We start from the raw sequence: 72,089 nt of genomic DNA on the forward strand, positions 1-72,089 counted from the left end.
TGCAGTGATTAGCTGCTGGAATAGTACAATGTGGTATTAAAAGACCCGGAAGGTTTGAAAATGCCAATTATTCTGAGCAGTTTTGAGCTATTTTTAAAAATCACTTGCCCCTAATACGTGACTTGACAGTTTAAATCCTGCTGGAAGTCTGTTAGCTGCTGGTATTCTTGTAGGAGGTGGGTATTATAATAGTGGCTAAATTTATTTTTGGTAGCCACCCTCCATGTCTTCAGTGTTTGGTCCATTCCGTTTGAAATCAGTACGCTCAGATGGTGGGTGGGCGTCTCATCTCCCACTTCATTGGCTTAGAGCCCTGTCAATGAAGCACACCAGACCAATAAAAAAAGTTGACACATTGGGCGGTTGGGTATTACGTGACCTTATATTGAAGACGGACAAACATTTTGAATTTAGTAAGAGCCAATCTTGTGTGATGTTGCTTATAAGAGCGACAGCAGTGTTATACAATATAACACAAAAAGTATGTATTATAAGAATTGAGGACAAAAGCTGATTAAGTGCATTTTACTAAAAATCCTTGAAGTTGCACTCCAACCTGAAAAAAATTCCACATGTTTACGGAGATTTTATCAAATATAGAATCTTTCTAAAGAAATATAATGCACCTGCAAAAATAATGAATTCTAAATGTTTTAAAATAACATTTTGAGGCTTCCTCCACATTAAAAAAAAGCATACATCAGATGCAGAGCCCAAGCCCCTCATACACTGTTACCCAACTATGCTGTCTTAAAAATGATAAAATTCAGGCAAGGGTGATTTTTTTTTTAAACTCAAAAATTATGATTTTTTATTTCTATTTTGAAGTATGATGCCCACTGAGTACGTAGTTTTCTCCCCCGCACACGGCTACCATTGACTTTCAAGCCCCGAAACAGGCTGAAGCTGGGCCCCTACACATTGGTAGGTTTTACCCAGCCATGACCTTCAGCTGTGGAATTGAGTCAGTGTTGGATCATTGGAGTCCAATAGAAATCACTGACCCAGCCACAGGTGTGGCTACGGTGACACCATTTTAGCCACTTGCACAAGTTTTAGTAGAAAACGTCTTACACTCAATGCAGGTCAATGTACTTCACATGTCTATTTACTTAATAAACATCTACCACCATTCAGTGCGAAACTTTGCAGTCTTTCTCTTTCAAGAAAGTTTGGAATTCTGCTATGAATTTATCAGACTTAGTGCAGCTTCTAGGTTCTTGTTCAGCAATTGCAAGCAGTACTTTGACTTCATCAGAGTGATTGCTCAGAATATTGACTTGCACGAGACACACCAGACCCACCCCCGCTCTCCATCCAGATGCAGTTGGATGCTGCTTGTTCTTTGCCGTGACGTGCCCTGTCGGGGCTGCTCAATATTGGCTGGACTTGCTTTCTTCTGCTTGTCTGAAGTGGTTATTCCGATCGGTCGAGCTGACCGCGCTAACAGCTCCCCTCTCCACACAATGTTGCTGGTGTTTCCATGGTGCTGAAGTCCAGCATTTTCACCCATGTTACACACCATCATAGCAGATAACCAATAAACAGTAACCAAGGAAGTAAAACACACACAGCAATCAAAAAACACTCACACACTCTGCTTTTCTCCTTACCATTTTACCAACAAACACACAAAAAGGTTGAAGTACACATGCATACACCATGCGAATACATGTATTGAGATCACATGCCCAATGACTGTGTCTATTACTCATTTATTATTTACTAATCAAAAATGCAATTAATCACAACTAGATTCGTAATTAGCCACATGTGGCTAGTAGCTAATGTAGTGGATAACAATGGACTGGAAGAACCTGACCTTGGGATCTCCATCTTTGTGTGTTGCTATTTCCACCATTGTTCCACTTGTTTGTTCAACACAAACAATGAAATAAAACTTTTATTCCACTGCCTCACCAATAGAAGTTTAGATTTTTTTGTGAATTATTTAAATTTTTATGTATTTGCTATGTTATCTTTTAGGTATATGTAAGTAACTGGCTGAGGAAACAACATAGTGCTAAAAGAAATGTTTAAAAATTGCTTGAGCAATGCAATTATGTGATTGTTTTGTGGTATTGCTGGTTACAGATTGGTAGCTTTGTAAACAATTTGAAGGATTTGCTTGGTCTTGTGAGTCACTGTTCGTCATTGCTAGTGGTCGCTTTTCCTGTCTGGATATTTGAGCAAATCAGCATAGTTAACTGAGCAAATAGTGGTTATTTAAATAATCAGAACGGCGCTATATATGCATTTAAAAATGTAACGGATAATTGATGATGCAAAACTGTGGGTGTGTCATACTGTAGATGCAAGACTGAAGTATCTAGGTCGTAGCGTACCTCCTGTCGTGTTGCTCGTGGATTAAAAATGTAAAAAAGTGACCATAAATAATGGCCGCTAATAATAGATTTGTACCTCCTACACTGCAGATACATAAATAAATCTGCATGTAACATGTTATAGGTACATAAATAAATGTTGGCCATGCATTTGCCTTACAAATAAATCTGCATGTCTCATCCACTTCCAGCACTTCTGGGTAATAATTAAAAATAGTATAGCTCAGCATGAGCAAGTAGCTCGGCCAAGAAGGACTTGGAATGGATGGGCAGAGTTCTTCTAGTCTATCTGCCAACTATAGTTGTGATGTTGTTTTGCCATACCAAGTATAGTCAGCATGTACAGTAAGAAAGCCACAGACTACAACAGCACCTGACCAGATAAAACCAGTGGGTGGGGAGAGAGGTGAGTTGGGGCGCGGTGGGGCAGGGCTGGGCAGGCCAGGTTAGGAATAACTCTGGATGGGTCGAGCTGGGCTGCGAAGCACCGCAGACGGGTTGAGGTAAACGAAGCACAGGGACTAGATCAATTGGAACACTGAAGGCACTATTAGGCACTGCTGAAAGAAATGTGGGAATTAGGTCATCAGAACTTCAGCAGAGGCAGTGGAGCCAAAATGAAGAGGGGAGGGCGTTAATGTGATTGACTTAGACCACAGCCATTTGGGATGAATCAAGGTTTCTGCAAAATAAAATGGCCAATCCAATAATTCATGCTTTAGCCATGTACTCCAAATCGAACGCCAGCCTCCCAACGCAGAAGGAGGCCTCTACAAGAAAATGTTTTCCTGGGATTTAAAACAATACAGGCAATTCTGAATAAGAATTTTCTCAATGTTTAATTTTTTATGGAGTTATGTTATAAATGTTACTTACAGGTATATTTTTGGCTGAAAAAAATTAAGATGGCGACTCAAACCAGGTTCACAAATTTGCATAGTATTTATAGCACAGAAACAGGCCATTTGGCCCAACTAGTCTGCTACTTGCCAGTTCAGGATTGGTAGCTTTGAAGAAAAGTTGAGTGATTTGATTGCTCAGTTTATGCTACTTACTCTTTCCTTTTTGATACTTCATGATTGAATTGAACCACTTTTAATTTGTTCATGTTCAGTTAGTCAGATATTTAATTGGTAACTTAACAGACACGTACTTACTTCAGCCAATGGTTAATTTTTGCTCCACGGATATGCAATGCCCTGACACTTTCAGGTGTGATGTCTTTGAAAGGTGTGATGCAGCGTACCTGTGCTAGATGCAACTATAAATCTAATTCTAGAATTGTATCAACTTACATAAAATTATATAAATATGACATTAGACATAGATTTGATTATTAAAATATCAAATGATAAATTTAGATCCAATTGTAAATACAAATATGCAATTGTAAATATATGGAATTGTAGAATTATATTGTAAATATATTTCTATGTGAATATATACATGACATTTTATATATAATGGGGTAAATATTAATACTTGGGATTGGTTTGGAGGCAATGGGTTAAGTCAGATGCTGTAGGCCATAGTTGGGGTTTGGATTGAGGTATTGGCTGGGCCAGGTGTGGGGCTACCAGTCTGGAGAAAGGGACAGCAGGAGCTCAGTGAAAAATAGCTTAGTTGGCGTGGAACTGACGGATGGGGAAGGAGGCTGCACGCCAAAACTGTGCACACAGTAAACAATATGGGGGCTGGTAGCAGGAGGTCTGTTTATAAATAGGTTGGGCTAGCATTGGAGCATGAACAGACTGCGAATGGACTGTGAGTAGGTTGGTTAGCTGAAAAGTCAGAGAGAGCAGGAGGAAGGTTGGTTATATAGTATTTGGCAGGACTGAGAGTACTGCAATAATACCGTGGGTCAGTGTCAGGGCAGCAAGTTGGGGCAGAGAATATAGATGGAAGCCGAAGTGAAATTGGTAGCCTTAGCACAGACCACAAGCAAGTAGGGAGAAAGCTGATTGGAGAGTTGGATGGGCCTATTTTATTTGGAACTGTAGGGATAGCACTGGGAACCCCAGTGTCACCAAACAGAAATCAGTACTGTACCACAAGTGCCCCCTCTAGGAGGGCACTACTAATAAAATAATCTAACCCGAGGTCCACTCAAACTGAAAGAAGCGTATTGTAAATTAAATCTGTATTTCGTTATTGCAGTTAATTATACAATTAACATCCTGAGGTGCCCACCGGTCATGGAAGGCCTCAAGCGTGCTGGGGGACGCTGCAATGGTCCCTCTCCAGGGCCACCCGGTTGCGGACAAGATTGTGGAAGAAATGCACACAGCCAGAGCGACCCTCCCCACTGGCCTTGTGGATGGCTGTGTTGGCCAGGAGCAGACCCACAAGAAGGTCCTCTCACTTCCCCCCCCGACCCCCACGTACTAGGTGGCCAAAGATCAGGAGCTTGGAACTGAAATGCAGCCAAAATTTGAGGAGCAGGCCCCTGAAATAGCAAAATATGGGCTGCAACCTCTCACACTCCATGTATATGTCAAATACAGTTTCTTTCAGGCCACAGCAATTACACACGGCCTAAGAATCAGTGAAGTGGCTCAGTAGTAGGTTGGGTGCCACTGCTCCATGCAAAACTCTCCACCCCAGGATCCCAATGGTGCAGGGAAGGATCTCCGAGTACAAAGCCTTCCATTGGGAATGGCAAAATAGTACACGAAGGTGTGTCCAAATGGAAGACAAGAACAAGGAAATGGAGAGTGTGCAGGAGTATAGGAAATTTCTCCGAGCAGAATGGAATGGCATGGAGGGAATTTCTGAGAGATGGCTCAAGTTGAGGCGGAAACTCTCGAGGGAGGTTTCAGAGTCTCACACCGATGAGAAATCCTGTCCGAAAGGGGATAAGATCGGACAGAATCATGCCGGAATATCCGTGCTGCCAACGCCTCTGGCAAAATCCAGCCTGTCCCTGATTCTAGTTACCTTCGCAGCCAGGGCTCTCCGCTCCACCAGCCACACATCGCTGAAGCTGACAACATGGAAGCGTGGGTTGCGGAGTAGTGGCTCTGACAGGATGGCCGATACCTCTGACAGGTGGGAGCTGCTGCTGGAGACAACCTTGTTCCGAATCAGGTTCCCAATAGAAGACATGCTGCTCCTGCAAGAATGAATGTATTCCATGTATCGTATGAAAAGGAGCTGCTTGTCATAGTTCAGGCCGTGCAGTTGGTGGAAGAAAAACGTGGCCAGCGCACACCATTTGGGAGGATCCTCTACCTACAGGTATCTCTGCAGGGTCTGAAGACGGAAAGTCGTAACCTGGATGCGGATGTACACCAGCACCTGACCGAAACAGGAGACTTAGAACCATCGCAGAGACCCAGTGCTTCCTTTTGTCCCAGAAGTCAACGAGCTTCCTTTGGATCTGCGCAACAAATTCAGGGGGAGGGATCAAAGTAACCAAATCATAGCGGACAACAGTTGGTTTATGACCACGCTCGACGGAGTGCGGCAGGACAGAGTGAAGCAACGGTGAGTGTGGGAGTTTAAGGGTTAATCTCTTTAAAATCTAGTGTAAATTGCTATCAACTGTTTAAGTTTAATTGCTATCAACTGTTTAAGTTCAATTTTAAAGTTTAAATTTTTTAATTTAAAATTTTTAATTTCTGTCAGGCTTCAGCAGAGAGAGCTGTTGTAGTAAGTTAATTGGTTAACTAGATTAAACTGGTTCCTGAAGGTGGAGCAGGCCTGACTCATCTGAGTCACAAACTGTAGAAATACAGGGGCCTGTTAGTGCAACCAGCACGGAGTGTGGCGGGACAGAGTGAAGCAACTGTGAGTTTGGTGAGTGTGGGAGTTTGGTGAAGTGGGGGAAGGAGGTGCTGCTTTGCCTTGCATTTCCTAACTTTTTCCGCAGAGCGGCGGCGGACCTGAGCGGCAGAAGACTGAGAGTGGGGAATAAAAGCAGCAGCAGACCTGCAACAAGAGAAAACTACTGTGCGACATCACAGGTGAGGCAGGAGAGTCCAAGAGGTGAGCACAGTAAAAAAGGAGAGACCGAGAGCGGGAGGAGAGTCTGAGAGGTGAACACAGGGTAAATCTATGGCAAGTCATGGTAGCACAGCTCGCACCTGTGATATGCTCCTCCTGCACTATATGGGAAGTCATGGACACTACCAGTGTCCCTGGCGACCATGTGTCTAGGAAGTGTGTCCAGCTGCAGCTACTGGCTAACCGCATTTCGGAGCTGGAGCTGCGGGTGGATTCGCTGTGGAGCATCCGTGATGCTGAGACTATCGTGGCTGGCACGTTCAGTGAGGTGGTCACACCGCAAGTAAAGATTACACAGACAGAAAGGAAATGGGTGACTACCAGACAGAGTAAAAGGACTAGGCAGGTAGAGCAGGAGTCCCCTGGGGCCATCTCCCTCTCAAACAGATATACCGCTTTGGATACTGTTGGGGGAGATGGCTTATCAGGGGAAAGCAGCAAGAGCCAAGTTCGTGGCACCACGGGTGGCTCTGCTGCACAGGAGGGGAGGAAGAAGTGTGGCAGGGGTATAGTGATAGGGGATTCAATTGTAAAGGGAACAGATAGGCGTTTCTGTGGCCGCAAACGTGACTCCAGGATGGTATGTTGCCTCCCTGGTGCTAGGGTCAAGGATGTTGCGGAGCGGCTGCAGGACATTCTGGAGGGGGAGGGTGAACAGCCAGTAGTCGTGGTCCATATCAGAACCAACGACATAGGTTAAAAAAAAAGGGATGAGGTCCTGCAAGGTGAATTTAAGGAGTTAGGAAATAAATTAAAAAGCAGGACTTCAAAGGTAGTGATCTCAGGATTACTACCAGTGCCGCGTGCTAGTGAGTATAGGAACAGGAGAATAGACCGGATGAATGCGTGGCTGCAGGGATGGTGTAGGAGGGAGGGATTTAGATTCCTGGGACATTGGGACCAGTTCTGGGGAAGGTGGGACCTGTACAAGCGGGACGGGTTACATCCGAGCAGGACTGGGACCAATGTCCTCGCGGGGGTGTTTGTTAGTGCTGTTGGGGAAGGTTTAAACGAGAGTGGCAGGGGGATGGGAACCTGAGCGGGGAGACAGAAGGGAGTAAAGTTGAGAGCAGCAAGAGAGGGGAAGACCCAGGGGAAGTTTACAATACAAATAGTACAAACAGTTGTTCAAGAATAAATGAAAAGGAAAAGTGTAGAGCAGCAGAAAGAAAGTGTACTTTAGACACTACAGATAAAGTGAAAACTAGAAGGTGTAAGGCGATTAACCCAGCATCAAAGCTGAAGATCAGGCTAGGGTGTGTGGCCCAACTAAGAGTTCTATATACAAATGCACGGAGTATAAGGAATAAATTAAATGAACTACAGGTTCAAATTCAAATTGGAGGGTATGACATGATAGCTGTTACAGAGACATGGCTGCAGGATGGTCAGGATTGGGAACTGAATATACCAGGTTATAAGGTCAACAGGAGAGATAGGGAAAATGGAAGAGGGGGAGGAGTAGCCTTAGTGATTAGAGATGAAATCAATTCAATGATAAAGGAGGATATAACAAGAGGTAAGCAGCCAACAGAGACCTTATGGGTTGAATTGAGAAATAGGAAAGGAGCTAAGACTATAGTGGGAGTTGTGTATAGGACCCCTGGCAGCAGCTCTGAAGTGCTAGATTGTATAAATGCAGAGATTAGACAAGCGTGTAAGAAAGACATAGTGGTCTTAATGGGGGACTTCAACCTTCACATAGATTGGGGAAAGCAGACTAGCAACTGTCAGAAAGGTAGTGAATTTCTTGAGTGTGTCCGGGATAGTTTTCTACAGCAGTGTGTCCTAGAGGCAACAAGGGGACAAGCCATACTAGATTTAGTAATGAGTAATGAACCAGATTTAGTAACGGCTTAACTGTACGTGAACATCTATCCAATAGTGATCATAACATGATCGAGTTCAATGTAGTGTTTGAAAGGGAAAAAAGTGAGTCAGCTGCTAAGATTCTAGACTTGGGTAAGGCCGACTTCAATGGGATGAGACAGAGACTGTCCACAGTAAACTGGGCAAATCTGTTAATGGGTAAAACGACTGATTATCAGAAGGAAATGTTTAAAGAAACATTTAACATGATACAGAATCGGTTTACCACCCCTGAGGGGCAAGAACTCTACTTGCCAAAAAAAACAGCCATGGACAACTAAAGAGGTAAGGGACAGTATAAGACATAAGGAAAGGGCATACAAAAAGGCAAAAAATGGCACAGATCCTGGCGAATGGGAAAGATACAAAGATCAACAAAGGGTCACAAAACAGATAGTAAGAGCTACAAAAAGAGAGTATGAAAAGAAACTTGCAAGGGATATCAAAACCAATACGAAGAACTTTTATCGTTATATTAGGAAAAAGAGGGTGGTCAGGAGCAGTGTTGGCCCCTTAAAAACTGAAAGTGGGGATGTTGTCATTGACAATGAGGAAATGGCAGACATGTTGAATAATTACTTTGCGTCAGTATTTACAGTAGAAAAAGAGGATAGCATGCCGGAAATCCCAAGAAAACTAATATTGAATCGGGGACAGGGACTCGATAAAATTAACATAAGTAAAGCAACAGTAATGAAGAAAATAATAGCACTAAAGTGTGACAAATCCCCAGGACCAGATGGTTTCCATCCCAGGGTTTTAAAGGAAGTAGGTGAGCACATTGCAAATGTACTAACTATAATCTTTCAAAGTTCTCTAGAATCAGGAACTGTCCCTCTAGATTGGAAAATTGCACGTCACTCCACTTTTTAAGAAAGGAGAGAGAGGGAAACCGGGGAATTATAGACCAGTTAGCCTAACATCTGTTGTGGGGAAATTGCTGGAGTCTATAATTAAGGATAGGGTGACTGAACACCTCGAGAATTTTCAGTTAATCAGGGAGAGCCAGCATGGATTTGTGAAAGGTGGGTCGTGCCTGACAAATCTGATTGAATTTTTTGAAGAGGTGACTAAAGTAGTGGACAGGGGAATGTTAATGGATGTTATTTATATGGACTTCCAGAAGGCATTTGATAAGGTCCCACATAAGAGACTGTTAGCTAAGATAGAAGCCCATGGAATCGAGGGAAAAGTACGGACTTGGTTAGGAAGTTGGCTGAGCGAAAGGCGACAGAGAGTAGCGATAATGGGTAAGTATTCACATTGGCAGGATGTGACTAGTGGAGTCCCGCAGGGATCTGTTTTGGGGCCTCAATTATTCACAATATTTATTAACGACTTAGATGAAGGCATAGAAAGTCTCATATCTAAGTTTGCCGATGACACCAAGATTGGTGGCAATGTGAGCAGTGTAGATGAAAATATAAAATTACAAAGGGATATTGATAGATTAGGTGAATGGGCAAAACTGTGGCAAATGTGAGGTCATCCACTTTGGATCAAAAAAGGATAGAACAGGGTACTTTCTAAATGGTAAAAAGTTAAAAACAGTGGATGTCCAAAGGGACTTAGGGGTTCAGGTACATAGATCATTGAAGTGTCATGAACAGGTGCAGAAAATAATCAAGAAGGCTAATGGAATGCTGGCCTTTATATCTAGAGGACTGGAGTACAAGGGGGCAGAAGTTATGCTGCAACTATACAAAACTCTGGTTAGACCGCACCTGGAGTACTGTGAGCAGTTCTGGGCACCGCACCTTCGGAAGGACATATTGGCCTTGGAGGGAGTGCAGCGTAGGTTTACTAGAATGATACCCGGACTTCAAGGGTTAAGTTATGAGGAGAGATTACACAAATTGGGGTTGTGTTCTCTGGAGTTTCGAAGGTTAAGGGGTGATCTGATCGAAGTTTATAAGATATTAAGGGGAACGGATAGGGTGGATAGAGAGAAACTATTTCCACTGGTTGGGGATTCTAGGAGTAGGGGGCACAGTCTAAAAATTAGAGTCAGACCTTTCAGGAGCGAGATTAGAAAACATTTCTACACACAAAGGGTGGTAGAAGTTTGGAACCCTCTTCCGCAAACAGAACTCTGTTCCTATGACCCATTTAGGACCGAGATGAGGAAACATTTCTTCACTCCGAGGGTCGTGAATCTTTAGAATTCTCTATCCCAGAGGGCTGTGGATGCTCATTCGTTAAGTATATTCAAGACTGAGATTTTTGGACACTGAAGGAATCAAGGGATATGGGGATAGGGCAGGAAAGTGGAGTTGAGGTCGAAGATCAGCCATGATCTTATTGAATGGCGGAGCAGGCTCGAGGGGCCGTATGGTCTACTCCTGCTCCTATTTCTTATGTTACCCTTGCAGGAGAGCACTCTGACTAACCCAGTCCAGTGCCCTAGACGAGTGGTGACTTTGGTCGCTAACTCTGTCCAATGTGCCAGCCAGGTTTCCTCAGCGGGGCTCAGGTGGACTCCCAGGTACAAGAGGTGGTTATTTTTTTCTTTCAGTACATTGTGGAGTTTCACTCAGAGCTAGTGTACTTGGTCACAGCCTTTGTCCCTTCCAACATGGTGTGCTTGGCCATCTCCCCTGGGCAGCAGCAGGCGCATGGCAGTCTGTATCTCCCGGGAACTGATGGGCGAGCGTTTGTTGTAATGGGCCAGGCGGGAAGCCTCACCCGCCATGTGCTCGAAAATATCATTAACGAGTTTATGATGCTCATGGCCTTCGAGGAGATGCTGGTGTCAGGGTGAACCTGCTTCATCGCTTTGCAGATGTAGATCGACGTTCCTCCTTCCTCGACGTTCTCTGTTTCTTGCTGCCCTTTGCTGTGATTTTACTCACGCCTTTCTTGGCGCCCTTCTTAGATGCTGGTTTCCACTTCAGGTATTTTTACATGTGATTTCAGACACAAAGAGGTGTGTGGTGCTCCAGGTGAAAGCCTGGAGCTCTTCCAGCAGGGACTCTATCTGCTACTGACCTATCAAGAGTCCAGAACATTTGTCCCAGTTGATCTTTGCGGAGGATACGGTACAGTACACTTGCTCGCGCATCCTCCACAAATCAACGGGAACCGTGACCATGAAGAGCACGTCATCAGCTTAAGCCGAAAGAGCTTCCATCTCCAGCTCACAAAGAGCCAGTCCCAACACCCTCTTGCGTAAGAGGCACAGGAAAGGTTCCATACAGATTGCACATAATTAGCCAGACATAGTGCATCCCTTACGCACGCCTCCCATTGTGAAGGGGGCCGTCGGAGATCAGTTGCCCTTAATTAGACACTCTGCGGCAGTGCACAGAAGTCGGATCCAGGCAACAAAATGCATCCCGAACCCAAAAGCGTGTAGTTCCAAATAAATATTTGTGATCCACCCTGTTGAATGCCTTCTTCTGATCCAGAGAAAGGAAGGCGCTCAACAGACCTGGGAAAGGTCGATTTGGTCCTGGAGCAGATGGATATTATCATGGATGGAGAAGAGTTGGATGGGAATAGGAAGAGGAAAGTGGCCACTTTGTTTTTTTATCATACTTTTATTTGACCAGTCCTTGCCAACCACCTGTTTTATCATACTCTGATTTGATCTGTTCCTGTTAAATAACTGACTGGTCTGCTAACTGGCCGGTACTATCAATCAGCAAGGCTTGAAGATCTCCACAATTGTAGTCTTAAAGACACAAAAAAATTGTATAAATTTGTACATGACAAAAGCAACTTTCTGCCATAAAAATAAAAAGATTTACATTTACATAACACCTGATCACACCTCACGTACAAGAAATTAATTTGAAATACAATGACCGTTATTATGGAGGTAGCCACAGCAGCCATTTTGAGCACAGCAAGGTCCCACAAACAGCAAAGAGATGCTAAACAGATTAGTAATTTATGTTGGTGGTGCTGGGTGAGAGAAAACGGCCAGATCTTCAAATAATGTTATAGAATCTTTAATAGCCCCATCCAAAAGACGAAACCTCGGGCAATCCAGCACTCCCTTAGTACTGCACTGAAGTGTCAGCCTTAGGTTATGGCTGAAGTTTTGGAGTGGGGCTAAAATGGACGCCGATGATCAGTTAAGGAGAGCAGGGTGGCTAGAGGACGAAATTTGTAGACGGCATTAAAAATAACTTTGGACAGAGTGGAAAAATTATATCAGAAATTAATGTATTTGCTGCAAACATTTTCCCTGACTCATCTTACCTTCGAACGTAAGAGCAGGATTTACCATATGTATAGGCACGCGCAAGCCTGATTGACGCTTCGTCGGGGAGGCGGGATCTCCCTGTGGGCGTGGAGCCGACCAATCAATTCGACGCTTTGGGATTTCTAGCGCGGACGTATGATTAACGCCGTAACCATAGCGAGCGGTAGAGTGAGCGTTTGCGTTTTGTGGGAACGTGTGCTGCGTCACTTTGTCTGGGCGAGGTAGAGAGGAGAAAAAAACGCCAGAGCGCGGTTGTCCAGACACCACTTGTCTTGCGAGCTCCCTACACTGAGTAGAGCTTAACTACAGCAAACATGTAAGTGATGGCTTAATTCGATTAAAACTGGTTTGCCCGACGGCCAGTGGCGCTTTATCTGCCATTCCCTTGCGAGGGAACGGATAGGCGGGCGGGTGGGAGTTAGGCGCCTTTTCGCCACACTAGGCCGCTGCTTATTACAAGGCAAAAAAAAAATCACTTAACAAATAAGGGGAACCCGCTGTTGGGTTAAAATTGGAATCGAAGGTAAAAGATGAGAGTTACAACATGTTTTAATTTTATTTTGATACAGTTTTGCAGACGAAACGTGCATGCGCTTCAAAGAATGCCTGTGAATTCTAAATCTGTAAATTTAAACCGTATATTTAAACCGAATCCAGGAGGATTTTTGCAGTCTGCAGTTGACAGTTACGTCGGGTTAGAAGGGTAGTGAATGTCTCGATTGACTTTAAATTATGAAACTATAAAATTTCACTGTCCAAACGTTGATTTGATTTGCAGCCGGTTAATCTTTGAAACGTTGTCCCTTTCAATAGATAAAATGTTCTCCGCTTGCTACACGTGAGAGTCGAAACGCACGCAGCCTTGCGGGACTGCATCATGTTCCAGCGCAATTAATTCATTTTGTCGTTAATATGCGGATTTTTCTCCCAAAAGCTGATTTTTCTCTCGCCTGATATTTCTACCGAGTAACTGGCAGCACGAATGGGGCGCTACATGTTCTGAAACGATTTGAAGAGCTGCGGTTTCTAGAAATTTCTCTCTCGCGCGCGCACATGCACACGCACAGGCATTTGGCATCCTGAATTTTAATGAGTTTTGTCGGTCTTTTTCGACCTGTAATCTTTCAGCTGCTACTTTAAGATACAATCGCGTTTACTAGTAGTGTTAAATTTGATGGCAGAATTCAATATCGAAAGCTTTCGGTATTGCGTAACGTTGAAGAAACCGCCATTAACCCAGCCATGTCTGCCCTGCATGTTTGAGCGAACGCTTTCTCATCACTACGCACTGACTAATGAAAATATAAACGTTATATTTACTATTCATTAGATGTTTGATTTTCGAGATATAAGCGGTAAAATTGTTCATAGAACGCCCATTGCTTGAATTACAGAAATGTGTATCCTGAGTGGTTTTTGCCAGGGCCTGCTATGGACATAGTACTATAAATTCAGAAGCGTTGAAGGACCACAAGTGTTTAATATATCTTATGAGAACAGGGAAGATAGATAGATAAGACTGTGGGATACTAAATATTCTAACCAGTTACAGATGGTGCATTGCGTTTGAACCAGTAACGTACTGGGTAACGTTTGTGACGGGTTTATGCCCCAGGGTATCAGAAGTCTGTAGAAATTTATATTTTTGCAGCATAATTTAGGTCTGCCTGTATTTAGAGGGTGAGCGCTTGGATACGTGTAGTGTAAAGTACTACATTGGGGACATCCAGGCTTTGGAGAGGGCATAGAAGAGGTAAACTAGAACGTATTGAACCCTGAGCTACAAGGGAAGATGAAGAAAGCTAGGACTGTTTACACTGGAGAAAAGGCAGTTCGGGAGATCTTGTGAAGAAAAAAAATCCTGATATCAAAATTTACTCAGTTTCAATTTATTTATAAGCGTAAAACCAGGGGGCACAGACTCTAGCTCAAGAATCCGATAATATAGTTTAGATTCAAGCGCCTCACAGAGGATAAGGAGGATGCTGTTAGCAAATTCAACAGGGAGTGGCATACTTTTTTGTGAAGAAGTGGTCGAGAGGTGGTATTAAACTTGGAACTAATTGGATTGACCTGTACGTTCCTGACTTTCTAAAAGTACTAGATAATAGATTGTTCTGGTCTCAAGTAAAGTCAACTGCATGGTAGTGATGTGAAGCTGTGGCAGAACATATAGGGCAAGTACCTTTTTCTAGTTTGAACCTGTGTCCCCAAGGTCTACTGCCTGCCTGCAATTTAATTTAAAGTGTACATTTTAAAAAATCGAAACACTGAACAATCTTCTGACAGCTCTACAGTCACCTCTCGGGCTTTCAGCCTACAAAAAGACACAAGTTTCAACAGTCTTTTCTCATAAATCCGACTCTTAACGAGAGGGATAAGCCTTCTGGATTTTGTTAGCTCTGCACTGGCTCCAGCACTCAAACGGCATTCTTATTTCTTGATCAGAACTGGATGCGGTGTTCGTGGTATCATCTGACCAGAGCACTATAAAGTTCGATCGCTGCCTCATCTGACTTGTATTCAACTGTTTTGGCTATATAGTTCAATATTGCATTGGCTTTGTTTGCTGCTCTGCATTGGTTGAATGTGTTTAGCATTGAGTCTACTAAGACATCGAGGTCTCTTTCAGCTTCGTCTATGCTATTTCAACACCAATCATGTGTATCATCTATTTTTCTTTGTGTAGCACTTTAGACTTGTCTGCATTAAATTTCATCTGCCATTGTTCTATCCACTTACATATCTTCTCTGACTCATTCTGTAGTTTGAGCTGCCTTTTTTGAGTCCACTGTTCCTTCTATTTTGGTATCATCTGCAAATTTGACCACTTTGCATTAAGTTTCTGAAGCCTGGTCATCTAATCAAAGTCCAGGTACATCACATCATTGGGCTTACACAGTTCACTTGGGTTGTCACTTCCTCACAGAAATTAAGGAGGTTGGTCAGGCAGGATCTTTCCCTTCTGAATTCATGCTGACTGCCTTTAACTAAGTTATTGCCATAATCAATCCTCTGGTGGTACTCACTGCTAATCCAAGTTCTTGCTGTGCTATAAATACAGATATACTAGGTACAAAAAGATTCCTTTTATGAGATGGCAGCAGATCGAAGACTTAATGGCTCATTAACATTTTATTTACTTATTTGTTCTCTGGGTGTGGGTGATCCTGGCAAGGCTGCTTTTGCTGCCCTGGTGGTGGGCTGGCTTCTTGAATTTTTTAACAACTGAGTGGCTAGTCTGATTTACATAGGTTTTTTTTAAATGTAGACAATGGGAAATCTGATGCTGATGAGCTTTACCCCCCAACATGAGTGTGTGGGGGGAGATAGGTAGAGAAGAGGACCCAAAAGTTTGCGTTCTATTATGTTGAGTATGAATATCTTACTGCTTCACTTCATTTTATGTAGCTGAACCATGCCTTGTTTTCTTAAGGTAAGGAGATTAGTAATGAACAGTGGACATGCGACACTGATGCAGTGGGCATATGATGAAGGAAGTTCACATTTACAGGAAAGTTGCGCATTTTTAATATGGAATAAGCCAGTGTGTTTTAAAGGACATGGGATGCGATTCACTGTGCATTGTATATGTGATTGTGAACTAACTCGGAACTCCCAGATTGTTGCTTGTACGTTCATTTCCATAGAGATTTCCTGCACCAATCTCGCTAGTGTAAGTTCCTGTTTGAAGCTGCGTGTTAGTTACAAGGAAAGTTGTGCTACAGCAACTGAGATCTTAATATTTTGTACTCTAATGTACAAATTTTTAAAGCATTATACAGATCCAGCAGTGGTGCAAGTATATGCAGCTTTTATATGATAAATTTAAATAATTTGTTGCATCTGGATGAAATGTTCAGACTTCAAGGTTGCCGCAAGTGCACGGGTATTATCTTGGCATAGGCATAGTGACATGAGGTGCCCAAGGTGGGGGAGGCAAGAGCATAAGTGAATGAAGGTTTGTAGAGCAAGATGAATATTGTAGGGGAAACTGGTTAAGGTGAAAAGATTGAACCACCTGCCTAGTCTCTGAATTTAGGACACGTGGGTTGGTATTTGTTTGGTGCCAGGCCATATGGATTGCTGGTTCTGTTCAGTGCCAGTGAGCCAGGACGCATTCATTTGTGGCATACACCATGATTACCCCTCAATCAGGTCATAGCCTGGAGCGTTTGCTATCTCAAGTGCTTGTATAATTTACTCTTCTAACGTGCAAGAGGCTAATTCAACTGCATTTAGTACAGGTGAGTTCAGAGTTTTATTCAATGTAATTGCCACTGTTGCCTGTCTTTTTTTCTGTTCAGCTTTCTTGTCACTTTTCAAAGTGGCATCTTCCCTGGTGAAAGTCAAGTGGCAAAATGCCAATCTGGCAAGTTGCTCCCAGGTTCGAGTTTTCAGGATTCCTTTTCAATGTGTCCTTACAAGATTTAAATTGTCTTCAGTGGAAATGTTTGGCCTCTTAGTTGAGAGAAGACAACAATCTTGGGCAGCTTGCCATTTGACTTCCAAGGTGTGCCATGTTACCTAGGCCTCAATTGGCATAGCCTTGATCAACCGCATGAGTCAGAACCATTAATCTCATTGGAATCTCATTTTACCATCTGATCATGGTAGTGCAAAAACTGTGATCGTGGAAGTTTTCAAGATGTTTCTAGTGGCTGAACTGTCCAGGTCTTGCAACCATAGAGAAGAGATGACAGGATCACTGCACTTTTATACTTGATCTTTAATTTTCAGATCCTGTTTGTCCACATGCACTTCCTAAGATGGCCAATGGTTGAGCAGAGAGCAGACCTTCAGTTGATTAAATGCTTCTTTGTTCAAAGATGTCTGATAGGCTTTCCAGGTAGGTAAATTATTGGACTAAGTGGGCCATAACCTCAGTTTCTTCAGACAGCTAGGTAGGTTGTACTTGGCTGTAAGCGCAAGACAATTGGTGATGGTCTGGGGTCTTCTAACGTAGGGTAACAGCGTGCCCGTAATCAGTAAAGAGGATCTAATGAACATTGGATTCTTTAACTTTGGTCTTTGCTTGTAGTCTCTAAGTTGAATTGCTGGGAGTCTGACATGGCTTGTTTCAGTATGGCAGAGAACAAGAAGCCAAATAGGATGGGTGCCAAAATACACCCTTGTTTAACTTTGTTCCTGGTGGAGAAAGCATCAGATACCACCCTAACTGACCTTGTTATTTCATCATCGGTCAGATAATATTTGATATATTTTCTGGACAACCAAACTTGGCCAAGAGTTTCCAGAATCCCTTTCTGCTTGGTGTCGAAGACCAATGTCGCATTGAAGATCATGAACTGGCCTTTTTATTTGCATTTACCCTGAATCTGTCTTGCAACCAGGATCATGTCTATGCTGCTTTCCTTGAATTGAAATCTGCGCAGGGTCTTGGGAAGAATATTGAGATATGCTGGTTCGGGAGATCATGGCAAGAATCTTTGCCGCAACAGAGATGTGAGATGGCAAGTACTGTTTGCTGCCCTGTTCAAGTGGGCATTCAGATTCTATGACATTTTGAAGAGCAAGGCCAGCTGCCCTGGCCAATATTTTTCCCTCAACCAACACCACCAAAAAATTTGGTGAATCATCTTATTGCTATTTGGAGTCCTGATGTGTGCAAAAAATGCCTATGTTTGTCTACAGTGACATTTCAAAGTAATTTGTTGCATATATGAAGCTTTTGGAACATCTGAGATGTGATAAAGCACTGCTTAAATGCAGATTTTTTTTTTCCCTTTACAAAGTGACCGTATATGCCCCTTTCAACCATAGAGAAATCACCTTTTTGTCCCGTACACCACCAAGTTATGTGGCTCATTCCTGGGTGCAAAGAGGCCTCTGGTGGAAGATCCAGAAAATGGTGTAACATTATTCACAGCAATAACTGATCCATTTAGCTATCAATATCTCATGGAACATAATGCTAGTACCCTCAGAAAATGAGGCTGCATGTGTTTTTCCATGTCTGAATGATATCACAGATTAGTAAAGGACACTGCAAAGAAAACTCGAGACTGTGCTTTCAGACAAAAGGAGGGTGAGAGTGGATGTAAGCCATTTCGCTCTATGACCATCAACTGATGGGGGCAATCAATTTTTTTAATGTAATGTCACTAGTTGAGAAGTGATGCTTAGTATTTGTCGTCAAGTAATGTATAAGACTGGAGAGAAAAAGTACCAGGAATCAATGGTGACAGTGTGTACATATTTTTCAGAAATACAAATTCTCATTAAATCAGGGAATGAATGTTGTGCCAGCCAAGCAGTTATTGTAACCAGCAATGGTTGGTGTCTGCGCCTTGTCTTGCTCAGTTTTTAAATGCTGCATTTATGTACCCATGTTGCAACATTTGTCCAGTACTGGATGAGCAAAAATTTCCTCCAGCTAAATATTGGGAAGACTGGAGCCATTATCTTTGGTCCCTGCCATAAACTCCATCCCTCTTCCTGGCCACTGTCTTGAGGTTGAACCAGACCATTGGCATCCTATATGACCCTGAGATGAGTTTCCGATTACGTATCCGCTCCATCACCAAGACCGCCTATTTCCACCTCCGTAATGTCGCCTGACTCCACCCATGCCTCTGCTCATCTGTTGCTGAAACCCTCATCCATGCCTTTGTTACCTCCAGACTTGACTATTCCAATGCTCTCCTGGCCAGTCTCCCATCTTCCACCCCCCATAATCTTGAGCTCATCCAAAACTCTGCTGCCCATATCCTAACTCGCACCAAGTCCTGTTCTCCCATCACCCCTGTGCTCGCTGACCTACATTGGCTCCTGGTCTGGGAACGCCTTTATTTTAAAATTCTCATCCTTGTTTTCAAATCCCTCCATGGCCTTGCCCCTCCCTATCTCTATAACCTCCTACAACCTTCCCAGATCCCAGCACTCCTCCAATTCTTGCCTCTTGCACGTCCTCGATTTTCATCGCTCCACCATTGGCGGCCATGCCTTCAACTGCCTAGGCCCTAAGCTCTGGAATTCCCTCCTTTTTAAAGTTGCTCCTTAAAACCTACCTCTTTGATCAAGCTTTTGATCACTTGTGCTAATATCTCCTTATGTGGCTTGGTGTCATATTTTGTTTGATAACTCTCTTGTGAAGCACCTTGGGACGTTTTACCACGTTAAAGACGCTATATAAATGCAAGTTGTTAGTGCCAAACTAGCAACTTAAAGGTGTTGCTGCTTGAGGTTTCAGCTGGGGCTTGTGTAAATAGCCATCTTGGGCGATATGGTTGATGTTGGGCAGTCTTTCTAGCCTCTACAACCCTTTGCCAATGGCAAAGGTATTAATGGTGCAAACTATTAATTTAAAATGACTTTGTGTAAGCTTACATATTTACATTTGTTTAAGTGGAACTGATTATTGTAGAAGTAGAAGCCGCCCACAATCTCAGCGTGGTTTCTGCAATACTGGAACCGGGAGCCAGTTTTGTGGAAACTATTCCTCAATATAAATACACCGAGCCAGCGGTTGAATTAGTGATCAGGGTGCAGTCTCTTGGTGTCTGACAGATGGTGTTCATGCTAATTATAATAAGTGCTTTCTATCAATGTAATGTGACACTAGGGTTTTGTTTGCAAATATCCTACTCTTAAGGGGGATTTTCAATATTGGATATGTTGTGATTCACAAACCCAGTTGTCAGGCTTTGCAAAATGAGGCAGGTGACTGTTCTAGTTCTGTTCTGCCAACATGAGGGTAGTAAAGTTTTCCTCCCCCCTGAACAGAGAAGCATCTACCCATTTTTATAACTTTTCTCTTCTCTCCCCCCCCCCCCCCCCCCCAGCCAGTTAAATCTTCATCTGCTGATTAAATGTTTATTTATATAGTTACTAAGAATTGCGGAGTCATTTAAATTTGAAGTGACCAATCCAATGTCTTACCTGAAACTTGTCCTTCAAAATGAAAATAAGAGTATGTTCAACCTATGGCCCACAAGCCTTTAGCAATCTGACCCTCAAAGCCCAGGTAAATCCATCCCATTCGTTCTTGTATTTATTTGTTGGTTTGTCCTGTTGGTCTTTTCTAAACCCACAAAATTCAGTTTTTAGTGCTGTTGCTTAGTGGTGGCAGCCTAAATCAGAACATCAAATTCTGTTCATTTCAGTAACTTGAGATGTGTGGAGGTGCCATGATATCCATCTCTGCAGCCCATGAAGATGAAAAGCTTAGGCACTTTACTTTAGTGTTATGGTGCTGTGAGTACAGCTAATGAAACCTATGGTGAGATGAATAGCAGTGGACAGGTGCTTGCTTTCTCTCTTCCCCCTCCCCTCTCTTTCCCCCCCCCCCCCCCCCCCCAAATATACAAGGAGGAAAAATTAGAAGTGCCAACCCTGGACTACTGTTGACTTCCTGGTGTCTGGATACAGATATGTGTTGGGAGCAGGTCTCCTGTGTAGGAGTGAGATGGTGAAAATGGCCTAAAGCTAGTCTTGTCCTTGAAATCCGCTTCAGTGTTGACCTAAACTGAGAACTATTTAACTGTTGTGATGGCAGCATACGCAAATGAAGCTGGTTGTGCATTGCATTTCAATTTTCTTTTCTCATTCTTCTCTCTTTCTCTCTTTTTTTCCCTCCCTCCCTCCCACCCCCCCCCCCAATTTTTTTCTTTGCCTGGGGTTAGTCATTCTTACAGGTCCTGGCAGAATTCTGGTACTTTACTTTTACCCAAATAGCTATGCTTCATCTGAGCCTAAATTTTGAGAATCGAATAGCATAGCAACAATCAGGATCATTGTACCCAAACCTCATCCTCGCTTGATATCTACATGTATGTTTCAGCAGGGGCCACTGTCAACGATCAGGAGTGGGAACCTTGGTTGAGATAAATTAACTCAACACACCAGTGAACAAACTGGAGACTTTAGCTTATTGCAACCGAGTTACTCGAGCTAAGTGCTGAATTTTCACCAGACTCTTAAATGGGAGGGAAAAACTTTCCCAACAAAAGTTGTTTAACCAAAGCTGTTCATTGTAAACTTGCCTTTTTACTTTGCTATCCTCAGTCAAGGAGGCCTGATAGTGTCTGGACATTTCAAAGTTGCTAATTTGACCATCCTTACAGGTGTTCAATTATGCTTTAATGCAACAAAAAGTGCATATCTGGTAGTTCTGCTTTTCACTAGCCAATAAAATATGTGTGCAAGCACGTACACAGTGCAAGACAACTTTCTCTTTTTCTCCACTCAGCAGTGTCTACAAATGGTTTTAAGAATGAGCTTGCTGTAAAGGGTTCTCAAATTAACTGAAAGCTTACAATTCTGTGACACAGTATGTGCTTAACATGCTGTCTTACTGAGCTGGCTCATTGAGTACACTTCATATTTTGCAAAGAGTCCTGAATTAATACAGATTCTGCTAATCTGGATGTTATTATTAAACTTAAGCTCTTTCCTGTAACAAGTACCAGAGAGATGCTATGCAGAAACTGGTGCACAAAACCCTCTGCAATTTGGTGGTGGTTCTCTGGATATTCCTTCTTTCCTTTCCCCACCAATAAAAACTTTACACTCATCAATCTTGTGATGCTACCTCTGTGGTTCCATGTTTTTTTAACCATCCATTCCTCCCTACCTTTTTTGCTGAACGCATTGACTTCTTACTGGGGTACAGTTCCACCAGTGGCTGACCACCTGATATCTCATCCAGGTGGCCATTATTCACAAGTGAGCTTTAACAGTGTCAGCAGATCATTCGATGGCTACAACACATCCAGCTGATTCTGTTGTTACATACACACTTCAAACAGGGTCACTGGATAGTGATCAAGGGCAGAAACCTCGGGCCTTCAGAGTCTGTGTGGCTCAGCTAGCTACTGGATATAATTCACGGAACCATTGAGAGCTTCCAAATGTGGAACAGATGTTGGAAATTTGCGCAAAAAAATTCTGTAATGTTGATGAGGTTGGGGGACATCTGTGATGAGAAACAACACGTTTCATGTGCTTATCCCATTTATGTGACTAGTCATGGATCCATTGGTGCTTTTCTCTCCCCTCTTTATATATTTTTTTAAAAATCCCAGCTTCAATTGGAAGGCATTAGAATCCCAGTCAGCTTGAACAAAATAAAGAAGCCGTAATCTTTCAAAACTCCCTGTAACCTCTTCAGTTCCATGCAGGTGTCCTTGGCTTCTGTGACTATACAGGCCAGAAACAAAGTAGAACATGAAATTGGCTCCATGACTTAGTTCAAAGTATTATTTATACCTAGATTTAAGACTTGTTTTTATTAAGGGAATTCTATTTATTTCTAGAGAAAGGCAAGAGATTAGTGTTGAGTAGTGAAGCACCTGCAAAAAAAAAAATGAAAATCCTAATTAATATGTATATTGGTGCAATGCCCCCACAAGTTGGTGCTCCTAACACACCAATCTTTTTCTTTCTCATGCCTACACTTGCAATGGGAACTGCCCAAGTAAATGTGCATCCTACTCAAATGGTGCTGCATCGCCTCCATTTTTGGGAGGATGTAATTATAGCATGACCAGTTTCCATTATAAATGTTGATATATAGAATTTCTAAAAGAAATATATATTCAATCTTTATTTTTTTATAACTTCAAAATGGGGGCTGAATTACATATGAGCACCTTGGTCCAATTATCCCTTGCCTAACCTGAAGACGTCACTTGGTCTTGACCCCCCCCTCACCCCCCCCCCCCCCCAAAATGCAACGCCATAAGAGATCAACTAGTGTATGTGCGTGCCTCGCATACAAATGTCATCCTTTATTACAGATAATTTTTTTTTTAAACTGAATATTGATTGACACCGCTGTCGGCCAATGATTTGGAGGCGGGGTGGGACTTGTGGTTTTAATTTAGTCTCCCAACTCATGAATGAAACTACAACAAACAGTTTCCCCCGAGTACAACAGGATTATTGCTCCAGCACAATGCAATGTGGAGGATAGTTACAAATTATGTGCGTAAAATCAATCCCAGTTACTTGCAGCAGTGCGTTCTCCAGGCCTGACGGGGGAATTGCCCTATCATCTCCATTCTGGCCGGGACTTGTCACTATGCAGCCTTTTTTAAAAAGGCAGCCATTGACCTGGAGCCTTAAATCTACAATTCCATGGATTTGCGTGGCAGTGACGTTAACGGCACAGGCCAGGTTATCAGCTAAATATCACAATAGCCCTCCAGACCAGAGACTGAAAAATGCCATGAGACTGCTAGCTACTACAGAAAATGTTAGCTTTGTGTCCGTAACCACCTCAAAATTGAGGGGTTAGGATATCGTGCCAGGTATTGATGTCAGGAAGACTGAAGGATAGTTGACCAGGGAACACGCCACTCCCCCCCCCCCCCCCCCCCCCTCTCTCCCCGGGGCCACCTAGGAACATGATACATAGGCAGAAGTTTGGGCACTATTCCCTTTCAGATAGGGAATAGTATAGCGCAGGAGAGAACAGATTGTACGAAAACAAGGAAATGGAAGATTTTCCACTGTTATTTTGTCATTAATTCTCTCACGGCATTCAGTATTCCACATCATGTATCTAATTTTATTTACCAGTAATGTAATGCCAAAACTAATGATACAAGGTTGGCACCTTCAGATTAAGTGTTGCCATTATCTTTTACCTTTCTTTCCTACATCTCCCCGTGTGTAACAGCTATTTTTTTTGCTCTTTATGTAATACTGCATTTGATTGTGCAGGATGTTAGTATATCATCTGAGGCATGGGGCCTAGGTGCTGTATACAAGGAAAAGAAAATTCACATTTGCTTTCTTAAAAGGTGTGGTTAATTTCTATAGGGTAATAGATACTTTGCAATGGGTTGTGAAGCTGCATTTGAATCTCTGGTTCTGATTACCTAGCTCAGAGGTTCCCAAACATTTTGATGAGCTCCCCACCCTTTTCAAAGACTCATGTCCTGTCCAGGCGCGCCCCCGCCCCCACCTTTTTTAAAACAGTATTTTGTGGTCCCCAAGAAGATGGCAGAGTTCAGTCCTATTGATTTCAAAAACTGGGGGGGGGGGGGGGGAAATTGAGAAGCTCAAAATGCTCACCCTGCCTTCAGTCATGTAGAGATTGTGTGCCTCAGCCAACTGCTTCAAGGATCTCTGCTTTCATGTAGCAAACAGCAGATGCCACAGAGAGATCTTTCACTTTAGTTGATGCAGCCTTGCATAGCCAGGGGAGGTGCATTATGGGATGATCTCAGCACAGCAGAGAAGTTTGAATCCCTGCTGATTTCTAGAAGCGGACTTTGGACCTGCTCTGGTGTAACAATAATTGATTATTATGTACCAGAAGTAACTCTGGGTCCAATATCTACTTCCTTTTTAAAAAAAAAATCAGCAGCAATTCAAACATCCTCTGCTGTTCTGAGATCGCCTCATAATGTACCTTTTTGGCTATGCGAGGCTACGTCGGTGGCTCTTGTTTTTGGCGCGCGCTCTCTCCTCTCCTCTCCCCACACCCACCAAAGTTTGGAGACCTCTGACTTAGCTCAAATTGTTTTACAACAGTAACAGAACCCAGAGACTGAATTGTACTAAAGTCACTCTCTATTGGAATGTAAATACTTTTTTGCATGCGGCTGTGAGAACTTGTAGCCTTTTTTCACACAAATCTTGTGATTGTTTTCACTCCCATAATGCTTTTAGGCAGCCAGCTTCTGCAAAGTGGTATGACCGAAGAGACTACGTCTTTGTTGAATTTTGTGTAGAAGACAGTAAGGATGTTCAAATAAATTTTGAAAAAGAGAAGTTTACATTCAGGTACGTAGTAGATATTCAATCCCATTTATGTCAAAATGTCTGTCATAAGCTTAGGGGTCGCTTTTTTTCACCCCTTAAAATTGCGTTTGAAAAGAATCTAGGCTCTAATCTAGTTATACCTTTTCTCATTAGCACTGTTCACATAAATTCAAGAGTTTTACGGTTGGGTGGTATTTTTCATTACTGTAATTAATTTTAAAAGTGCGAATGACATCCACAGCAAATCTGTTGTATTCCCGAGGCTTGGTCTCAAACTGTGTGACCTCTACACTGGATTTTTACAGAATTTTACTGCTGAAGTTTACAGGATTTTGTTTTTAAGCTTTTCCATTTTAGAACATTAACTGTTAACTTGTTGCCAGTGAAAAGATTTGTCTTATCGCTTGTGCATCATGAAAGAATGCCTTGGCACCGCGCAAGAGACTTATTCAGTCAGCATTAATGTATTTTGTGTGTTTCTTCTTCTTTCTCCTGTCTTCCTCCCCCATCTGTTTTCCTTTTTAGGTCTTCCCATGCCACATACTGTTGCATGGCTAAGTGGGCATACCATTGCTGTTCTTATACTGGCTGCCAAGGGGTAGCCTGGGGGATTTGCCCTTTTTAAAATATTTTCTCCTCCTGTGGAATGCGCCTGGCCTTCTCTTGTTAATATAACTTGAGACTGGCAAATCACCATGAAGAATCTGCATCCTGCTGCTCTATATAAGCGCAAAATTGGGAGTATCAAAATGCTGCAACACCAGGGCAAACTGACACAAGAAATTTCTTCGCATTGTTGGAGAAAGGCTAAAATATTGGTTGCAAACTGGAATCGTTGTAATTTGGGAACTTAGCATGGCATGTGAGGCTACCAAGGGGATTATGCGCACAGGCAAAAAGTATGCCTATCTTATGGTTTTTCCATAAATGTTGCCTGTGCTGAATTCTGGGTTGAGAGATTGAGGATGACTTGAACTGAACACCACAACTGGATAACAATTGGCTAATGAGCTGGGGAGGAAAGCTGTGGTTTTTCTTGTTTTTTAAATTATTCTTGAAGTGTGTTTGACTACTGTATAAATGCATGAAATTTGTGATCTTTTAAAATTCTCAACACAAGTGTTTGTAAATTATCAGAGGCAGCCAATTTAGTTTATGCTTTTAATGATGTACAGCCCTCCTCAACCTTGGGTAGACAGCTGATCGGGCTTCTAGGCCTTTCTGCCAATGCTATTTTTGAGTTTGTTCCCTAGGAAGTGTGCAAGAGCAGAATATGTCAACCTGCCTTCCTCTTAGGAAAGTGCCTGTTCACTCGATTTGTCCCTCATTGCTCTAGATATTCTGAGTTCAGGGAATAACCTTCTCCGAGGGGGGTAGGGCCTGATGTACCAATTTCACTTTTTTTGCATTTGGATGCTGTCATACTGTTATTGCCACAGTATTATGATTGGGAAGAATAGTTGTGCCTTGACTGTGATGAGCATGCGATTCTGTTCGAGCATGAGGCATGCAGAGGATTACCATTGAATCGTATCCTCGTCAACCAAGTGGAAAAACACAATGCTTTTTAACTCAAACAGTTGTAATAGTTTAATCGCTGTTCCCATTTTAAAACTAGTGCATGCTGTAAATTTATAGAAGGGAAGGGTGACTTCTGTAATAAATTGTGGGTGGAGAATTAATCCTGCTTGTCAACAGTGTCGGCTTTTTTTTTCCTCTTTAAAATTCACCAATTTGTCTGACCACCAAGTTGCTGACCCTGCTCTTCTATGATTTAACCAGCCTTTGGAGACCTCTGGTATCTTGCCCAAATTACCATGGACAGTGCATGTTGGAAGACTATTTGACTGTGGAGAGAATTAAAACCAAGCCTCATTGTGTCCTTTCCTGATGTCAGCAATGGTCACCGAATAATAATTGGGGTAGGATCCTATGTCCCCCCTCCCTCTTCCCCAGTCTAGGAATATTGATTCCAATTGTGCCCCAATGGTTGCCATGGCTATCGACCACCTCAACACAAGGGCTTTAATTTGTTTACTAGCAGGGAGTTGATTGGCTATTATTTCCAGAAAAGTTAGATATAAGCTGTTGGTTGCCCTAGCATCACAGCAAATAGGGAGCCAGTTATTTCTGCTTTCTCCTTTATTTTTCTGTTTTTTATTTCTTTTTCCCCACCCCAAAAAAGTGCTTTGGACAGCTGTAGATGTGGCCATCTGTGGCAAAGCAGTAATGTATATTGAGTAAACTTGCAACATTTGAGCCTGAACTGATGCCCTGAAAACTTGGGCTAAAGTATTTTCACGCATTCAAATCTGTATCTTTAATATAAGTGGTATCAAGATACAGCATGTCCAGACATGAACATTTGTCCTAACTTTAATCTGTGATTAAGTTTCTGCTGTGCACGCGTGTAAGCTAGGGACGTGGCAGCACATGTTTGCTGCCATGAGCTCCTGAAGATGGAGGCCAGATCAGTAAGTGTAATGAGGACATAATTAAAATGACAGCAAAATGATATAATGCTCAAGTCCTAGAGCTGCATATGGATGTGAAGCAACATCTGCGCAAAAGCTGCAATTTTTTCCCCAATCTCGCATGCTGAAACCAATTGCAACTGCTATCCTGACTCATCAGCTAACAGCACAGACTGGGAATCCATTCTGGTACTTTATGTCTGTATATTGCTTTTACGATTTCAACTATGAAGGGAGTTACAGATTTCAACTTTGTTGCCTGCATATCCTGGTTTCATTTAGAGACCAAAGTGAGGAAGGAAATTTGATCAGCGTACTTCAAGCAGAGAAATCAAAGTTTGACTGTCTCGTGCTGCACCCTTTTTTAGAGGGTATATGATCGAAGATAATTTCTGTAGGTTTCCTTTTTTTAAGTCTCCTCCATTTTGGGTCATTTTCTCCTTCTCCTCCCCCCCACATTTGTGAAAGGGGAGATCTTCTCCCTGCACTATTTCTTATCTGAGGGCTAGTGAGTTCCTCGCAGGCTCCTGCCCTTTAATTGTTTGTGTTGGTGGTGCAGGCTCTCTTTTGCTGGGCCTGAGTGAATGTGGCAAGTCTACTTTGGTATTGCAGTTGGCTACGTGAGTCCTACACATCAGGAGCCAGCTGCACTAGCACAACATAAAAGTAGTTCATAACTGACTGTTATGGGTTGCTTGAGAGCCAGTGAGGTTTTTTCCCCTCCATTCATCTCCTGAAGGTACCAACTTGCTAGAAATGGTTTCATTTCAAACAAAATAATTAGCAGCCTTAACCTACATGTGATAATGGAATTACTAATCTGCAGATTTAAATAGAAATGAAACAAGAAGGCAATATTTAAGTGATGAACTTAAAAAATGTACTGAATGTGTTCAAACTTTATATTTCCACCCTTGCTTTAAGTAAGAATTTTTTTCTGGTCTTCAGTTATTTCCTATTGAAAGTTTGATGGCTCAGTTGGAAAGTGCATTGCTTAGTGTGGTATTGAGCCATACAGGCCATGAAGGTCTTTTAAGGTTCAATCCTTGGCCTGTGCTGAGTTGGCTGATTTCCACCTGGTGCATTGGGGATAACACCACAATTGACTTGTGTCCCCAGGCTAAGGTGGGGAAAGCCTGCCAGAGTTTCATTGCGGTGGCTGCCCAATGACAACTGTTGAGCAGTCCGTGTGTTAACATTGGGGCAGGAGGATTGGGCTCAGCTGTTTTATCACTGAACTTCTGCCCCAAAGTAATCGAATTGAGTTTTTTTTAAAAAAAGAAAAATACTGCTGATGCTAAAACAAACGCTGGAGATCCTTGGCCGATGTTGCCTTACCTGAGAGCACAAATCAGTTAGTTTCAGGTATAAACCATTTCTCAGAACTGAAAGATATTACAGAATAACAGCACTTAAAAAAAGAAAATAAGGAAGTAGAGAAAAACACACCGAAAAAGACACAGTATTACCTGTAAAGTGTTTTGATGAGGATCAGGAAATGGTTGAAGGGCAAAGGACCCATAATGAGAGAACTCAAAAGAAGACACCTCTGAGGTGTGAGCAGAGCTAAAGGGGGACAGGTAAGTTGAATGGGGGAAGCATGAAAAACTGGCAACGTGGAGCAGGCCCCATTAGCTGAAGAGTCTGGTGGAAGAAAAAAAAGTAGGTCGACACCAAGGATGCAAACCACCCTGCCAGCACCTGTGTTCTGATGGAGTCACCAACCCACTTGCATCCCTCCATCCCCAGAAATGCTAGCCCACCCATTCTACATTGTCAGCGCCTACTGCCTGAGAGAGAATAGGTGCTCTAGTTAAGGTCTAATGTCCGTAAAGTCAATATTATGGCCTGAGGGCTGCAAAGTGCCTAGTAGAAAGATGAGGTGATGTTCCTCGAGCTTGTGTTCAGCTTCATTGCAACAGTGTAGAAGGCCGGTGACAGATGTGGGAGTGGGGCAGAGAATTGAAGTGGCAAGCAAGAGTTTGGGGTTGCACTTGTAGATACAACAAAGGTCTTGTATACTTTTTTCAGTTCTGAGGGTTTATACCTGAAATGTCAATTGCTTTCTGCTCTCGTTAGATGCTGCATGACCTAATTGAATAGGGTGCTAGCACAATGTCTATGTTCACATGAAAAATGCCACTAGTGAGGAATGGGAGAGCTGCTAGTACCCAAGGAGCTGCCTTCGGAAGAGGATGGGAGGGAAAATTAGGGAAAGTTAAATAGATTCTCTCTCCGCCCCCCAAAACATAGAAATCCAGTATATGGTAATTTGTAAAGAACTAAAACTTGTGATAAATAAATTGATCCAAAAATTGTTTAAACATGCTCTTATTTCTTAGATAAATATTTGAATAAACTACTATAATGTATTTAAATATTTGCCATTGGTGATCAGAAAGCATGTGCAGCACATCCCTGCAGACCACTGTCCTGCTGTCGGTGCTGGTTGAATGTCCTGCAGTGCTTTTGGCAGGCACGTATTGGTGGGGAAGGGGAGAAGAGGAGGAGGAAGATGACTATCCAGCTAGGATGAGGATGCTTTTTCAACTATGCTGTTACAGACTTGGTTAAGGCCACATGTTTGCTTCATATTCTGATTTCTGCACTGAAGGTCCATACTTTATTTTTTAAGAACATATATGTTTTGGGATGTGAGCCATAAAATATGGCATGTTAGTAAATTTAAAACGTTATCTTGAGCAAACATTAACTTAATGGTGCTTAGCATTTTCTTCATTTTTAATCTGTTTGGCTCTTCTGTAATGTGTTTGAGAACAGGATATTAAGATTTATTTTTTGTATAACTTGTCTCTTTCCCTGTAGCTGTCTTGGAGGAGCTGAGAACATAAAGCATTTTAATGAAGTTAACCTTTATGATGCAATTGACCCAAGTGTAAGTATTGGTGATCTTGACAATAAATGAGCTAAATAAGTAATGTCCTTTTTTTTCTTTGTGCCAATTCGTGGCCCAGAAAGCATGACCCATTTCCAAACCCTGCCAGTGCAGTTCTTCAGTTTGCCACTAAGAAGGCAACAGTGGTTCACTGGCCCCTTGGTGACTACTTTCATTCCAACAGCCCAGTTGATATTTTCATCAAATCCTTGGAGTATTGAAGTTTTTTTGCTTTCTAAATGTGTTATAATATATTTAAATGCATTTTTGAAAGGGTTGCAATATTTGGGGAGTAGCCTTGCTTTTGTTGCATAAGTTCTGCCGTAGTTGGAGCTGAGTTTTTAAGGGTGGGTTGTGATCTTCATTTTCTCTCCTCTCGCTCTCCTCTCTTCCGCCACCACGGAGCGATGCACCTCTTATGGTTAGGCGACCTGCTCCAGGGCTTCTGCCCCTGCTACTCCTGAGCTGACTGCTAGGATGTAGTGGGCAGAGAGCCGTGGTGAACGGTTGTTTTCCAGACTGGAGGGAAGTATACAGTGGTGGTCCCCAGGAGTCAGTATTAGGACCATTGTTCTTAAAGGGAGTCCAGGAAGAGAGACACCTGTACACAAATCTTTGAAGGTGGCAGGCCAAGTTGAGAAGGTTGTTTAAAGCATATGGGATCCTGGGCTTTGTAAATAGAGGCATAAGAGTACAAAAGCAAGGAAGATATGCTAAGCCTTTACAAATCACTAGGCCTCAGCTGGAGTATTGTCCAATTCTGGGCACTGCACTTTAGGAAGGATGTCATGGCCTTCGAGAGGGTGCAGAAGAGATTTGCTAGAATGGTACCAGGGGTGAGGGACCAGTTATGTGGAGAAGCTGGGATTCTCCTTAGAGCAGAGAAGGTTAAGAGATTTGATAGAGGTGTTCAAAAGCATGAATGGTTTTGCCAGAGTAAATAAGGAGAAACTGTTTCCAGTGGCAGAAGGGTCAGTAACCAGAAGACACCGATTTAAAGTAATTGGCAAAAGAACTAGAGGTGAGAGGAGACCTTTTTAAGAGTTATAGTGATCTGGAATGCACTGCCTGAAAGGGTGGTGGAAGCAGATTCAGTAACTTTCAAAAGGGAATTGGGTAAATACTTGTAGGGAAAAGATTTACAGGGCTATGAGGAAAGAGCAGGGGAGTGGGTCTAATTGCATAGCTCTTTCAAAGAACCAGCATGGGCCGATTGGCCGCCTCATTTTCTGTGACATACTATGATAAGTGTGCTAAAGTGGTTTAGTGGACAATTTACCTCCCATTTTCCTACTTTTTGGAGACATTTCTCCCTACAGCAGTGCAATGAGAATCAAAAACTTGATGGTTTTTATTTTTAACTAGACTGACCTATTCAAATTTGCTAGGATAGAAAGGTTGTTGCAATTGAGTGTGATCAGACAGATCTGTTTAGTACTGATCTATATTGCTCCCTTCTTAATCTACTGTTCTGTAGGATTCCAGACACAAGCGGACAGACAGATCTGTCTTATGCTATTTAAGAAAAGGAGAATCTGGTCAAGCATGGCCACGGTTAACCAAAGAAAAACCAAAGGTAACTGGGATCATTTTAATGTTTGTTTTTCTCTTAATGTCTTTAATATACCATATTGCTTGCTTTCAATTACTGATCACTTTTGTACAGTTAAACTGGCTCAAAGTGGACTTCAATAACTGGAGAGACTGGGATGATGATCCAGAAGAAGAAGATCTGTCCAGCTTTGAAAAGTTCTCGCAGGTAGGGGCATTTATGTTTTTGGAATTAGGAGTTAGTGTATATTAATTCCCCTTGGATATGCGCAACCTCAAAAGGAGTAGTTATGACATTTGTCAAGCGATGAGGATCAATATATCTCAATTTCTGGAAAATTGATGCCCTTTTTTTAAAAAAAAACCTCAAGGGGGAGACTTTGTTCTGAAGAGAAATCCTGGAAAAAGTTGAACCGTACTCCAGTATCTTGTTAAACCACCTGAGCTCACACTGAATCTCGTGCTTTATTTCCTGCTGAATTTGGGCTCTGTTGTCCACTTTGCCACTTATCTCCATGTGTACTTAACGCCCCAGAGAATGCAACTACAAGTGACATCTAACGCGTACAAGAAAAATACCACCTGCATACAATAATATGGTAAGCACTATTATCACCAAGTGCAGTGGGCAAAACTGCCTTTAAACTATAGTCTTTCTCGCACAATGGCACTGGATATGAATTGATGGCTTGAATTTGCTGGCAACACTGGGATCAGCAGGAAAGACACCAACTTCTTCCCTGTGGGGAGATATTTAACATTTTATTTTGGCCTATTAAACCATATTGGTAACTTTTTCTGTTAAACTGCATGTTTAATGTGCAGTTATTGGTAAGACTGTTTTTAAAAAGTCCATAAGACTTGAATGAACGGGCATCAATGACCATTCGTGACAAACTGCTATCCCTGTGGAAAGTGGTGATTTGTGTTGAGTACAGTTCTGTGGCTGCCCCACCACCCTCCAGTACTTCAACCAAGTGGTTATTCATATGTGAGCATAGATAGCATCAGCAGGCTATTGGACTGTAGAGGGTTGGGAGATGTGACTGAAATAGTTGTTGCCGCTCGGCCCCACAAGTGCTCTTTCCAGCAAGATCACTGGAGTGTGATAAAAATAATGAATCCTGGATCGTCGTCTTCTGCCCCTTTTTCTCTCATTCTCTAGGAATGATGACAGATGTCCCAGCTGAGATTAGTTTAACACTGGTCAGGGATTGAACTGGGACCATCCTGGTCTGTATAACTCAGCACCACCCCAATGTATTGCACTCATTAACTACTTTTAAAGTCGTGCAAGGAAGATTCTAGAAACATTTGTGTAGTGCTGCTTAGAGTTAATTAATTTTTTAAAAAATTAAACTTTTTATAGATGATGAACAATATGGGAGGAGATGATGATGGCGACATCCCAGATGTAGATGGAATGGATGATGTAAGTATGAAGATACTGGCTTATTGAATTGTGTATTTTCAGTAGTAATTCTGTTATAGAAATGTAACTGGGGCAGCCCAGTAACTATAGCAGTTATTGCACTAGACTGAGGGTTCAAGTTCAAATCCCCATATCAACTGCAATTCAAATTATTTTTTATATTATTCGTTCATGGGATCTGAGCGTCGCTGGCAAGGCCAGCATTTATTGCCCATCCCTAATTTCCCTTGAGAAGGTGGCGGTGAGCCGCTGCCTTGAACCGCTGCAGTCCGTGTGGTGAAGGTTCTCCCACAGTGCTGTTGGGGAGTTCCAGGATTTTGACCCAGCGACGATGAAGGAACGGCGATATATTTCCAAGTCGGGATGGTGTGTGACCTGGAGGGGAACGTGCAGGTGGTGTTCGCATGTGCCTGCTGCTCTTGTCCTTCTAGGTGGTAGAGGTCGCAGGTTTGGGAGGTGCTGTCGAAGAAGCCTTGGCGAGTTGCTGCAGTGCATCCTGTGGATGGCACACACTGCAGCCACAGTGTGTCGGTGGTGAAGGGAGTGAATGTTTAGGGTGGTGGATGGGGTGCCAATCAAGCGGGCTGCTTTGTCCTGGATGGTGTCGAGCTTCGAGTGTTGTTAGAGCTGCACTCATCCAGGCAAGTGGAGATTATTCCATCACACTCCCGACTTGTGCCTTGTAGATGGGGAGTCAGGAGGTGAGTCACTTGCTGCAGAATACCCAGCCTCTGACCTGCTCTTGTAGCCACAGTATTTATATGGCTGGTCCAGTTAAGTTTCTGGTCAATGGTGACCCACAGGATGTTGATGGTGGGGGATTGGGCGATGGTAATGCCATTGAATGTCAAGGGGAGGTGGTTAGACTCTCTTGTTGGAGATGGTCATTGCCTGGCACTTGTCTGGCGCGAATGTTACTTGCCACTTATCAGCCCAAGCCTGGATGTTGTCCAGGTCTTGCTGCATGTGGGCACGGACTGCTTTATTATCTGAGGGGTAAATTTTGCTGCCTTCTATCAATAAGTCTATGCATTGCATCTGGTAACATGGCCAAATGTGCCCTTGAGTACATAAATATCAAACTGAGCCTGCCCGATTAACTGCTGTCTGTTATGGAAAAGTCCATGGTCCAGGCCATCCTAGCTTGTGGAGGGGAATAAAAATGACACTTCAAAATATTTTCAAACAGGAAATTCAAGCATAAGTAACGTTTGTGGCAGTATTGTATTGACCTGTCCATGTCCCCACAATGTTACTCATGCTCATTTTTCTCTTTGTGAAACTCCATTTCCTTAATGTTCTGATGCCAGAAAATTGACATGGACCACTGTTTAAGACCAGTTGCTTTTTTCACATATAACAGCATAGATCAAGGCAGGAATTTAAAGGAGTTGGTTGAAAAAGGACAAATTGTTGATTGGTGAATGATTTTGGCAGTTCTATTGCTAGCACTTGTTGTGACTTTGTGCCGGGCCCACAATCTTAAAATTGAGTCAGTGAGAGAATTAGATCTGTATGTTTCGACATTATTGGGAGTTTGGCCCAGGGTTTTTTCTCAATGTCGTCCCCCCCACCTTGGAAATTGCTAACTCATGCTGGAATGTGGTTTTACAGGCACTGGCTGTCTTCCAGTACTATCGCTATTTTTCTCTTTGGCTTCTTATGCATCCCCACCCCTTCCCTTCAACCCACTGATAATGGCCATGCTTTCAGCCATCCAGGCTCTAAGCTCTAGAATTCCCTCCCTGGACCCCTCTCCCTCCAACTCCCTCTCCTTCTTAAAACCTACCTCTTTGATCAAGCTTTTGGTCACTTCTAATATCTCCTTTTAGCTTATGTCCATTTTTTACCCCTTGTATCTCTATGAAGTGTCTTGGGATGTTTTTCCACGTTAAAGATGCTGCATAATTGCAAGTTGCTCTTGGTGTCAGCAGACCATTCAATTGTGGGGGGTTGTCATTGTTGAGCCCTATTCCGAAAAGCGCACAAATGCATTTTCAAGTGACCAGGAGCACGGTCCTTGGCTTTTTGCTCCTTTCTAACTAAGAGGTGCTATGGCTAATTATAACACCCTACTGCTGTTCTTTCGGAGATCTGCAAAGACTAGTGCTTGAACCCAGGACCTTCCTGGTTTGTAAGTGAACACCAGGTACTGGACTCCAATAAACCATTTGTGGAGCAAACAGTTTTTGTGGTAACATTGTGGGATGGACAGTAACTAAATCACACTTGACCTTGGAGAAGTATTGAGCCTGAATGTACTTGCCACAGGGGTTCCCTCTACTTTCTGCCTTCTATTTTGGACAAGTGCTGATTCATATTGAGAGATGGTTCTGTGGTGCCAGAAACCCTCCAGTACCCTGTCCACGTGGCCATTTTTCATGTGAGGCTAGACAGCCGGGCTTGATCCTGTCCCTCCACATTTTCTAGCAGTAGTCGCTAAATAGCTGTTGAGATCCCTGGGGATGCCCCTCTTTTAAACAAAGTCTGGGGACACTGAGGCACTCGTACCCCCATCACTGCCCTGGCTAAGATTAAGCTCGCCATGAATCAGGGATCAGATTGGGGACTTTCCTAGTCTGTATAGTTCAGTAGTAGACCATGTGCTAGGGGAGTTGCACTGGGGTTTCATAAGGTGCTGTGGAGCACATTGGAACACTGGTGCAAGTAGCCACATAGCAATGGGGTGGAGACTTGACTTTCCCCAGAACTCAGTTGCTGATGGTTATGCATGAAGTTAAATGTTTCTCACAAGGCCAGGAGGGAAATTGAAAAGTGCAAGCACAGCTGCGATGCTCAACTGATAGGAATGGTATAATATAGGCATAGTTATAGGCTTGGAACCAGGTCAGTGCAAGATGCATAGCCAGGGAAGGGGGAGAATAAAAGAACAGCAGATCCCCGTTGAGAGCAAAGCTTTCAACTTGTACCATAGATGTTTGGATGTTGGTCATTTACAAATTCAATGGTTATAGATTAATCGTGCTGAGTAGAAAAATCACTGCATCTAATAGCGCTATAGCAAAATTGGCAGTTAATAGCACTGAATACTGTACTTTAGAAATGGCTTGTCTTCAAAGTGGAACTAAATCATAAAGTATATTTGATTAGCTCTGTTCCACTGTCTAAAAGGGTAATACATAGTCACAACTATAGCATCCTAATAGATTCTTGTAATGTATGTATTTGTGGTATTTAATTTTGCATTTTTAACTCTAGGTGTGTTGAACTTGTTACCTTGGGACAATGTGGTGACTATTAGAAATACTTAACTGATATGTTAAGTTGGTGTAGCATGGCAGTCTTTTGATAAATAACTAGAACATATGTGGGTTTAAGCCTGCAATCTTTTCTCCCTCTCCTCTTCCCCCATAGTTGCGCAGTCCAAATTGAAAATTTACTTAGAATAGCATCTGGACATTCTCTATAACTGGAGGGGTGAGGGAATTGGAAAGCAAGTTTGCCCCTGTGGTTCCTCTTGTAATACTGCCTGGGGGTAATTGGTTGGTATTGAGGTGTGCTACTTGCCCACCTTTAACAGTGAATTGATGTCATATTTGCAACATTAGTAAATGGCTTTAATAACTGTTTCCCTGTGCTCCTTAGGATGGGTCGCAGGATAGCGATGATGAGAGTAAGTATAATTGTGTCCTTTTTTGAAGTGATTAATTTTAAATTTTTACTGTTACTCAGTGTTTTATAATCTTCACTTTTTTTTCAGAAATGCCAGATCTAGAGTAAATGAATTGAGGAAAAAGGCTTCAGGGAATTGGAAGAAAAGCATTCATTAAACTGTTAATTTTTAACAAAACAATTATAAGTTGATAGCTGTTGAGGGCAGTGATGCATCTTTCAATCCATTTTCAACCTGTTTAAAGGCTTTTCTAGGGGTCGATGCATACCAGAGTATTGGACAAAATTGCTTACCAGTACAGTACAATATAAAAACATGCCATTATGTACAGATACCAATTTGCCAGGACTTCGAGGAAAAAAAATGGAATTTTAAGTTATTTATAGTGATGCGTTTGTACTGACTAGTACTAAACCTCAGTCGAAGTTCCTATACAATCTAGTACTGAATTCCTTCAGTATCAATAAAGCCACCTTAGCTAATTCTGCAGCAGTTAGGATGCTGAGGTTTTAATAAGTTTTCTAAGTGGCTTCATCCCCAAGAATTGGTTAAAACTGTTAATGGTATTGGTTGACCCTTAAGCTTCTACATCTGTTAGTATGATGAGTGATAAAGCTGTACATTGTCGCTTGTGGATCTTAAGTGGCTGTACATTTAGATGACCAAAAGTGTATTTGCACTGTCTTGAGTATGAATGCAAGTTTGAAGAAAATGTTAATACACTATCTTTAGGATGTATTTTGTGAAATCTGCTCAGTACAAGCTGAAAACCTCAATTTATGTCAAATGCAATGGAATTTTTTTTAAGCCTACAATATCTTTCTAATAAACTGTTAACACTTAAACATGCTGTGTTTGGTGTGTGTTTTTTCAGAAATAGGCAAAAGGATAGGACATGTATGGATGTGAAGAATCTTTCCCTGAAGAGATGCCAGTTCACTAAAATAGATCAGATTATACTTGATGTTTCCTTTTTAAAAAAAAAAAAATTTCTTTCAGTAGTGTGACAGCAATTCCTGTGTAGATGTCATCTCTTTCTCTTGACTCCTGCCCCATCCAAAAAAATCCAGAAGGCTATTTTTTTCATAGCCTTATGTGAACAGTGTGGTCCTTGGCTAACAATTACCCCAATTGAAGTAAACTGCACACTAGAGTTCACTTAGACATTCTCAGTTACCTCAGTTAATATATTCAACCTAGATCTGAGTTTGTACAGGCTAAAGTTCCTACTGTGCTTATAATTTAAAGCGCAATGGCCCAGCAAATATATGCAGAAATATTGTCTTGGCCTCTGTTTGCCTGAGTTGGATTAATACAGAACATAAGATGATGATCCTACAGTTAACATCACAGTCCCCTCCGAGCTAACTGCTCTCACAACTCTTCCACATTAAACAGCGGAGTACTGACTGAAATGGGAATGTTCTATTTTCGGTATCTGATTAATGTCTCGAGCTGTATCCTTCGTGCAGAAAGTTTCTTTTGAAATCCAACAAAACTTGCATTTGTGTAGCACCTTTTTTAATGTAGAAAACGTTCCAAGGTGCTTCATGGGAGAAAAGGAACCATTGCAGAGCCTTTGGAGGAGGGTTAGGAGAAGTGACTGGAAAGTTTGGTCAAGGAGATGGGTTTGAGGAGGCTTTTAAAGGTTGGAGTTGGGGGGGGGGGGGGGCGGCGGAGGGAATACTAGAGTGGGGCCAAGGTAGCTAAAGGCTCTGTTACAAAAGATGGAATCTGGGGAGGAGGGAATGCACAAAAGGTTAGAGTCAGAACGGAGGGGGTGCAAGGCTAAAGTGTTGCAAAGGTGGGGTAATAAAGGCTGTGGAGGAATTTGTAGACTGGGATGAGAATTTTAAATTTAGGGTGTGAGGAGCCAATATAGGCCAGCAAGGACCAGGGTTATGGGTATATTGAGTTTAGTGCAGGATAAAATGCAGGTGGTGGGTAGTTTTGGATGATTTGGAGTTATGGACGAGGGGGAAGACAAGGATGGTGTTTGAGAAGTTCCTTGTACTTTTTTTTTTAATCTGAGCCAAACTGTCAGAAAACCTACTGAAAATGAAAGCTGCATCATGGGTACAACTTGTACCCTAAACAACAACTTGCATTTATGTAACTCCTTTAATGTAGAAAAAGTCCCAAGAAACTTCAGAGGTGTAATCAGACAAAAATGGATACTGGGCCAAAGATGATATTAGGGGTGACCAAAAGCTGGTCAAAGAGGTGGATTTTGAGAAGAATGGCAGAGAGGTTTAGGGAGGGAATTCCAGAGCATAGGGCCTAGATAGCTGGAGGCACAGTTGCCAATGTTGTGATGGGTGGGGGATGTACAAGAGGCCAGAGTTGGAAGAATGCAGAGTTCTTGGAGGCTTGTAGAGCTGGAGGGGTTAGGCTGTGAAGGGATTTAAACATGGAGTTGAGCATTTTAAATGTGGGGTGTTGTGGACTGGGAGCCAATGGAGGTCAGCAAACACAGGAGTGATCGGTGGGCATTCTAGATTGATTGATTTTATCTGATTCAGAGGAAGCTCGTGTGTTCAGTGAATTATGCAAAATACAATATGAAAAATCTTTTTTTTAAAATTGCTACATCCTGTACAATATGTACCTTTTAAAATATGGTGCCACATCCTGTATGATAAGAACTTTTACACACTGTTCCAGGGACATCCTTTCTTTCAAAGGTACAATGGTGTTAATTAGATTTGAGACAGCAAACTCTTAACAATTGATCAAGGACACAAGCTGAACTACAGAAACTTCACAGCCAAGCACTAGTATTTTTTTCTTTAACCCTTAACTAGCTGTCTGTATTTTCATTTTAAAAATTGGAACTGTACAAACTCAATTTGACACTTTCCATTAACACCATGAAGTGAGTGTTTCAAAACTGCATGCGTTTTTATCTAGGATGGAATGCAAACAGGCCATCTTGCTTGGTTGTTGAATCCAGCCTACTTTCTGATCCTGCTCATGAAGCTGTCTTTTGATCCCTCCTGCAGGTGGAAACAGACGGTCTGGTGGGTTTATTGGATTTTTAATAAAATATCACTGCATTACTGGCTGTCAGCAGGAATGCACCAGATTAACATGCAGGTGTTGGTCCTAACGGCACTGTTCGCCTTCATTTGGAACCTGCCTCGGCTATCCACAATTCTGAAGGCCCAATTTGAGGCGATTGAAGTTAAGGTGGTGAGATCCTATTTAGGGTATATTCACAGTAAACATTACATTAGGGCAAAGCACTTTCTATTTTGCACCTACGTTTAAAAAGTTAAATATTCTTAAACCGAGCTGGCCCAACTCACTAGCTGCATCACGAGGATTGTGATCTAGCCCATAGTCAGTCTTGTATACCATGTACAATCTACAACACCCAGCCCATTTTTTAGAGGAAAGATTCTGCATAGTTTTCTCCATGCTTTGCCTTTTTTCTTTCTCCCCTGGGGGGAGGGGGTAATTTTTTTCTGGATTTCACCCTCCTTTTCTCTCCCTCAAATTTACAAAAGGCATTGATGGCTTTCTGGGGCATGGTTTCAGACAGCAGTTGCCTTCTCATATCTTGCCCTATTGGCCATTCTTCATGCATGTCCAGACAGTGAGTTTGGAAGGATATTTTTCCAGAGGCATCACAGCCAAGTTCACTCTGCAGACACTTCCATCGGGTTATTAGAAAGGAACTCAATTTTTTCCCCCTCTAACGCAGGGATGCTGAGGCTAATTGTATTGCCCTGCTGCTGTGCTATCTGACGTAAGCTAATTGCAAGATGTGGATCAAACCTGGGACCTTCCTGGCCTATATTACTTAGCTACTTGGTGCTTTTACCAGTTGAGCCATCAAGGCATCCCCAAGTTACCGATCCAACATTACATCCTACGTCATCCATATTTGGCCAGCTATCTCCATTAGTACAAAATAAAAACACAAGAATGAGCAGGTTGGAGGATTGCCTGGTGATTTTCTTTTTTTCCCCTGGGTTTCACAATGTGATTGCTTGCCTATGTTTTGGTCTTTAATGTGTACTTAGATGACCTTGGAATGCTTGTATGCAGTGTCTGCAAGAAGCCTTCAGCACCCTGTGGGTTCTAAATGGGGGTTTTTTGGATCTGACTTACCATTGTAATTGAAATGGGTTTTTCATTAAATCCTAAAACTTCAGTTTGGATAGAGCTCTCTTCTAAACTACTTGTGGTGTCCTCCCTGTAAAAGGAGTGGGAATGTTTGATTTGGCATCGTGGTTTTCAAACTTTCCTTGTTCCAAAACTTACAAAAGGCACAATGCAACACCACTTAGAGAGAGAGAGAGTTATACAGCACGGATAGAGGCCCTTCGGCCCATCGTGTCCGCGCTGGCCATCAAGCCCAGTCTAATCTAATCCCATATTCCAGCATTTGGTCCGTAGCCTTGTATGCTATGCCATTTCAAGTGCTCATCCAAATGCTTCTTGAATGTTGTGAGGGTTCCTGCCTCCACAACCCTCTCAGGCAGTGAGTTCCAGACTCCAACCACCCTCTGGGTGAAAAAGTTCTTTCTCAAGTCCCCTCTAAACCTCCCGCCTTTTACCTTGAATCTATGTCCCCTTGTTATAGTACCCTCAACGAAGGGAAAAAGCTCCTTAGTATCCATCCTATCTGTGCCCCTCATAATTTTGTACACCTCAATCATGTCCCCCCTCAGCCTCCTCTGCTCCAAGGAAAACAAACCCAATCTTCCCAGTCTCTCTTCATAGCTGAAGCGCTCCAGCCCTGGTAACATCCTGGTGAATCTCCTCTGCACCCTCTCCAAAGCGATCACATCCTTCCTGTAGTGCGGCGACCAGAACTGCACACAGTACTCCAGCTGTGGCCTAACCAGTGTTTTATACAGCTCCATCATAACCTCCTTGCTCTTATATTCTATGCCTCGGCTAATAAAGGCAAGTATCCCATATGCCTTCTTTACCTACCTGTTCCGCCGCCTTCAGGGATCTGTGAACTTGCACACCAAGATCCCTCTGTCTTGCCTAGGGTCTTCCCATTCATTGTGTATTCCCTTGCCTTGTTAGTCCCTCCAAAGTGCATCACCTCGCACTTTTCCGGGTTAAATTCCATTTGCCACTGTTCCGCCCATCTGACCAACCCATGTATATCGTCCTGCAGACTGAGGCTATCCTCCTCGCTATTTACCACCCTACCAATTTTTGTATCATCAGCGAACTTACTGATCATACCTTTTACATTCATATCCAAGTCGTTAATGTAGACCACAAACAGCAAGGGCCCCAGCACAGATCCCTGTGGTACCCCACTGGCCACAGGCTTCCAGTCACAAAAACAACCTTCGACCATCACCCTCTGCCTTCTGCCACTAAGCCAGTTTTGTATCCAAAGTGCCAAGGCACCCTGGACTCCATGGGCTCGTACCTTCTTGTGCCCTATGATAATGAGATTTGTATTTCTATTTACCTACTACTGGGGCAATCCAAGCTTTAGTCTTTGTGTGCTGCTTAGGTGCATACATTGAGTTGTGGGGCCATATTAATTTTAAATCCATGCTCCTGTTAATTTGTATATATCTCATTGTTAATACTAACACAGCTTGCTGTTCTGATTTAGGATTTATCCACCAATGAGACAATAGCACTAAAAACAGCCCTTTGCAAACCCATCTACAAAACCACCAAATAAATATGAGCAAATGACCTGAAACATTAACTGTTTCTGTCTCTACAGATGCTGCCTGACTTGCTGAGTATCTCCAGCATTTTCTGTTTTTATTTCAGATTTCCATCATCTGCAGTATTTTGCTTTTGATAAGAGCAAAGAGGACTGATTTGTCTGGCCTGTAGACACTGCTGATCTATATGAGTGCTTAATATTCATAAAAGCAATATCTATTTTGTGGTTGTGAATTATTATAAATTGAATAGTATTTGTTTCCCCATGTTGATGAGGAAATCTGTAGTGGAATTAGGAAGCAATGATGAAGGTTCCAAAACTGCAGTATTTTTGCAGCTTTCAAAATGTCACAGTAAATACACGGCCTCTTTCATCAAAGTTTGCCTTCTGAAGTTCAAGGCACTAGATTGACAGGGATATGTAACTGGAGCACCTATTTTGAAAGACTCAGGACTGTGTGCTGAGCCCAATCCATGGAAATGTCATTAGAGCAATGTCCTATCTGAACTGTAGAGAGTCCTTCAAACACACCTCAACATCCACCAGCAGCTTCATGGTGCAACTCTCTTGGCTGCCGGCCTCATCTATTGCTCTGCTACCATTCTGCTCCCTTCTTCCACACCTCTAGTAGTTAGGCCCTTGTGTAGCCTGTGAGAACTTCTCACAGACCTCAGAGCACTGGTTTTCAAACTATCATTCAATGTAAAATAGTACATTTCCATTATGTTCTACATGATTCAAGTATTTGTATTTACCCTTGTACCTATGTCATGTTACTAATCAGATAGTCATCCATCTTTATTTGAAGGCATTAACTACGTGCCCATTACTTTCTTGGGTGTCGGAGGGACAGAATTATAAACCCACTTTAATAACATAGGAACAGGAGTCGGCCATCCAGCCCCTCGAGCCTGTTCTGCCATTCAATGAGATTATGGATGATCTGTATCCTAACTCCATATCCCAAAAGTACCCTTGGCTTGCAAAAATCTATCACTCTCAGATTTAAAATTATTAACTGAGCTCGCATCTACTGCTTTTTGTGGGATAGAGTTTCACACTTGCATGAAGAAGTGTTTCCTAACGTCTCTCCTGAATGGCCTGTCCTAGACTTCCCCACCAGGTTCTTTATCTACCCTATCAATTCCTTTCAAAATCCTAAAAACCTCAATCAAATCACCCTTTAATCTTCTATAGTCCAGGGAATACAAGCCTAGTTTATGTAATCTCTCATCATAATTAACCCTTGGAGCCCTGCTAACATTCTGGTGAATCTGCGCTGCACCCCTTCCAAGGCCAATATATCTTTTATAAGGTGTGATACCCAGAACTGTACATAGTACTCCAGATGTGGTCTAACCAAGGCTTCCTTTAGCTGTAGCTAAACTTCCCTTTATATTCTGGCCCTCTACTTATAAAGGCTAACATTCCATTAGCCTTTTTGATTATTTTTTGTACCTGACTACTCCATTTTAGTTTTCTGTGTACATGGACCCCTAAATCTCGTTGGACCTCCCCTGTTTTTCACCATTTAAAAAATACTCGGATTGATCCTTTTTTGGTCCAAAATGGATGACTTCACACTTGCCTGCGTTGAAATCCATCTGCCGCAGTTTTGCCCACTCATTTAATCTATCAAAGTCTCTTTGTAATGTTATGCTCCCGTCTACACTACTTACTATGCCACCAATCTTTGTGTCATTGGCAAATTTGGATATATGGCTCTCTATTGTGTTATCTAATCTGCTTACAACTGTATAACATCTCAGTTTAAAAATGTGGATCACTTTGAGCCCCAAGTTTTGGACTCATTCTTGTCCCTTTCTTCTTTCACCTTTCTCTAATACATCATGGTCTTTTTGAAGGCCATGTGCTCAAAAGCAGATTAACCAATGGTGCGTACAAGGTAAGAACTTTTGTCCTAACAATCAAGTGTTCTTGATGGGCCTTGTCAATAACTGCTTCATACTGACTAGATCGTTTATGAATAGTCAGTTGCACCAAGAACCGTTTCACCATTGCCCTCAGACATCTGTTCATCGATCATACATTTCCTGTGTACGTAACCTTATATTTAACATTCATCTGCTTAATTGATCCAGATCTATTTGGATGCCATCAGTTTCATTTGTATATGTTTTGTTACTTGGACAGATTGTTGGGTAAATATGTGATCTTTTACATTGGGCTGAGGTAGATACTTCAAGGGTTAGGAGTAAGTCCATTTCTGTTCTACTCCAGTACCATGATTTCAACATCTAAAGGGAGAAGATGGGAATATCTGTGGCAGACTTTATCATTAAAAATGCAATTGTTTAAAATGTATAAAGTTGAAACAAAAAAGTTAATTTAACAATGTAACATTAAACAGAATTATAGGTACCTGGGAGTGAATTATTAATAATTATTATATAAACAGTGCTGAAATTAATGTACTGTTCAGCCTCCCACTCCAACAACCAGAATGTTCTGGGTTAAATGACCCATGCTGCAGGATTTGAAATTAACTTAATACTGCAAGATGAATAGTTGATTACTGGGAAATAATGTATGCAACACCTAAATGAAATTATTTTCCTCTCCGGAATCCCTAAAGTACCCAATTAAGGGCCAGTACCTTCTAATGACAAGGAATGATAATTGCAACACTGAAACAAAGTATTTGGGTGTGTTGAAGAATACTAATGAAACCGAAACCTTTTTTCAATGTCCCAGGTGACGATGCTGTCAAATGCTCCCAGGTCTGATCTGTCACAGTCAGTTGCAATGTGGAGCTCCTTTCCAGTGTTGTAACAGTGTGCTATACTGGAGAATGTAGAGGAACTAAAATAAAAACAGAAAATGCTGGAAATACTCAGCAAGACAGGCAGCATCTGTGGAGAAAGAAACAGTTTCAGGTTGATGGCCTTTTGTCAGAACTGGAAGAAGTTAAAGATTAAACAGTTTTTAAACAAGTACAGAGCCAGAGATTGGGGGGTGGTAGGTGGAGGAAGGGGAGGAAAGAACAAAAGGGAAGGTCTGTGATAGGGTGGAGGGCATGAGTGATTAAATGATGAATGGGATGATGGTGTAAGGCAAGGAGAGTGATAGTGGGACAGGTAAGGAAACAAAAAGCAAAACAGAAAATGCTGGCAATGCTCAGCATCTATGGAGAAAGAAACAAGAGTTAACGTTTCAGGACAAAGAGCTTTTGAAACAAAAGATGGGTCTAGAGAAGCTGTAAATGGCAACAGCGGAACCATAACCAGCATCTGCTGTCTGAAAAAAATGCGATCAGTAGTTATGATCTGAAGTTATTGAAATCAATGTTGACCCTGGAAGGTTGTAAAGTGCCGAAAGGAGAGATGAGGTGCTGTTCCTCGAGCTTCATTGACCTTGGCCTCTTACACTGTTCCAGAGTGGGACAGGGAATTAAAACAGCAAACGACCGACAGGTCAGAGTGACATTTGCAGACACAGCGGGGATGTTCAGCCAAGCACTGACTGCCGTTGACTTTCAACCCCATCCAGCACATTCGCTATAGCGTAGCTGTGATTGGCTGCACGTCCCACAATAACAACGTCTATCAAGCCATGAACCAATCAAGTCACGCAAGGTTGGAAGGCGGAGTTTTCGCGTGAACCAATCAGTGGGGGGGGGATTGGTGATTGAGCGATGGCGAAAAGAGCCAATCACAAAGCTCGTCTACTTTCCACGAATATCCAATCAGCGATTGAGAGGGTCAGGCGTTCTATAATGTTGTCCGTTGTTTTGACCGCGCTTTGCTCGAGAGGTGGATTTTTACCTCATGAGATTTTGTGGAGAGATGGAGCTCAGTGGTCTGATATAACGTGCTTTGAAGGAGACTTGGCTGTGTTTTATTGATGTAGGTACTGAACAAGAGTTAAAAGTAATTCCTCGGGGCGGGGTAATACACTCTAACACTGACAAAAATAAACGACCCTGCCCCTCCCCCTCGCCTGAAGCTTTGCTGGGGTACAGGTCCATGGACGCCAACCAGCCAACGGTGCCTCACGCAATTGGAACGCCTCAAGGGTGAGCCTAGGTGGTGAGTGTGGGCAGCCTGTTTGGTTGCGGAGGCCCACTCCACATGCATACTCCCAGCAGCCGTTATTGGCAGGAGTGAAAAAAAACAGACCCAGTGATGCTTAGGCTATTTGCAACACTCTAACGTTCCCCGGTTTTTACGATAAAAGTGCAGTTAGTTTTTGTGAATAAATAATAGAGTCTTTATAAGGCACGGACTCTTGCATCCTTTCCTATAAGATGAGGGAAAATTGCCTTACTTTGAACTTCCATATACCCAAATCAGGTTTTCCTTTTCCTTTTGACTTCAGTTTTAATTTTGATTAAAAATGTATAACATGTACAGCTTGAAATAACCATTGCCCCAAAGTGCTCTGTGCCATGTGATGCTGAATAAGCAATTTTAGGTGCTACTGCCCTATCGTGATCAGACTTCCATCTGTATATCAACATTTTTCTATTGTTTTTTCCTGAATGTGAACACATTGGAAAAAAGCTAAAATCACAGTTACGACAATGATATTGATGTTGTTCTTACTCCTGTTTATGAAGGAAAAATACTGATCGGAAGTCAAATTTGACTGCTGATAGTTCTGTGGAGATTCCTGCCTCCCTGGGCTGACTGATTTTGTTGGTTTTCAGCTCATGCACTGTGAAACTGAAAATAATATTTCTGATTCAGTAGTAAAGGTTTATCACTGTAACGTTGACCCATTGAGAAGTAAGGTCATAAATACTAAGAACACAATTTTAAATAAAAATTTTTAAAACACAACCTTCACCCCATTCTCTCTCTCATTCCAAATTTTATTTTTTAATTTAAATTTTATTCCCCCCCCCCCCCCCATGCAACCTATCTTTTATAACTTTGTTTTAAATCTTTTCCTTCTTTCGCCTGGCTATCACCATCCAGGTTTTGGAAAAACTGGGTTTGCATTGCATAAAAACAGCTTTGAAGAAGATTTTACACATTAAACAGCTGCAATTTTTATTTGTATAATGTTCCTCACGTAGAAGAACCTCTCCGAGACTTAATCAGAAGAAAGAGGACACCAAGCAAAATGAGAGGGAGATTATGGGGATGGACCCTGCCTCAAACTCCGTTTCCCAGCCACCGATTGCATCCCCCTCCCTGGCCGCTGTCTCAGGCTGAAACAGACTGTTCGCAACCTCAGCGTCTTATGTGATCCCGAGCTGAGCTTCCGACCCCATATCCTCGCCATCAGAAAGACCGCCTACTTCCACCTCCGTAATATCGCCCGTCTCCAAACCTGCCTCAGCCCAACTGCTGCTGAAACCCTCATTAATGTGTTTGTTACCTGCAGACTGGACTATTCGAATGCTGTCCTGGCCGGCCTCCCATCTTCTACCCTCCATAAACTTGAGCTCATCCAAAATTTTGCTGCCCATATCCTAACTCACGCCAAGACCTATTCATCCATCACCTCTCTGCTCGCTGACCTACATTGGCTCCTGTTCCACCAACATCTAGATTTTAAAATTCTCATCCTCTAATTCAAATCCCAGCATGGTCTCGCCCCTCCCTATAGTTGTAACCTCCAGCCCTACAACCCTCCGAGAACTCTACATTCTCCCAACTCTGGCCTCTTGTGCATCCCACGCTTCCTTTGCCCCTTTGATGATCGTGCCTTCAGCCATCTAGGCCCTAAGCTCTGGGATACCCTCCCCAAATCTCTTCACTTCTTCACCTCTCTCTCCTACTTTAAGACTGCTTAAAACCTACCTTGTGTCCTAATATCTCCTTATGTGGTTCGATGTCAATTTTTTTCTGATTATGCTCCTGTGAAGCACCTTGGGATATTTTACTGTGTTAAAGGTGCTATATAAATGCAAGTTGTTGTTGAGATTGGTGGGGTGGGAGTGAGGGAGAACTGAAGCACAGTTGGAGATGTTTTAAGAAGGAGAAATGTCTTTCTCAATATTTTCACTTTGCCTTTTTTTCAATTTTGTCTACTGTTTTCCTTTCCCTTTCTTTCTTTTGTGGCTCACTCCTCTGTAATTTTGTCCATATCTTTTTTTTATTGCTCTTCGGTTTCTTTCCAGTTTCTCTCCTCCCTTACTTGGCTTTCAGACACTGAAGGGCTCCTAGTGAGTCAGTCCTGTACAGTGGACACTATATAGAAGTGAGTGCTTGAATCATGAGCAATGCACCACATGGGGCACATATTTTGTGTGTTAGTCACTGCCAGTTTATACTTTGGAAGCAGCCACCATTCTGAATGGGGTAACTTCTAAATGCTGTAGAACCAGAGGTCCCTGTATCCACACTTGGTGTTGGGATGCCATGAAGTACAGAAAGTCCTGTATAAATGGAACATTGTTTTGGGGATTGAACCTACATTTAAAAAATGATGTGCAAGACCAATGCTTTGCTTTTTACACAGAAAAAACAGGAAGGAATCATAGAATGCAATCCCCCAAAATGGGGAAAACATTCCCAAAAATCCTATAATCCTGTGTAATGAAAACAATATTTGACTTATTCAGTCATCATAAACCAGTGGATTTAATTATAAACAAATGGAATTGTAGAATGTGATTCCCAAGACACTGGTAAAAGTTCCAGAATCCCATATAATAAAAATGAAATTTGATTATTCAATCACCTGAATATTATTTTTTTTGTGTGAATGATGTGTTCATCAAGATGAGGGATGTCAGTGCTGTGATTGATGGGAGCAAGAAGCAGACCACCTATTCCTCCCCCCATTTGCCAGTTGCTTGTCTGTAGCCTTTAGAAAAACCCAAAGACAACTTAAAAATAGGAAACATTAGTGCACAACACAGTGAATTTGTAAATTCTGTTGAAAAGAGGATAGGATCTGCTTTTTATTTATTCATGTTAAAGCCCATCTAGGCATCATCTGTCAGCGTCAAACATTCCAAGGTCAGGTACAGCACGGGTTAGATACACTGTCCCATCAAACACTCCCAGGGCAGGTACAGCATGGGTTAGATACAGAGTAAAGCTCCCTCTACACTGTCCCATCAAACACTCCCAGGTCAGGTACAGCACGGGTTAGATACAGAGTAAAGCTCCCTCTACACTGTCCCATCAAACACTCCCAGGGCAGGTACAGGGTTAGATACAGAGTAAAGCTCCCTCTACACTGTCCCATCAAACACTCCCAGGGCAGGTACAGCTCAGGTTAGATACAGAGTAAAGCTCCCTCTACACTGTCCCATCAAACACTCCCAGGGCAGGTACAGCTCAGGTTAGATACAGAGTAAAGCTCCCTCTACACTGTCCCATCAAACACTCCCAGGGCAGGTACAGCTCAGGTTAGATACAGAGTAAAGCTCCCTCTACACTGTCCCATCAAACACTCCCAGGGCAGGTACAGCTCAGGTTAGATACAGAGTAAAGCTCCCTCTACACTGTCCCATCAAACACTCCCAGGGCAGGTACAGGGTTAGATACAGAGTAAAGCTCCCTCTACACTGTCCCATCAAACTCTCCTAGTAAAGCTTTCCACTGCCCGAACAACATGCCTCAGTTTGAACCTCAGAATAGGAACCCTTCTCATCAGTGGAACATTTTTTTCCATTTTCCACACCACCATTCTGTAGTCTTACTCAATGAAATTGAAATTAGCACCAAATTAGTGACAGTATTTTGCTGTGGACCTATGCTCATTAGGAACTGACTAAGACTGTCCAAACTCTTCACACATTACCTCCACAGCCAACAGGCAGATTCTGCTGCACCGGAGACTGGAACTGAAGAAGCGAACACATTATACAACTATAGTCAACCCCACCATCATCACTTTCACAGAGCGGTTCCATAGTCCTAGGGTGACTAATGTCACCTGGCATTAATGTGGAGGGTGCTCAGGTTGACCTTACACATTGACTAAGTTAATACCTTTTTCTATTTTTGTAGGACAGAGCTTGGCCTGATGGGGCACCTGTATGCAAACTATGATACGTCCTACAATCTGGAGAAAAATGTCAATATCCAAATAAAAAACCTGCTTGGCTATCAGCTGCTGTGGCTCAGTGCCAAAATGCACATTACGGATTGCATGCCTTAGGAGAACCTGGGAGACATTGGGGCACTGAGGAATGGTTTGCTTTTATCAAATATCTCATGACAGCTTGAAAGAACTTGAAGCATAGAAATTCAGGGCTGTGGTTACCTGACATGCCACAGATAGAGCTGTGCTCATGGTGGATTGGTCCTCTAGTTGGGATGCCATGAGATGGCACAACTCGGTGACCATCTCCCTGGGCAACTGCCAGCATCTTAGTTTTTGTTCAGTCCTATTAAGGGACATTTATTTTCCAGATTCCAGTTGTGATGAAGGGTCGACACCCAACATTTTAGTCTGTCTTTTCTCTTTTCAGATGCTGTGTATTTCCAACATTTTCTGCTTTTATTTCAGGTTTCCAACATATGTAGTCTTTTTCTATTTGTCTTGATTGGCCTTAACAAGCTTGATACCAAGTTGCTGCTGCTATCTCAATTTTCAATGTTCTCTGCCAGATTTAATACGTAAGCTAGATTTTGTTCATAGGCCAAAAAGCATTGGAGAAATTACCATCAGATTGACCTGCATCTCGTTCTTTTCCCCAGTCCATGTGGTGATGCCTCTGGACATTCTGATAATGAGAAGTCACTATGTGAGAGATATATTATTATTAATATGTGTTTTGTCTATTCCATTTTAGTTTGAATGATGAGCACCAGATAACAGTGGTTTGGGTTTTGCCGTATATGCCCAACTTCCCTCTCCTCTTCCCCCGGAATGGGAGGAGCTACAACTGCATTTTTGCACAAGCCAGGATTGTTACAGTTGTAAATGGCTTCATAAACTAATACTAATAAAGTTCATGGACAGTTTATAATGGCTTACAGAGGGACTTTGGGAGAGGGAATTTGGGCTGCACACAGAATGATATCTTGCTCAAGTGGTCATTCTTTGTGTGTGAGCCTAGACACAGTGAATATTCTACCATGTGGGCCATCATAGTCAAGCCTGTTCTTGTCCTCACCTGCTGTCCACACAGGGTAATGGTAAACTACAACTGTGGCCCAAGGATTACAATAGTAACCAGAAGCAATGTACATGTTAAAAATTTACCACCACAGCGTTTTTATAAAATTTATGTCAACAATGAGATATAATGTACTATTCCTAATCTTAAATCCTAGGATATTTCAGTACTTCCTAGAACCGTTTGATTTGAACATGTGCAAAGTTCTATTTTTAAAAGTTTATAACGTGACTATTTTGGGTATAAAATCATCGTATATTGAATGAGAAAAGTTTTTTTTGTCAGTTTTCTCCACTTTATTCCCACCGCCCTCTCTTGATGGTGAAGATTCTTGCTGGGATATGGTTCCACAGAGATGGGCACCTTCTGGGTGCATCGCCCAATTTGTCATTCTTAATTAGTGAGCCTAGAGAGTGAGCTTCAGGGTGGTATTCATTTGGGTGGGGCATCACAGTTAATCCCAATCTCGTCCTCATCTGATGCCAGCCTCGTCCCTCCCTATCTCTGTAACCTCCTCCAGCCCTACAACCCTCCGAGATCTCTGTGTTCCTCCAACTCTGGCCTCTTGTGCATCCTCCAGTCCCTTCTCGCCACCATTGGCGGCCGTGCCTTCAGCTGTCTAGGCCCTAAATTCTGAAATTCCCTCCCTAAATCTCTCCGCCTCGCCATCTCTCTCCTCCTTTAAGATACTCCTTAGAACCTACCTCTTTGACCAAGCTCAGATCAACTAGCTCAATGCAGATCAGAGATTAAACCTGGCATCTTCCTCATCCAAATGGCTCAATATCAGACCATGAAATACATTTACCTACTGAACCATCAGGTGAGCTCAAGCACGTTGACTTCTGACAGTATCGGGTCTGATATTGTGGCAGTATCAGTCTCAGTTAATTGGTCTATTTTCATTAATAATTGGTTAGTAGCTCCAATTTAAAAAATTGTCTGTTTGGCCAGCCCAGTGATACAGTGGGCTGGTGTGGGGAGGGGGTTGTGCTTGTGATTTCCTTACAGTGGGGATAGGAATTCAACGGGTGAGTGCCCCAGGTCACCACTCAGCATGATCAGCATGGCATGGGGTGGGGTCAAGGAGCGAATCTCTGGCTGCCCTCTCAGACAACAATGTGTAATGAGAGAACCCAAAAGGAGAGGATTTTTAATATTTCTAAATGGAACAAAAAAGCTTTGTCTGCGTTATCTGAAATGGGAAAAGATGAATTTAGTTCATCTTCAAATCTCTAAATCACTGAGGGTTTAATTTTGTCTGTGTGTTATTTTTAGTCTGCTGGTGAGCACACTTGCATTAAATTCCTGTCTGTACTATTTTAATACAGTCATTAACCTGCTTAAAATAAGAGCCAAATTGTTGCTTATTTTTGACGATATGGCTTCTCTTTACCATTACATGTAAGTTATCACTCGTACTGTTGATGCTGCAGAATCCCAGGTTAATGACTATCTCACTTGTAGATTCAGCTTCCTCATTCTGTAGCTTCTCCCAGAGAGTGGCCTTTCCCTGCTCAATAACAATTAAACTTAAATGCATTTATATACAGTGTATGATTTCGACTACATGAAGTGCAAAGAGGAAATCTTCTCCTATATTGGTCACCTCTTCTTACCGCCCCCCACCCGATGTTATCTGCACAAAGGTCCCCTGGCAATGCCCATAGCAAACACCCCTTTTAACACTTGCTACCGTTATGTATACAGCCCAGCCACACAGTTGGCTGTTACTGTGCAGTCCCACATCATCCATATGAGTACCCATTTAAATTTACTGTTCACTATTAATCCCAAGCTGCGTTCACACACCTTGTGCCAGATACTGTACATACTGGCAACAGGTTACCAGCCCTCTTCGTTTGGTTAAGGTGTGTGATGTGGGTAGTTACTAAGGAAGAGGAGAAAAATAAAATAAATGAAACCACTGATATGTCCTGTATACTGCCCAATACTGTGACAACACGATTGCCCGTGGCTGATTATTCTGAAAGAAAAGCAGCACTAAAGTTATACACACTGGAAGCTACTAGGTTTGATTACTGGTTTGCACTGCATTAGATGATCTTAATTGGAGCAACAATAGGGCTGCTGCAAATGCTGTCAGTGCTCTTTGGCTAAAGGAGGAGGAGGAGGAGGAGGTGGAGGGGGAATAAGCCTGTGTTCCCATTCCTGTTTGCTCTCTAGTGACCCCCTGCTGGATTGAGCTCAGCTCTGATATCCCCTCACATGGTCAAATAACATGCAAACACTCGGGTAGAATTTCAGTAGAGGTTCTCCCACTCTCCCACTAACATTGGCAGAAGCCCCAGAGCATCGGCATAAATGCCCTTTTCCACTGTTTCCCTTGGGGTTTCCACTGAAGCTATGTCGAGAGATTGGGAGAACCCCCATGGAAATTCTACCCCTCACGTGTTTAGGCCCACACGTGAAGAATGGCCACTTGGAACTACCCCAGCAAAAGTCAGCACTTTCAGGAGAGGAGGGGAGGAAATAAATAATAATAAATTCAGAAATAAAATGCCTTTGCTGTAACTTTTTTTTAACAGTCCAATTACTGAACTGTAGAAGTTGCAGAATAAGATGGCTCAAGGAAAAGTGATTGTGTATGTTTGTTACCTCGGTTTGGGATGTAGCTTTCCTACAAAGTGTTCATGAATCTTCTTTTCTTTTTTTTTTGGTTGCCCTCTTGGTGTGTGGTCAGATAAACGAGCCTCTGTGTGGTCAACCGACTTGAATATTCCTGCAATCAGGTGGGTCATCCCAGATTCAGAATCCATGCAACAGGTAAATGTCATTTGGGCTGTAAACAGTAAAATGTGCATTTTGTACAAAAGGTTATTCATTATTTTCCCCACAATCTTCTCCCCTCCTCTCTTGAAGGTGTTGACTCTTGCTGGGGTGTGGGTTCCACGGGTTCCAGTGGCCTCATCCAAGTGGCTATTCTTCATGTGTGAACTTAAATAGTGAGGGCTGGCAGGGTATGTGACAGTGGAGAGCATTAAAGCTGAGCCCAATCCTGTCCTAACCTGATGTATACACACAAGGACTTTCTAACAGGGATCACTGGATAGTGTTCAGGAGCAGGAAACCAAGCTGAATTTTTTTCCCCCCTCCTTAACCTAGGGGTTCTAAGGGCAACTTGTAGTACCTCAACTGCTGCTACAACTGAGATTCAGGGATTGATTTTGGGACCTTCAATGTATGATCCAGTGATAAATCATTGGGGGAACTAAAAAAGAAATCATTTACTCAATGAAAATACTTAGTTTACAGCTAGTTAAGTGAGTGTAGATTGAAAACACTATTATTGGAAATGGAAGCAATTTGGGATCCACCAACATTCTCTTTATTTTTCAATTTCATTGCCCTGTGAGCCAGTTTGGATTGACAAAATCTCAGTCAAGACTGCGACTGGAATTCAAAATGCACCTGTTCTTTTGGGCCACTCAATCAGATGAAAAGTGGTAAACTTGAAAGGAAATTAATCCATCAATGAGCCCCATAGGTGTACAGCACGTTGATCACTGCAGTACTAACGTAGAATTCTGCCCGCCCGCCCCCCCTCCCCCCCCCCCCCCCCCGCCACTGCAATGTCACCATGTCAGCCAGAGCAGTAAGTTTGTCCTGCAGTAACATTGTATCAGCATAAAGTTTTTCAAGGTAGTTTTCAGATTTTTCTCTTCATATTAAAACTACAGTAAAAGTTAACGTGTGGCACCAGTGGCAACTGGAGATGTAGCCATTGCTGATCACACCACCTCTTTTAAAGGAGATAACTGGCAGAAATTGGCAGTAAAAGGGGGACCTTGTATATTCGATTTTTAAAAAGATGCTCCCCCAATGACATATTGGGTAAATAGTATGGTACTGAGCCATAGAGACCAAGAAGGTCTTGGATTTGAGCCCCAGTCCGTGCTTTTGTAGCTAATTTCAGTTGGGACTTCAGTACCCTTGGGTTAAGAAGGGAGAAATCAGCCAGGGTTCATGCTCCTGATCACTATCCAGTGACCGCTGCTGTAAAGTGTTGCCTAGATTCACACATGAAGAACGGCCACGCAATTTTAACTCTGTATGAGTCACTGCCTTCTGGAGAAAAAGGGGGAAAATGAACAGGGGTCGAGTAAAAGGTCAACTGGGAAAAAGTGACTATGAAAGATGGTGAGGAGCGTAATTCTCTGAATTCCAGTTTGGAGGAGCGTGATGGACATGGGCTTTGCCCTATGTCATATCATAAAATATTTCTGAATTATATCTTGTTCATATAAAGTTGTAGCCAGGCCATTGTACTATAAGTTTAAAATTGAGTTGCTTCTAAAGGAATTTCTTTTGTCTTTGCTTTGGGGACAAATTTTAAGCAATACACAATGCTATCTGGATAACAGCCGCTAGCTCAAGGTGGGGGGCGACTCACCTTTGGTTATGTTATGCCTACAAACAAAACCTAATCAGGTCAAGGTTGTATGGGTGGTACCTTCAGCTTGTGAAATGATAATGTGGGCAAGTCTGCCACTGTGAGAAGAAATGGAGCTTGTTGTCTATGATTGCCACAGCCATTAAGGGGATTAAGATGAACAGTGTTGTACTATTTTCATTTTTACTTCTGAATAAATCTCTTTTTTTAAATAAATTCTACGTGTAGTTTTAGCCTGAACAATGCGGTCTGACATTGTGATGCTTTTCCACCCATTGAAGAGGTCGTGAGTGCCTGGTGGCCATCCTAAGCATCTTCCAATGTGAAATATTTCAGTAATAGGGTGCTTGTTAATCTTGCAGCACACTATGCATAAGGTTTTAAGTTTTGGTTTATAGGAAGTGTGGGTCTGCCAATGGAAACTGCTTTATTGCTATGTGCATGGATAAAGACTGTTGAGAGAAAGTCCAAATTGTAAAAGGGAGTTATAATAAGTGAGTGGAGCATTGCCAAAGGGCAGCCAGTTGATTTGAATCCAAAAGAAATCTGTCTCTGGAGGAAACTGCAAATCGCACGAGATCCAATCGACACATCAAGGGCTGTAGGACGGAACCTGATGGCAGTGGTTGCTTTTTCTTTTACGGGGGTGGTAAGAACAGTATGTAGCCCTGATGTAACTCCGGACCTGGCAGCTTTCCTTAAGATATCACTGTTGCTATTAGGTCATGTCGTCACAGCCAATGTTGCCAGCTGCAGAGCAGTTGGTAACAACTTTACTATTGCACAACTTCTGAGAATCGACTTGCTGTTATAACCCTGCTGTATCCAGCTGTGGATTTTATTTAAAGAGAGAGGCCTGCCCTTGTTAGTGAGTGCTAACAGGCTATTCAACACTTGCTGGGGGTCCATTCTACACGTATTGGCAGCCCTCCAATGCCTTGCCCAACTTGTCATTTTTCATGTGTGTGCTTAGACAGTGAGTGTCGGCAGAATCTTTAGTCATCGGAAGGGGAATCACAGGAGAGCCTTTTAAAAGGGATCAAACAGGAGCATTAAATTCTGATTCACTTTAACAGCCTTTCCTTTTTATGTCCATTTCTTTTCATATCATTCATTTATCTCGCTCATGAATAGAGTATACAGCTCAATTGTGGGATCAATTTTAACTTAGTGGCTTGCCATAGATGTTCCCTTTGTTTCCTTTTCTCCTTTCCTCTCCTGAAGATGCTGACTCATGCTGGGATAATTCCAAGAGTTCGACATGTTCCCACATAATTTGAAAGATACTGCTAAACATATTATTGACAAGCCTAGTATAAAGACTTTGTAAACGTTAGTATGAATCATCATTTAAAAAAGCTGTGTAGAATAATTATTAGAGTGGCAAGACTCAATCATTCTTCAGAGGTAAAGTCTTTGAGCCTAAAATTCTGCTCTGTCGGTGGAAGTACAGTGGAGTGGGACTTAAGGACTCCGACCCGGTTTCAAATTGCGAGGTTGGGGTCATTTACATGCTGCACGTGATTTTCTTGTTCAATGATGGCAGCTAGTGCAAATAGCAGATGCCGCGTGGAAAACCGAAGAGGCAAAAGTGGATAAAGTGCCGCTGCCGCAGACAGTTACCAGATTATTCATGGCTGCGATGGCAGAAGACTGCTGTGTGTGTCAGTTGAAGTGGCAAAGCCGGAGCTAGTGCAAGTACCGACAGTACAGATGTTTAGAAGGTTATTGATGGCGCTGCCTGCTTCATTTAAAGAATACAAATCAGACCATCAACTCGGTGAAGGAGGCCCTTTGATCCGCACGAAACATGCTGGTCTTCCAGCTGAAAGAGCTGTCCGCGACCGAGTATTGCGGACTGGCACACTCCAAGGTTCGGGAGTACATGCTGTGGGACGCACTGAAGCGAGGTGCGGCCTACGCAAAAGCCCTATGGGGAAAGGCTATCGTGTAAGGCCACTCCACCATGTATTGTACACCATGTATAAAAGATCTGTACTGTGTTTTGAATTGTGATAATGGGATCATGGTGTGTACGATCTGTATTAGGAACATAGGAACAGGAGTAGGCCATTCAGCCCCCCGTACCTGCTCCGCCATTTGATAAGATCATGGCTGATCTGTGATCTAACTCCATATACCTGCCTTTGGCCCATATCCCTTAATACCTTTGGTTGCCAAAAAGCTATCTATCTCAGATTTAAATTTAGCAATTGAGCTAGTATCAATTGCCGTTTGCGGAAGAGAGTTCCAAACTTCTACCACCCTTTGTGTGTAGAAATGTTTTCTAATCTCACTCCTGAAAGGTCTGGCTCTAATTTTTAGACAGTGCCCCCTACTCCTAAAATCCCCAACCAGCGGAAATAGTTTCTCTCTATCCACCCTATCCGTTCCCCTTAATATCTTATAAACTTCGATCAGATCACCCCTTAACCTTCGAAACTCCAGAGAATACAACCCCAATTTGTGTAATCTCTCCTCGTAACTTAATCCTTGAAGTCCGGGTATCATTCTAGTAAACCTACGCTGCACTCCCTCCAAGGCCAGTATGTCCTTCCGAAGGTGCGATGCCCAGATCTGCTCACAGTACTCCAGGTGCGGTCTAACCAGGGTTTTGTATAGCTGCGGCATAACTTCTGCCCCCTTGTACTCCAGTCCTCTAGATATAAAGGCCAGCATTCCATTAGCCTTCTTGATTATTTTCTGCACCTGTTCATGACACTTCAATAATCTATGTACCTGAACCCCTAAGTCTCTTTGGACATCCACTGTTTTTAACTTTTTACCATTTAGAAAGTACCCTGTTCTATTCTTTTTCCCTTTCCGTACTTTTCCCTCGATTCCATGGGCTTCTAACTTAGTTGACAGTCTCTTATGCGGGCCCTTATCAAATGCCTTCTGGAAGTCCATATAAATAACATCCATTGACATTCCCCTGTCCACTACCTTAGTCACCTCTTCAAAAAATTCAATCAGGTTTGTCAGGCACAACCTACCTTTCACAAATCCATGCTGGCTCTCCCTGATTAACTGAAAATTCTCGAGGTGTTCAGTCACCCTATCCTTAATTATAGACTCCAGCAATTTCCCCACAACAGATGTTAGGCTAACTGGTCTATAATTCCCCGGTTTCCCTCTCTCTCCTTTCTTAAAAAGCGGAGTGACGTGCAATTTTCCAATCTAGAGGGACAGTTCCTGATTCTAGAGAACTTTGAAAGATTATAGTTAGGGCATCTGCAATGTGCTCACCTACTGCCTTTAAAACCCTGGGATGGAAACCATCTGGTCCTGGGGATTTGTCACTTTTCAGTGCTATTATTTTCTTCATTACTGTTGCTTTACTTATGTTAATTTTATCGAGTCCCTGTCCCCGATTCAATATTAGTTTTCTTGGGATTTCCGGCATGCTATCCTCTTTTTCTACTGTAAATACTGACGCAAAGTAATTATTCAACATGTCCGCCATTTCCCCATTGTCAATGACAATATCCCCACTTTCAGTTTTTAAGGGGCCAACACTGCTCCTGACCACCCTCTTTTTCCTAATATAACAATAAAAGTTCTTCGTATTGGTTTTGATATCCCTTGCAAGTTTCTTTTCATACTCTCTTTTTGTAGCTCTTACTATCTGTTTTGTGACCCTTTGTTGATCTTTGTATCTTTCCCATTCGCCAGGATCTGTGCCATTTTTTGCCTTTTTGTATGCCCTTTCCTTATGTCTTATACTGTCCCTTACCTCTTTAGTTGTCCATGGCTGTTTTTTTTGGCAAGTAGAGTTCTTGCCCCTCAGGGGTATAAACCGATTCTGTATCTCGTTAAATGTTTCTTTAAACATTTCCTTCTGATAATCAGTCGTTTTACCCATTAACAGATTTGCCCAGTTTACTGTGGACAGTCTCTGTCTCATCCCATTGAAGTCGGCCTTACCCAAGTCTAGAATCTTAGCAGCTGACTCACTTTTTTCCCTTTCAGACACTACATTGAACTCGATCATGTTATGATCACTATTGGATAGATGTTCGCATACAGTTAAGCCGTTACTAAATCTGGTTCATTACTCATTACTAAATCTAGTATGGCTTGCCCCCTTGTTGCCTCTAGGACACACTGCTGTAGAAAACTATCCCGGACACACTCAAGAAATTCACTACCTTTCTGACAGTTGCTAGTCTGCTTTCCCCAATCTATGTGAAGGTTAAAGTCCCCCATTAAGACCACTATGTCTTTGTTACACGCTTGTCTAATCTCTGCATTTATACAATCTAGCACTTCAGAGCTGCTGCCAGGGGTCCTATACACAACTCCCACTATAGTCTTAGATCCTTTCCTATTTCTCAATTCAACCCATAAGGTCTCTGTTGGCTGCTTGCCTCTCGTTATATCCTCCTTTATCATTGAATTGATTTCATCTCTAATCACTAAGGCTACTCCTCCCCCTCTTCCATTTTCCCTATCTCTCCTGTAGACCTTATAACCCGGTATATTTACTTCCCAATCCTGACCATCCTGCAGCCATGTCTCAGTAATAGCTATCATGTCATACCCTCCAATTTGAATTTGAACCTGTAGTTCATTTTGTATTGTATTGTTTTTGAACTGTAATTATGATATTTACATTGAACTGTGTGTATCCTTAAATTTTATGAAATAAAGTATATTTTGAAATTTAAAAAAAGAATACAAGTTAGAAAAGATATAGTAGTTCTTTTTAAGAGAGAAGAGCAGACAACTGGCCTTGTATAAATTATGCAAAGGGGAAATGTACCAACAAATAGTGAAGACAACTGGCAGTCCAACCAAAGGTTTGCACATGCATCTTAAAATACAGCAAAATATTGACCTAAACTTAACATCGCTTGGTGCACTGAAGCCAATGACAGCATCGACTCTGAAGGTTGGGGCTCTGCCTGGTACTGCAACCACAAAGGTGAAGCACATAACTGATTTCTTTGGCACTGATGAAAATTGTCTTCAAGCAACATTTGCATGCATGAGTGCAAGAGACAGTTTGTCATTCTGGGTGTTCTGTTCCTCACCTGACCTTCAAGGGGCACTGCAAACAAAAGGATTCACTTTGCCAAAATCAGTAAATGATATAAAGGAAATAATGATGGGCCATGGCAAGACAGTGAGATCTTTTGTAATGAGTAATATGGTGGCTCACAGTGAAAAGGTGGAAAGTTCAGCCTTCCTTTAGATTAATGGACTTCAGCATGAAACAGATGATGAGTTTCCATGGAATGGGTGCAAAGATTTGGAGCTTTGGATTGATTCGAGTTCACGGTTCTAAACTGCTGAGAAATGTAACCGGCTATTGGAAGTGAAGCTGGAATCATATGGTGTCTCACTGTTGAATGACATGTTCCTCACAACTGACAGCTGCAGTATGATAGTAAAAGCTGAACAGCAGCTCTGCTCCGCTATTGCAATCCAACCTTCAGTGCTGGCCATACTGTACAAACCTGGCCCGATTCCATTCCTAATTTATTCGACAAATCCAATTACAAAGGCGAGGAAGAAGAAGTGAATGTGACAGCGACAATAGCAAATCTGATCAGGGTCAGGATACTGGTGTTAATGAAGAAGATCCTTATTCCAACTTCTGTCATTACCGTACTGGAACATGATATCCATCCTATGACTAAAAAAGCGAGAAATGTCATCTATTTATTTCACAAGTCTCCTGTGAAAAATGATGTACTTCAGGGACAAGCCAGGAGGAATGTGGATAAGAAAAGGGGGGAATTCTGGATTGTAAAATGTGGTGGAACACATACCAGTTCTAAAGATCTCCATTTAGAGGGGGTTATTGATCTGAAATGGCCATTGGATAGGGTCCTTCTGAAGATTTTGATCAGATTGCAGTAATAGTGTCTTCACTTCATCCAATCGATTTGGCTGTGGAGACTTTATGTCATAGAGTTGCCAACCTTCTGACAGCTGATGCTGCCATGAGGAACAGATAAAGGAGCATTGCCCCAGTAATTTAGGTGGTCTACTCCAGTACCTGGTGAAGCCAGATTTTGGATAATATTTTCTTGTACATTTTATTATTGGAGCAGTAGGTGGAAAAACATCTTGGTCTGTCTCTGGGCAACACCTGCAGGTACTGCAATTGTGGCAGTGCTGACATCTGTGAGTCCGACAGAAACGCTATCACTGAAATAGGAGCTGGAGCTGGTGATTCAAGCGTCTGCTGTGCCTGACACTAAAATCTTCAGGCAATGGTGAGATGAGAGGTGTCATTTTTTGAAACAAGTGGTGGCTTGACACCGAGATCCTATCAACAGCGATCACATAACGACTTGTCCATAAATCCAATTTTTGTAGAGACTGAGCATGTATTTTCCGCTATTGGAAAATATTTTACCAAACAGTTTTCTCGTCGTGGTGATCATTAAACACTCTGGTTTCTGAAGAGCATTTGCATTGCTGCAAAATGAACAGCTACTAATACCCTGTGTCACATGATTATAATGGTGGATCTTCTTTTATATCCTGTTAAAGTTTGATAGATGGGCCTGGGTATGTTACTGACTGACTCTGTGTGCATTATGTTTGTTGATGATCAATGGTGGATTTTTTTTCTAGCCTTTTAAAGGCAATGGCGGTGGGCACAGAATCACTGAGTGTCGTGGAACTGAAGTGGAAAAGTGGATATACGTGTGACTCTTGTCACTCGGTCTGAGTTAGAATGTGCTGAGTTCAAATGAAGTTGAAAGAAAGCTATGCAGAGCTGACTAGAGGAATCATAATATCATTTTATGTTTACAATTGCAAGATTGAACCCAAAATCTTGGGATCACAATGGCTATCTGGAATTGCAAACCCTAACCCCTGTTGCTCCTCTGGCACAGTATTCTATTCCATGACTTAAATTTTATATCCCTCTCCCAGTTTTCTCTTACTTTCCCTAACCTCTTTTCTCTCTCCCATTTCTGCTCTTTTGTTTCTTTCCAAAGGACAGAGAAGCATTTTCATAATCTGGTTATAAATGGAGAATGTAATATTTTGTCTGTTGCTGAATTTACATCAATAGAGTTGCAGTGTGTAAAAAAAATACATCAGCTCCACCTTCTGGCTGAATTAACACTGAACGTGGATAATATCAGTTAATATGTTGGTCCCACTGGATGGTGCACCATAGTAACAGTCACAGAGAATGTCATTGGTGATTTTGGTTAGAGCCATTTCAGTGCTGTGGCCGGGGTGGAAACCTGATTGAAGAGATTTAAATATGGAGTTGCAGGAAAGATGGGCACAGATTTGGGAGGTGACAACACGTTTGAGGACTTTAGTGAGGGAAGGGAGGTGGGAGGTTGGAGGTGGGGCGGTAGTTTGCAAGGACAGAAGGGTCGAAGGCGGATTTTTTGAGGGGGGGGAGGTGATAACGGTGGTTTTGAAAGGGAGGGGGCAGTGCCTGAGGAATCAGAGCCATTTACAACCACAACCACTGAAGTGCTTTTATGGCTTACGTGAGATCAGCAACCCTGCGCAGATGGGGACTGAGCCTGAAAATGCACTATCGGTGTGGAACTGAGCCATGCAGAGGAAAAGAGCTAAGGTTTAATCCCCAGTCTTTGTTAGGTTAGCTGAATTTAACAAGCCAACATTTACTGTCTAGGCATGCATGTGAAGAATTGCCACTTGGGCGAGGTATTGAAGGACGTTCGGTGCCAGTGGAACCGTAACCCAGCAATATCAACACCTTCAGGAGAGAAAACTGGGGGGAAAATTGAAAAATGAATAGTTTTTAAAAATCCTGATAGGAAACTTATTTTTAAAAATGGCTAGAGCACCCACTACTAGCAGAAGTCAAGAAAAACATCGAAACTACGATAGATTTGTCGCTGAACGATGACCTAATGTATGTACGTTCAGTGAGATTTACAATCTAAGCCGGGCTGACTGAAGAGGGTACCAAACAGGAGGTAAGATGTAAACCCTCGAGAAAGGCAGGTCAAAAGTGGAGGCTGAGCCAAACCATACAGGTCCTTCTACCCTTTAGATGATTCAAAAAGTGAAATCATCTGCCAATGTTCCATCAGTGAATGAAATGCAACAAGGGAGATTCTAAATGGAAAAAGACCCTAGCGTACAAAACATCTGGGGTGGCTCATTTATCCAGGGCGATGGTGACACAAAAGTAAGGCAAGGTTCCGTGACAGGGTGAAATAAATAAATGATACAGTAGATCAGACACGGAACACTGCACATGCTGTTATAGTAAATTATAAATAAAGTTATTATTAATTAATTACCAGCAAAATGTGTGTTTCTCTGTTTAGCTAATAAAAAAGCTCCCCTGATATCTCAATGGGTAAACGTACTGCAGAGTGTGGACCTGCCATACAGACCAGGAAGTTCCTAGGTTCAATGCCTGAACTCGGGATGGAAGCCCTGTGAACCCTGCTGGAAAGTGCATGTGAGTGGGAGAAATTGGGGGCTACTGCATCATTTAACTGGCTGCTGCACCCTATAAGGGCAGGCCACCATTTGGGAAGATGGGAAGAAGACACAGTAAAGTGCATGTATGAGGGTGCTGCAGCAGCACGCAGAGCCCCAGGTTCACAGACTCCTCTGTAGAGGTGTTATTGCAAATAAGGGAAAGGAGGGATTAAATATTTGGGACAGAGGGAAGGAGACCAATCAAAGGAATAGCGCAGGCACAGTGGAAGGAGGTGATCCTGGCAGTCATTGCCACCTTTACCCAACCCAGCATAGTGACCAATACCGGAAGAGGTTCAATGATTTATCAGGGCATACAAGGTAAGAAGAGGCAGTCAGACATTGTAACGTGCACTGTAATGAGCATGTTTCCCATTTCAGCTCACCTTGCCCTCGCTATGTTAAACATCATATACAACTTTCCAGCACTCGGTAGCACAATACTCTTCACACCTTTTTTTTCTCCTGTAAGTGTCAAGCACCAAACAAATGCTAGGCCATCTCCAACAAGAGAGAGCCTAACCACCTCCCTTTGACATTCATTGGCATTACCATTTCTGAATCCCCCACCATCAACATCCTGGGGGTCATCATTGACCAGAAACTGAACTGCACCAGCCTCATAAATGCCACAACTATTCGAGCAGGTCAGAGGCTGGGTATTCTGCAGCGAGTGGCTCACCACCTAACTCCCTAAAGCCTCTCCACCACCTACAAGGCACAACTTGCTACGTTGGGTACAGATGCAACAACACTCGAGAAGCCTGACTCTATCCAGGACAAAGCAGTCTGCTTGTTTGGCAGCCTAGCCACCAGCTTAAACATCCATTCCTTCCACCAACGGCACAACATGGCTGCAGAGTGAACTATCTACAGGATGCACTGCAGCAAGCCACCAAGACTTCTTCGCTCGTACTTCTGTGACCTCCACCACCTAGAAGGACAAAGGCAGCAGGTGCATGGGAACACCGTCACCTCCAAGTTCGCCGCTAAGTCACACACCATCCCAACTTGGAAATATATTGCCATTCCTTCATCGTCGCTGGGTCCAAATCCAGGAACTCCCTCCCTAACACCACTGTGGAAGCATCTTCACCACAGGACTGCAGCAGTTCAAGAAAAGGCCCACCACCACCTTCTCAAGGGCAACTAGGGATGGGCAATAAATGCCAGCTTTGCCAGCAATGCCCATATCCCATGAATGATTGCTTTTTAAAAAGTGTGTCTTCATACATAGTAAAGGATGAAGGAAAGGTTGGTTATATGGTTGTACTGTACCTGCTATTGTCCCCATTCAGGAATGCTTACTGACACCTGGGTTGGATTCCATATAACAGCAAACGAACGAGCTTTACACTGTCTGCTTTGTTCTTGGAGAAAGTGGCCCATAACCAACGTCAGAGAACAGCCACAGGTGGTGGACCCCCTCCACAAATTCCAACCTCTCACCCCATATGAGGGGGAAGCCCTGGAGCCCTCGGGTTGGCATACGGGAGAAGCAGTTGGAGACAGGGAACCAGAAGAGCAGAGGGTAGCTGCAGGTTGGTTATATAATTCATATTCTCATATCTCTTCAGCTTCTGCATCACACATATAATCTATAATGACAGTACATTGTGAATCCCTCATGTAATACCTTATATGGAAAATGCAATAGCCATTGTGCTGCTCAGTTCTCCTTGCTAAGGTCTTTTTGTGCCTTCATAGGTGTGCCACAGCTACAAGCAGACAAAGAGCAGAAAAAGGAACCTGTCCCCTCTGCTTCAGTCCCAGCCAGCAACTCTTTGCACACGCCATCCCAAGCACCCGCCCAGAGACGCACCTAGGGAGAATAGTAAGTAAGCCAGAGGGGAGTGTGCAAGGCGACACGCAGAGCCAGAGTGGCCAGGAGGCGCTGGGGTGAAAGATGAAGAGGCACACATGTTGACTGGAGGTTCAGGAGACATCTGCCCTTGCATCACGAGCCTTGGGATTCAGACATCCTGCACTTAAAACAAAGAAGCTTGAAGAGCATCAAACATATGTCTAGGCACTGGGCACTGCTCCAGAATGTACTGTCGATGGCAGCTCAGTTGGAGGTGTTCACTAGCTGCATTTGTGGAACCATGATGGATATGTGTACACTACTGTAGTCAATGCTGGAGCATGTGGCAATTCTAGAATGACCTGTAGCAGAGATGCCGCCAACAGAGAACCTAAGGACAGTCGCACCTTAGAATCATAGAAAGTTACAGCCCAGAAGGAGGCCATTCAGCCCATCGTGTCCGTGCCAGTCGAAAAGAGCTATCCAGCTTAATCCCACTTTCCAGCTCTTGGTCTGTAGCCCTGTAGGTTACAGCACTTCAAGTGCACATCCATGTACTTTTTAAATGAGTTGAGGATTTTTGCCTCTACCACCCTTTCAGGCAGTGAGTTCCAGACCCCCACCATTCTCTGGGTGAAAAAAATTCTCCTCAGCTCCCCTGTAATCCTTCTACCAATTACTTTAAATCTATACCCGCTGGTCACTGACCCCTCTGCTAAGGGAAATATGTCCTCCCTATCCACTCTACCTAGTCCCGTCATAATTTTATATACCTCAATTAAATCTCCCCTCAGCCTCCTTTGCTCCAAAGAAAACAACCCCAGCCTATCCAATCTTTTCTCAGCTAAAATTCTCCATACCTTCTGGCATGTTAGCTGTGACTGTTGCCATAGACACCTTGGGTACCAGGGTGAAGAGGGCTGTCTGTTCTGGCCTACAAGCAATTAGGTCTGGAATTCAGACAAGAATACCTATGGACTGCAGTAATCTGATTTGTACCATTCTGCAGCTTTCTCACTGATCAGTATCTAAGAGAACTCAAGCAGAGTGAGCTGGGAACAGAATGAGGACTTTTAAAATGGAAATTTGGTGAGAGTGGGAATTTAGTGCTAAGTAGCACAGAAATTGTGTTTTTTAAAAATCAAACTGCAATTTAAGCTTAGTTTTTAACTTAAAAATTGCAAGTCAGTTGGCAGTTAACTGTCTGTCAGCTGTAAGTAGGTGACTGGCCAGGTGTTAATTAGATACCGTGTGGCTGGGGACTGACTGATCAGTTGAAACAGGTTTGTGTCTGAAAGGTATTTAAAGGGTAAATACCTGCGAGAGAACAGAGCTCGATCAGAGAACACAGCAGAATGAGCTGGTAACAGAGTGAGGACTTTAAATTGGGAATTTGATGAGAGTGGGGCTTAGTGGGGGGGGGAGGAGGTGCTAAGTAAATTAACCGAGGAACAAAAGCTAATGTGTTCAATTATTTAATGGTAAACAATTTTACAACACCAAGTTATAGTCCAGCAATTTTATTTTAAATTCACAAGCTTTCGGAGGCTACCTCCTTCCTCAGGTGAACGATGTGGAAATCTGAGGAAGGAGGTAGCCTCCGAAAGCTTGTGAATTTAAAATAAAATTGCTGGACTATAACTTGGTGTTGTAAAATTGTTTACAATTGTCAACCCCAGTCCATCACCGGCATCTCCACTTCAATTATTTACTCATCCTTTAACACTTAACTAAGGGGCTACTAAACTTAAATAGAAATTAACAAATAAGAGGCAAGGACAAAAATCTACCTAGCAGCTTTAGGTAAGTAATAAAAATTAAATAAAGAAAAACTGACACCAATAAGAGAAAGAAATAGGCTAATTAAACTAAACAATGAAATGTACCTAAAAGAAAACAAATTAAATACATCTGATAATCAAAATTTAGTATTAAAGGTGAATCATTTAGCTCTGGAAATAGCTAAATAAATAATTGCTGTACAATAAAGAAAGGAAGAACAGATAATGGCAGCACAGGCAGTGTGTCGGGACTGCAGAATGTGGGAATTTGGGGACACTGAGACTGTCCCGGATGACCACACCTGTGGGAAATGTTTATGTTTAGAGTCAGTCCGGTTAGAGTTGTTGAGCAGGAGCGTGAGTTAGAAACACTCTGACACATAAGGGAGTAGGGAGGAATATCTGGATAATTTCGCCAGAACACAGTCACACCACATAGAGAAATACAGGTACAGGAAGAGGAGGGAACCTAATGGGGGCAGGGAAGTTGTGGCCATGCGGGTGCAGTCTATCGCATCTTGCATGCCTCTCCGCCCCATTTTCTTACCTCATCTGCCCTGAGATTGGCTGGTTAAAAAATCAGAACATCAAGCCCTCACTATGTAGGTTCAGACATGGTGCTATACCGGGGGACAATCTGGAACCCTAACTATAGAACCCTTGCTCTGGAACCCTAACGAGGAATCAATGTCTTTGGGAGAGGAGAAATTGCAAGAAGAAAAACAAAAAAGAAATTCAGGTTAAATGCAGTTTTTTCAGACACATTAACTTTAATAGAAGATTACACTAAATAGGCTCAATTGTGACATAAAATAGGATGATTTCTATAGAAATTGCTTTGAGATGGTTTGATATTGTGGGATGCTATTATGATAAGTGGATTGTAATATAAAACAGTTTGATAAGTGCTTGCGCTCCACTCAAACATACAGTGTCTTCCCTTCTTTGCAAAATTCAATGTAATCCATCCATCGGTGTGGCATTCTGTGAATGATCTGCACACGACTTAAAAGCAATGTAATAATGACTGTGACAAAATAAGTTAAAATATTAAAGTCAGATAAGAGCAGGCTTCAAAAATAGAAGCAAAATAACACAATGCATTTCAAGCCCTGGAGCCAGCCGCAAAGAAGAGCCACAAAGCTGATCCCTACAATCAGAAGACTGAGTTATGAGGAAAGACTGGAGAAACTTGGGCTTTTCAGCCTGGAAAGGAGATGACAAAGATTGTATTTCATACAGGTATACAAAAAAGAAGATAGTAAATGATACAGAAAAGTAAATCCGAAACCGGTTAAACTATGATAGTAGAATAAGAGGTTACAGGTTCAAACTAGTAAAAGGCAAATTTAGGACTGATACCAAGAAGTTTTTCACACAAACAGCATGAACAGATGCCCCAATATTTTTCTCTGTCAGCAGCATGGGCAGGTATGTGCCATGGTGTACAGTTTTATTCTGCAAAGGCTATACTTGTGAGGATGTCAAACCCGTGGCTCTCAACACCAACATTGGCCTGCAGCTACATAGATGATTACAAAAGGCTGTTTGTGCTTATTTCCAATAATTCAGGCAGCAGATCTGCACATGCTGTGTTCCTGCTGATTTCCATCAGCTTTTGAGTCACCACAAACACACCCACAATTTCAGCAATGCTGTTGGTTGCAGTGCTACTTTTTTATCATTTATCTTGGTTTGTGTTAGATCAGTCGAAAGAATGGCATAAGACTTTAGTTCACTGACAATTAATGAAGGGTATAATAGGAAAAGAAGCAGAATGTCCTGACCTTCCTTCAGCTGTCACATACTCTCCTACTTCCCCATCTCCAACACTGACGATGGCCCCTCTCCCCAAGTTGCGCAGGCATTCCTCCTCATAGGGAGTAAGCAGTCTGAGGTGGGGGTGGGTGGGGGCTAACACCTGTGGCTGATCGCTCCATGCTTGTTATGTGCTTTCTTATTCTAGAAAGAAAACCAAAAGGGCCAAATTACTTTCAGTTCCCATAACATGCAGTAACACCCAGGTATCAACATGCAGCCCATAATGTGTATGAGGACTGGTGCATGTAGCAAGTAAACACATTCATAAGATCACAAGATAATTACAGATGAGAAGGGCCATCGCCCCATTTTAGTTCCTCCATCCAGAAAGCCCCTACATTCCATGCAAGGCTTTTAGAACATAAGAAATAGGAGCAGGAGTAGGCCATTCGGCCCCTTGAGCCTGCTCCACCATTCAATAAGATCATGGCTGATCTTCAACCAACTCCACTTTCCCACCCAATCCTCATATCCCTTGATTCCCCTAGAGTCCAAAAATCTCTCTCTCTCAGCCTTGAATATACTCAATGACTCAGCATCCACAGCCCTCTGGGGTAGAGAATTCCAAAGATTTACAACCCTCTGAGTGAAGAAATTCCTCCTCATCTCAGTCGTAAATGGCCAACCCCTTATCCTGCGACTATGCCCTCTAGTTCTAGACTCTCTAGCCAGGGGAAACAACCTCTCAGCCTCTTCCCTGTCAAACCCTCTCAGAGTGGGGTGAATGCGTGTAAGGATGTGAATGAGAGAACGTGTTCAGGTGAAGGCTCGAGGCGTTAAGGGCACTATGTTGCCTCCTGAGAATTGATGGTAAGCAATTCAAATACTTTAACACAGTGTGAGGGGAATATCACTGTCTGTGTCAGACATGCTTAGTACAGTACATTCTTGGAATGTGTGCTCCTCATACCTTGTTTGACCCGGTAAGGTCGTTAAACATCTTCCTGCACTGACAGGCAGTGCCTGGATTCACACTGACTTCCCTGGCCACCTCCCTCCAGTGGTCCTAAGCTTTGCTAATTTGCTGCCCCGCCTCTTCATTCCAAAGAGAGCCTCCCTCCTGTGCCTAACCTCCTGTAGGAGCACTTCTATATCTGCTTCAAAAAACGGGGGATTCTGTGCTCTGTACCAGACGTTTTAGACATTGTATGAAGCAGATATTTGTTGTGGCCACCAGGAAAAAGTCTTCTGATAATACCTGCCCCTTTAAGCTGCTGCAGAATTTAAATCTTGCAGCAGCATGCTCTTACCCACCCCAAACGCAAGCACAGTAAGAGGCATTTCCAATTCATGGGGCTTGCCAGGACTCATTATGTTGGCAGAGGTCTTGCCACACTCCTGTCCTGGATCGTGCCCCCGTGGAAAATGCAGCATCCATTGTCTAAGCTCACTTATAAAGGCTGACCACTTGAGGGTGAGGTTCCAGTGCCCGTGGAACTGCACCCATCAGAGTCAGTGCCTTCAGGACAGAAGAGTAAAACTTAAGGGGGAAAAAAACTTCGTAAAAAGCAGAATTATTTGTTTGCAGTGACCCAAATCTGCCCAAATGTATGACATAAGAGGTCCTTGCTGACCCCAATGCATAGTTATTAATTGAATAAACACTTTCTGACAAAGATTCAGTTTCAATGCACACAATTTATAACACAGTGTGAGGGGAATGTCATTGTCACTGGTAGACATACTTAATACAGTGCATTGTTGGAATGTGGCTGCATAGTATGCAGTAACACCCAGGTATCAACATGCAGCTCATAATGCACCTTGCCTGACCCAGTAAAGTCGTTAAACTCCTTCCTACACTGACTGCCCTGGCCATCTCCCTTCACTAGCCCTGAGTTGTGCTCATTTGCTGCCCTGTCTCTCCATTCCAAAGAGGGCCTCCCTCCTGTTCCTAACCTCCTGACAAAGATTAAGTTTCAAAGCACACTCTTTAATTAGCAATGGAATAATCCAGTTTCT

General features: G+C 42.6%; 1 protein-coding gene across 1 annotated transcript; it reads left to right on the forward strand.

Moving 5' to 3' along the window:
* Positions 1-12,601: 12,601 nt before the first annotated feature.
* Positions 12,602-37,996, forward strand: LOC137307167 (prostaglandin E synthase 3-like). Its single transcript, XM_067976524.1, has 8 exons — positions 12,602-12,745; positions 25,072-25,185; positions 30,465-30,534; positions 32,012-32,110; positions 32,201-32,293; positions 33,455-33,517; positions 37,124-37,151; positions 37,239-37,996. Coding segments are annotated over exons 1-8 (489 nt in total). The 5' UTR covers positions 12,602-12,743; the 3' UTR covers positions 37,259-37,996.
* The last annotated feature ends 34,093 nt before the right edge of the window (positions 37,997-72,089 follow it).

The sequence above is a fragment of the Heptranchias perlo genome, chromosome X (assembly GCF_035084215.1).
Source record: "Heptranchias perlo isolate sHepPer1 chromosome X, sHepPer1.hap1, whole genome shotgun sequence".
NCBI lineage: Eukaryota > Metazoa > Chordata > Chondrichthyes > Hexanchiformes > Hexanchidae > Heptranchias > Heptranchias perlo.

Coding starts and splice junctions, on each gene's coding strand:
- LOC137307167 (XM_067976524.1), top strand. Junction 32,111..32,200: donor TAACCAAAGAAAAACCAAAG/GTAACTGGGATC, acceptor ACTTTTGTACAG/TTAAACTGGCTCAAAGTGGA. Junction 32,294..33,454: donor GCTTTGAAAAGTTCTCGCAG/GTAGGGGCATTT, acceptor AACTTTTTATAG/ATGATGAACAATATGGGAGG.